General features: G+C 37.0%; 1 protein-coding gene across 1 annotated transcript; it reads left to right on the top strand.

Moving 5' to 3' along the window:
* The first annotated feature begins 38527 nt into the window (after window positions 1-38527).
* On the top strand, window positions 38528-38863 carry LOC122727667 (small integral membrane protein 29-like). Its single transcript, XM_043965345.1, has one exon. The coding sequence runs from the start codon at window positions 38555-38557 to the stop codon at window positions 38861-38863; it is 309 nt and encodes a 102-aa protein (XP_043821280.1). The 5' UTR covers window positions 38528-38554.
* The last annotated feature ends 33226 nt before the right edge of the window (window positions 38864-72089 follow it).

Below are 72089 nucleotides of genomic sequence, written 5' to 3'. Positions count from 1 at the left end.
CTTACCAATATACCATATATAGTTTCCAGTTTCTTTGTTTTTACTTTTACTTCACTGGAAAGGAATAAAATAGCAATAGAGCCGGAGTTCTTAACTTTTCTTGTGTCATGGATCCCTTTGGAAATTTGTTGAAGCTTATGGCTCTCTTCTCAGAATTATGTTTTTAAATGGATAAAATGAAATACATATGATTACAAAGGAAACCAATTGTGTTCAGTCATCATTTTTTAAGAACAAGTTTGTGAGTGGATAGAGCACTGGGCCTGGATTCAGGAGGACCTGAGTTCAAATTTGGCCTCAGACACTTGACACTTACTAGCTGTGTGACCCTGGGCAAGTCACTTAACCCAAATTGCCCCGCAAAAAAAAAAAAAAAAGAACAAGTTTGTGGATGCCAGCAATAAAGAAAAAGAAAAAGCTTTTGTAAGATATTATTTTAAAATATTTATAGCAGCTCTTTTTGTGGTGGCTAAGAATTGGAAATCAAAGGAATGCCCATCAGTTGGGGAATGGCTAAACAAGCTGTGGCGTATGAATGTAATGATTGTTCTATAAGAAATGACAAGCAGGATGATTTCATAAAGGCCTGAAAAGACTTATATGAACTGATATATAGTGAAGTGAGCAGAACCAGAAGAATGTCTTACACAGTAACAGCAATATTGTTCAATGAAGAATTGTAAATCAATTTGACTGTTGTCGGCAATGCAATGTTCCAAGACAATCCCAAAGGAACTAATAATAAAGCATACTATCTACCTCCAAAGAAAGAACTGATATTGATTGAACACAGACTGAAGCATGCTATTTTTTACTTTTTTTCTTTTATTTGAGTTTTCTTAGACAAAATTATTAATATGGTAATGTTTTACATAATTCCACATGTATAACCTATATCTGCTTACACCTCAGGAAAGGACAAAAGGAAACAAGAAAGGAGGGATAGAATTTGCAATTCAAAATTTTAAATAAATATGTTCATTATCAAAAATTTAAAAAGATGTTATTAATGTTATAACCAAAAAGCACAAAGCATTCATTTCATATTTTGAAGAAATTTCATTAATTTCACTATCACTCAATCAATATTTAAGAGCCAGCAAGATTTTGATGTTTTATCCTATTTTGATACCTGCTCTCATGTATTACTCTCAAAATGCTAGGAAATCTTTATATAAAAATACATAACCTAGAGAATACAAGAATTACAAGTAATGTTTTCCTTTCATTTATTAACTGCTCAAATAACCAAATGAAGTAACTAAACTAAGAGATTTCCTAATTATGCTGATAGATTATCTTAATTTATATCCATGACCAAACTCAAGATGTGTCACTATCTGTTTTTCTTACTATCGAGAACTGTGCTTCAGTCCTAGAAGCCAGGATAGCTCATCACATTAAGGCAATGCAAAGAATTAGGTTTGGAATGCATCAAACAGTGGGATATTCTTTTGTAAGTGAAAATGAGCAGTTCAGCACCATTCCCCCAGAAGATAAAGTTTTTATAGCAAGATACTGTGATGGAGGACAGCTGAACACAGAGGATTTTTTAAACTAAGAACTAGCATTGGATAGAAAAAAAATAATTGTGAGATGCAGTCAATATTTGAGGTACTCAGATATCCTCTTTCTACCTGTAATTTGTGATTTTGACCCTACCATGTGCTAGCTTCTGAAACAGAACCGTTTTTTCTATTCTTCCATACTCTGAACTACAATGTTTCTTATCTTTGGAACCTAATTACATTTTCCTGCCCCATTTTCCTTAAATCTTCTAGAATTTGCCAATTAACAAATCCAAATAGCTTCCAATTTTGGCATCACTTCTAGGTTACTGCCACCAATTTGCTGTGTATACTTTTTACTACATGCTGATGAACATGTTTCCAATTTCAACTTATCTAGCACACATATTAAGCCCCGAAATATATTGATAACAGGAAGATTACCCTTTTCTTCCTCTTCCTTTCCCCCCAAGTCTTTTAGACCTTTTGTAAACATGGATGATAGAGAAGTATGCAGAAGGCAGTCTGCGGCACATGTTTCTATGACAAATCAGGAATTTACATGGAAAATAACTTCCCCTAAAAGGTGTGTCCTTAATAAGAGCTAGGTCTTTAGAATATGAGCAAGAATTGCTCATTATTTGTGTCCCTTGGTAGATGACTTTCTTATACTTCAAAGCATGCCCTTGATGACCATAAATGCCTTCTTTTTTGGCTACTATACTATAGTCTCATTAATGCAAATGGGAGTTTCATGGCTCAAATCCTTTATACCCCATGCAGAAAATTTTCCCTATTCTTCAACTCCCTGGTTAGTAGTTAGACAATTCCCTTTTGGTGTTCTCTTCAGCCTTGGATGTGCACACTTAACTTCCATTAATGTTAATGAAAGTTGCAGATGTAAACCAAAAGCCAATCTACTCCCTTCCCCCACGAGTTGGCTTCTCAATATAGTATCTCCACATTAAATGGTTATTGGCTACTTGCCTATCACAGCCATTTTGTTTTCCAAGTTGCAAGAAATGTAACTCCTGATACCTGTAAGTCAAAGAAAGTGAGTGAAGAATCCTAACATAAAAGAGTTTTTTTTATTTAAGCAGCAATAACCACAAGACATGAAAGTGCTCAGAGTTTGTTCCTCGCTACTGTTTCTTGTCATGGTACAGACATGGTCATAAAAGAAGAGAATGAGCAATGCCTTCAGGATAATTGCTCAAGTTGTCACAGAAACACAGGAGATTTATACAGTGCTACTGTTTATAGGTGGATGGTTGTACTTTATTTTCTTTTAAAAACCAAAAACATGTTTCAGATCCTAAATTTTAGAGCAAAGAAGGACTTTAGAGACCATGTAGTCCAACTCCTTCATTGTACAGTTGATGAAACTGGTGGCTAGAAAAGTTAAATGACTTGTCCAACATCTCATAGTCAGAAGTTTAATGACTTGTCCAATATCACAACAGAACTTAGACTAGGATTTGATAACAGATTTCCTAACTTCCCATCTAACATGTTTCTAACAAGTCTACATTGTACAGCAAATCCTCGATTGTTCTTCCATCCTTCCAAGCTTATGTCTTTTTATTTCCATTTAATTCCTTTATGATCAAAAGAGTTACATTCATGTTTTGGTGGGTGGTTTTTTGTTGTTGTTGTTTGGGGTTGTTGGGGGTGTTTGGGGGGGTTGTTTATTTTTTGTTTTGTTTTATTTTTGGTGAGGCAATGAGGGTTAAGTAATTTGCCCAGGATCACACAGCTAGTAAAATGTCAAGTGTCTGAGGTTGGATTTGAAAACAGGTCCTCTTGAATCCAGTGCTGGTCCTTTATCCACTGAGCCACCTAGCTGCCTCCACATTTACGTTTTGTTGTTAGCATCGATGTTCTCTCCAAGACCCAAAACGAAAATTTAATATGTGTCTTGAAAATATTTGGATGACTCTATTAACTGTGTATACATATTCGAGGACACTCTCAATAGGCAAAGACACTCTCAAGGTCTCTCTGAAGAACTTTGGAATTGATTGTGAGACATGGGAGACCCTGGCACATGACTGCCCAGCATGGCATACCTACATCAAAGAAGGTGCTATGCTCTGTAAGCAAAGAATTGAAATAGCTCCAAAGAAATATGAGGTGCACAAGTTTAGAGACATCTCCACTCACTCCAAATGTTCACGTGGACTATTTGTGCTCGACCTGTGGTAGAGCCTTCTGAGCTCATTTTAGTCTGATCAGCCACACTTGAACACACTGTACTTTCACCCCAACACAGTGTTGTCATTTTGGTCCTCTTTGAGCACAAAGAACAACAACTAACAACATATGTTCAAATCTGATTTATATATATTGGGGTGGGGGAGTTGTACCACTCACATAATTTCACTGGTGTAAGGAATTCTCACAGTAGAAACTCCATGTACCAATAACAAATTAGCTTTTGTTGTTTAGTCATGTCCAACCCTTCATGACCAATTTGGGGTTTTTGGGCAAAGATATTGGAGTGGTTGCCATTTCCTTTGCCAGCTTATTTTTCATAAGGTAAATGAGGTAAACAAGGTTAGTTATTTGCTCAGGATCACATGGCTAGTAAGTGAAGCCAGATCTGAACTCAAGAAGATGAGTCTTCCTGATTCTCTGTCCAACACTAACCATTGTTCCACCTAGCTGCCAAACAGATGAGCTATTATTTTGAAACTTAAAATCCTGGGATACTGAAAGATAAAATACTCTGCCCAGGGTCACATAGATGGTGTTCCTATGTTTCCTCTATAAAAGTCAAATGTCGAAAGTATGAGCAATGTTTATCAACAAACTGTCTACCATTAACTCAAGACATGGACAAATGTTTGAACATTCCCCACTTATAGTGTTTTACCTGCCTCCACTACCCACTCTGCCTATAGCTGAAGCAGGGTATTGTATAGGTGGCTAGGCTGGGCTGAAAGAAATTCCATTAGAGTGGCTAAGACTATCAATTTATTGGGTTTTTTAAATTTTTGTTTATTTTTAAATATGTTTTTCTTAACTCTTTGTAGTCTGGATTTTGACCTCATCATTCAGTTGAAACTTCTCTCTCCAAAGTCACTAATGATTTCTTAATTTTCAAACCCAATGGCCTTTTTTCTTACCTATTTTGTCCTCTCTGTGGTCTCTGATGCTTCATTTACCTTCTTCATCTTGACATTCTCTTCTAAGTTTTCAGGGCATCACTCTCTTGCTTCTCCGAGTTATCTTCCCATTCCTTCTCTGCCTCCTTTAGTTGATGTCAATCCACATCAAGCCTGAAAATGGTATGGGTTCACTAAAGCTCTGTTCTGATATTATATATATATATTTATCTTGGTGATTTCATCAGCTCCTATGGTTTCAACTATGATCTTTATGCATATGGCTTTTCGATCTACTTGTCCATTTCCACATCTCAAACTGCCTTTCAGATATCTCAAACTGGATTACAATAGATATCTCAAATTAGATTTGTCCAAAACTGAGCTCATAATCTTTCCCCCAAAACCCTCTTCTCTTCCTAATTTCTCTATTACTGTTAAGTGTACCACCATCCTCCCAATCACTCAGACTTGTGACCTAGGTGTCATCCTTGACTCCTCACTCTCTCATTCCACAGATCTAATCACTAGCCAAAATCCTGTTGTTTCAACCTTCATAACAACTTTCAATATACTGCTTTCTCTCTTCTGACACTGGCACTACCCTGGTGTGGCCACTCATCACCTTAAACGTGTCCTATTGCAATAGCCTTTGGGTTGGTCTCCCTCCCTCATCTTTTTCCATTCCATTCAACTGTCAGATTAATCTTCCTAAAACCCAGACCATGCTATTACTCAATTCTATAAACTCTAATGGTTTCCCTCTAAGATCTAATACAAAATCTTGGGACTTGCAAAGGCCTTCATAACCTGGCCCATTCTTACCTTTCCAATATTGCTCCTCTCCATATATTCTCTAATCCAGTGATGCTGATTTCCCTGCTGTTCCTTACATAAAATACTCCATCTCCTGACAATGCATCTTTGCTAGTTATTCCCATATCCCTGAAATGTTCTCCCTCCTCATCTGCATTTTCTGGATTCCTTGGATTGCTTCAAACCTCAGCCAAAATTCCACCTTTTACAAGAAATCTTCATTAATTTACTGTATTCCCTCTGAGACTACCCCCAATTTTTCCTGTTTATATCTTTCTAATAGTTACTTGTATGCTCCCCCCCCATTACAGTTTTAACTCCTTGAAAACAAGGAGCTTTCTGTTGTTTTGTTTTGTCTTGTTTTATTGACTTTTTCTGTATTCCCAGCACTTAGCACAGTGGCTGGGAAGTACTTAATAAGTTCTAGTTGACTGACTGGAGTATGGACAAGATACAAGGTAGTCAGATTATAAGGCAGGCTGACACACTAACACCAAGATCAAAGGCTGAATAATTAGCAGAGGCCCTAAGCAATGGCCAGGAAATGGGACGGCCGAGAACAGAAGTTTTCAAAGCATTACACCTAAAGGTTCCTTGGGATGTGTTCAAGGGATCTATGAGGTTAAACCCATTTTTGCAATAATATTAAGATGTTTTAATTTCTAATACAAAAAGTATTGCTAGATATAACCCACATAAACAAAAACTTCTGGAGGGACTTCAATAATTTTAAAAACATAAAGGGGTCCTGAGGCCAAAATTTCAAAAACCAATAACTTAGTGAAAGGATAATAGGTATTGGAACAGGGACTACTGATCACAACTTTGTATCCCAGGTTAGAAATCTTCTGAGAAAGGGCAGCTAGGTGGCACAGTGGATAGAGCACCGGCCCTGGATTCAAGAGGACCTGAGTTCAAATCCAGCCTCAGACACTTAACACTAACTGTGTGACCCTGGGCAAGTCACTTAACCTCAATTGCCTCACCAAAAAAAAAAAAAGAAGTCTTCTGAGAATAAAATATCCTTGTATTATTATTCAAAGTTCTTTCCCTCTGGGAAAAGTCTAAGACTTTAATATCAATCATAAGCATACATATTCTGTTCTCATTAGACTTGTTTCATAGTATTCAATGACTCCTTGGGCTTTGATTATATTAGGCCTCTGTTTAGCTTCAGTTCTATTTCATATCATGGTTTTAGAATTTAAGATTTTGTATTTAACTTAACTTTTTCATTATATGTTATTATAGTCAACAGTGAAGAAAGACACTTTCCTATTCTTGATTCTGTTAACATGACCAACTCACAAATCAACCTTAAATTTTTCCATTTTATAATCATCATCATCATCTTTGTTGTGCTTTCCTATTATTTTCTAAATGTTATAATCAAAAGGCACTGAAGCCTGGCATATTTCATGTAATGACATCATTTGAGGGTCACTTTTAAGTGACTAAGATTATTTGCCTCTTGCATTAGAACTCTAAATAAGTCTCTCTAGATAAATGTAATATGGAAAGAGCCAGTTTGAATTCTATAAAACTGCAAAATGCTGTTTTAGAAGACAATACTCTGATATGGACTACAGCTTCCCCAACTTCAGTGTTAACTTTCCAGTGAGAGGATTTTAAACAATTCCCACAATTTTTTATTGAAATGGGAAATCAGCAAATTCTAGTGTACATATGTGGAAATGTCAACTGAAGAGTTATTTTACTTTTTATATGTAGGTCACAAATCAAGATATCATTTTAGACTAGAATGTTATATGTAGCCTCTATTGGGGAAGTGAGATATGATAGCCTGTTGCTATCCAGATAATGTAAAGACTCAGGGGAAACAAATAGGAAAACCTAAATTGTAAGAGCCATGAATATGGAATCATGAAATACTCTGACTTGAGAGCCTGGAGGGAGGAAATCATATGATCTTGAATTGGGCTAGGGCAACAGAGAACTGATGAAAGTAGGAAGATTAGTCAGGAAAGTGCTACCAAGTTTGAAAATATTGAACAGATTCCTAGTAGTTATAAGATCCCTCAATCCACCCCCACCCCCACTGTGTCCCATGAGTAAGTACCATCTTCAGTCATCCCTTGACAAAAAGTTTTAACAATCCATTGAAGAATTGCTTTTCTTGTTGTTGTTGTTTTAAGGTAGGAATACATTGTGGTTGCATAATGGAAGATAAAGAGAAGAGGATATTTTCCAAAAAACTTCATGTGTGAGTTTAAGTTTGTAGAATGCAACTGTTCTGTAAAGCTGATCCCTAACAGCACTTTGATAAGAACTATGAGTTGCCAGATGTGGCTCCTCCCATTACTAATATGCATGTCTTCTAGAGTTAGTGTAGTAGTGTGATAATGGTTAGATAATGGATGGGGTGCTATTTTTTTTAAGAAGACCTGATTTCACATCCTACTTTGACAATTCCTACCTATGTGACTGGGGGCTATTTGCTGTGGCACAGTGGATAGAGCACTGGCCCTGAAGTTGGGAGGACCTGAGTTCAAATCTGACCTCAGACACTTAGTAGCTGTGTGATCCTGGGCAATCACTGAACCCCAAGTGCCTTAAAAAGGAAAAATACCCAGGGCCATCTCCAATCATCCTGATATAGAGCTTGCCACTGGACTCAGCTCTAGAGGAGAGAGTGAGGCTGGTGACCTTGCATAGCCCTCCCTCACTTAAATCCAGTTCACTGCAAGTCATGGCATCACCTCAATGTCATGGTCCTCTTTGGGAATAAAGGACAAACATCAGCAACAACAGCTTCTCAAGGACTTGTTTCCCTCATCTGTAAAACCAGAATAACAGGCTTGTTGGGAGGCCCAAATTAGATAAAATTCATAAAGCATTTTGCAAATCTTAGAGTAATCATTTTTATCTTGTGAAATTCCTCACTGAAGGAGACTTTTCATGCTCTTAGTACTTTCTCTTACTATATTTCATCTTTGGTCCACAACATTTTATAATTTGTACAAGAGTAGGATAGCATTGCCATTTTTGTTTCCAATTGTCTTCTGGATTCAGCAAAGAAGGTATTTTCTATTTTTTTAGAAAATACTACTTATTATTCGTCTGAAGCACCAGTCCAGTTCAACAGAATTTAGCAGCAGCCAGCCTAACTTGGATGCAGATGGGATGGCTGTGTTCCAAGATCTCGATGATTCTGTCTCGGCATCTGATAACTCATATAGCATAAAGATGATGCCACTGTGACTTCTTGAGAAACAGAATATATGATCTGTGGTGGGACTAAATTTTATTGTCAAAAAAGCATTGTTGAACTTAACAAAACATTTCAAATTTTGAATCCTTCTGTAGTAGGATCATGTCTTATTTAGGAAGTCTTAGAACACAACTTGTGTTATCTTTTTTTTTTAAATAAAAGTCTTAATCTAGATGAAAATGTCCAAATAATAAATTTTCTATTAAAATATTTTTATCGTTCCATTTTCTCCTTTGTCCTATAACTACTAACTCTGTTCTTCATCCTTACTATGACCTCTACTCACTCCATCCTTCAATTCTTTCCAAGACCATCATCCTTATACTAGCTACCACTTCCTACTTTCTCCATCATGATTCCTTGGGGAACCAGAACAACTTGACACTATACTCTCAAGTCTCTCTCCCTCTTTTCCCATCACCAGTTATGCTCTTCTAAGCCCCAACCTTGGATTGCTCCTACCACCCAGCACCTTTGTTTCTATTCTCAGTCTTCTGAATAGAACTTGAGAAAATTATAAAACTGTGATAACTAAGTGTACTAAAAAGTCACAATACATAATTTTAACTGGGCATTCACCACAGAAAGGAAATCCATTTACGTGTCCCTAAACAACTAACTATCCAGCTTATTACAATGATTTTTTCAAAGCTTCCCATACCTCCTCAAGCCTCCCCCTTGACCTTTACTTTCTCAGCTGAAAACCTTGCCTCATATTTCACCGAGAAAAAAGTAATCCATTCACCAAGAGCTCCCTCTTTTCCCTCCTCCTTATATCATATAACTCAGATTCCTTTCACCATATTCTCCCCCTTCCTCTCTCTGCTATTTTGTTAATCTCTCCCTTCTCTTAACTCATCTCTACCACTCTTATTATCACGTAATCATACTTTCCCTTCTTCTGTTACTTACTGATTTCATATACATATTTCTTGTTTCAACTAAACTTTAGGCTTCTGGAAAATAAGAATTATGTCTGTCTTTTATTGTGTCTAGAGTGTCCACCATAGAATTATGAAGATAGGCTAGACTTAATAAAGAATTATTAAATAAATTCATTCCATCTTCATTCAAAAGCTAATAGTAGACCTGTTCCTATGTCCTTTTTATAACCACTCATGAAACCTATATGAAAATATACATAGATGTGCCACAATGTTATTTGCCATTGGGATTTAATACATCAACCACCACTTCTTGCTACTACCACACACACATAATTTTAGGGAATACAAGAGAGAATGAGAAAGGGAATAGACAAGCATCATTCTGAAAAGAGTTGCATAGACTTCACCAGAATATGGCAAGGGTCCTTTACAGATATAAAGAACCACTGATTTATAGGGTTTAGACAATAAAGTTGGTCTAAATGTTTCATCACTTAAAGGGTCTGAACCTAGATTTTGGCTATTTGGGATGCAGCTGCAGAATTCCTTCTCAAATTTTTGAGGCAATTGGCAAAAAACTAGAAAGGAAAATTTCATGTTCTAAAGAAAAACATAAAAACCCAGACCCTGAAATTGTTGCCCAGAATAGAGCTGATTATTTCAAAGGAAGCTGAGAACAAAATGTGAAACAATGGTTGTGTTTAACTTTGGGAGTTGGCTGCTATTCTACATTCATAATTGCTCTACGTAAGAACTTTCCTTGTATATCCTGTCTAAATACAGCATGCATTGGAGTGATCAACTACACCAGCTATGAATGAATACTTATGGTCCATCAGTTAAAGAATAAGCATTTCAAAATGTTTCTAAATACATAATTTTCTAGCTGGTAAATAATCCATGTTTTTGTATGTCCCTGAAATGATTTACATAATCCATATTTTTAAAATACTGTAAATATGCATTTACATGATAAACTGTGATTAGACTATAATGTCAACTCATACATTTCTGTGAAAGATGTTTTCTTCTATTCAAAAGAAAAGAACCAAACTTAAGAGAAACAAAGAAAATTTACATATTTTATTTCCTATTTATGCATTTTTAACTTAATCAACACATTTATTCTGAAATATAACTAGCTGATGACACCAGCAAGAGAGCAATCATTTTTATGAATCAAGAATATATTTCATTTCACTCTTCTGAGATCCTCAATTAGAAACCAGTTTAATAGCATTAAGCTTATTGCACAATCCCACAAGATCTAGAAGCTTTGGGGGGAAAAAATCATGACATTTATTTTCTGAATTAAAATAAATAAATGATCTCAAAAGTGTATGTCTAGAAAATGAACTGATTGTTTCCTTAAAATATTTGGTTTCTGAGGCAGCTAGGTGGCACAGTGGATAGAGCAATGGCCCTGGATTCAGGAAGACCTGAGTTCAAGTCTGGCCTCAGACACTTAACAGTTACTAGCTGTGTGACCCTGGACAAGTCACATAACCCCAATTGCCTCACACCAAAAAAAAAAAAAAATGGTTTCCCAAATGAATAAGTTGGATTTCATTCCAACCATTTCAAGCCAATGAACTTAATCCCCCATCATGTTTTCATATCTAATAAATGTGGGTGCTGTCAGGTAGAGAAATGAAAGGAAGATGTCGTGGAAAACTTTAAACGACAAATTGGAGATTTTAAATGACCGTTAGGGAACCCGTGCAATTTATTGAGCAGGAATAGGATAACATGGTCATAGTGGTGCTTTAGAAGCATCACTTTGGAGCCCATGTGGAAAACGGATTAAACATGGCAGCTATCTAGTCTTTCTATATTTCATCTATCATGTTCCTAACTGGTAGAATTTCCTGTCAAGGGCCATTGTGGAACGCATGGCTAGAATAGGGCCCAAGCAATAGAGCTAATTTTTCAAATGAAATGGGCAGTTTTTCTCTAATGTTATTCTATTTCTAAAGTTTTTAGGTACAGTTCCATGGTTCTTAGCCAGTACTCAATTATTTATCAGGATCCAGAACTTAACACCTTTGTTGTTGTTGTTGTTTTTAAAAAGGAAAGAAAAAAGGAAGGAAGGGAAGGAGGAAGCTAGCTTTCTGTAAGAAATCTAGCACAACATATGGTTTTTAATTGATGGCAAGAATAGGGCAGCTAGGTGGCACAGTGAATAGAGCACTGGGCCTGAAATCAGGAAGACTCACCTTCATGAATTCAAATCTGGCCTCAGATACTTCCTAGCGGTGTGACACTAACCAAGTCACTCTAACCCTGCTTGCCTCAGATTTCTTATCTGTAAAATGAGCTAGAGAAGGAAATGGCAAACCACGCCACTACCTTTGCCAAGAAAACCCCAAATAGGGTCAGGAAGAGTCAAGCAAGACTGAAAAATGACTGAACAACAAAGAATAGTGAGTTAAGCAGACCATAAGATGAGAGGTTTATAAATAAGCTACATTTTTCTGAGTACTAATCATTTTTCACTGGAATGAGTAGCTTTCAATAAGGTCATCTAAATTGATGGCACGCCTATATTGATTATGCAAATGAAAATATTTCAAGAAACAGAGACTTTTGGAAAAGAAATATAGTATTTATTTGCTGAATTTTTTAAAATTAAATGATCACAGAAGTTTATCTTTGGGTGAATAAATTGTTTCTTTAGAATATTCAGTCTCTCAAATGAGAAAATGTTAGATTCCACTCCAGCCATCTGGTTATTGAAGCCAATAAGCTGAATCTCTCATTTAGCCCTAATATTTAATAAACTTGGGTTTTATCAAATAAAAAAAGGAAAGGGTAATGTGATCTTTCCTTCTTTAATAGACTAGGCCTAAATAAGTTAGGCAATTAAGACATAGGAACACAAAAAGAATATTCCTGATTCCCAGGGGTTATCTTAATGGTATACCAAAAAGCCCTGGTATTTGTAGTTCTGTGTGATGGGCATGTTAGTACAGGAGAGCCCTGGCATACAAAAGAAACTGGCTGGTTCCCATTGTATAAACCAAGATCAAATTAACCAAAAGAGTTCAAATCTAAGGATTGTCAGCCAGGGCTTGAAGTGAAGTGGCAAAAATCATCATGTAAGCATTTTCAGATAATTCCAAACCATTCTGCTGTGTTTGGAGATAAACCATAACCACTTCCTTTCATTCTCTGATTTCAAGCACTGGCAATAAAGACAAGTGCTTCATGTCATCTTGGCTACCAAGAAAACAACTTTGAGAAATACTTCTGTAGCAACAGAGAGTTGCTGTTCTTACATTTTATTTGCTGTAGGGGACACATTTGTCTGGCAAACGCCCAATAAATTTAAGAGTGAGAGGAAAAAAATAGAAGGCAGTGTGAGAACCAGGGGCCCCACCCCCTGCCAAGAAAAATTTTGACCTTTCTAAGGTCATCCTAGCATCCTGGAAGTTCATGGACTTCCTTTAAGTCATGTCAAATCAATGGACTTCAATGCTACCAGCCAATTAGCTTGTAGCAGTGTTTGGGGACTGCCCCTCTTCCTGTTGGACAGGGGGCTTCCAGGGAACCTGACTAGGACTCTCACTTTTTGGGAAGCATGAGTGGCTAGGTAAAGATGCACACTCTCTCTCTCCTCTCTCTAGTGGTGATCTGAGCTAGGGTTTTTCCATTCTTTCAGAGACATGTGTGTGCTCTCTCCCCGCCCCTCCCTCCCTCCCTCCCTCCCTCTCTCTCTCTCTCTCTCTCTCTCTCTCTCTCTCTCTCTCTCTCTCTCTCTCTCTCAACTTCTAATATCCTTTAATAAATGCTTAAAAGCCTAAAGTGTTGCTGAATTTATAAGTAAATATTAGCTAGTTTCCCCATACACTGGGGCGGGGATGGGGGGGAGGCAGGTAAGGATACACATATTAGATTTTAAACATCACAATAGCTATGGAGAGCTCTCCAAGCTTTTATTTACTGACTTTTAGAACTTGAAGAGACTCCAGAGATAGTGTAATTATTATTATTGTTGTTGCATTTATATAGAACTATGCATATATTATCTCATTGGATCCTCAGCTCTTAAGAGGTAAGTGCTGATATTATCCTCATTTTACCATTGAAGAAACTGAGCTAGATTAAGTGACTTTTGCAGGGTCAACATCTGGTGTCTGAAACGAGATCATATGTCATAACTGATTCAGTGCTCTTTCCACTGTCCTTTGCCACCTCTCTCCCTAATTTGGTAAATAAAACTATGTTGATTCTATTCTATTCAGCATTTCCTCATTTATGAAGGAAGAGAAGATGTGCCACTCAAATTTGCACATGACATTGCAGGTCAAGATGGGTTAAGTGACTTGCCCAGGGTCACACAGCTAGTAAGTGTCAGGTGTCTGAGGCTGGATTTGAACTCTGGTACTCCTGAATCCAGGACCAGTGCTCTATCCACTGTGCCACCTAGCTGTCCCATGAAGCCTTTCTTAATCTTGTCCTTCCATCACTCTAATAATATTTTCCCTCCAAAAACTACCCTTCCTTTGTTTTGTATGCATTTTCCAAGGAAGCCTGATTGATCTTGATTTATGAATGTAAGATATTTTTTTACAAAAAAATCCTGTAAGGGAACATATGTTCTCTTAAATCAAATGATTTTTTATAATCCATAAACAATAAGGCAAATCAGATATTACATTTTCTAGATATTTCAGTGAATTGCAAAATGGTGAAAATGTGATCTTCTGTTGAAGATTGCTAATGAAAGCCTGCTGGTTCCCTACTAATATTCTCCATTAAGAATGTCTTCAGTTCATATGTAGATGTTTCTCAAAAAAGATTTTGCATAGATGAGAGACTAAGAAGATAGTTTGGAAGTTACTGATGTTAACTAGGTTACCTCTGTTGTTGTTATAATAAAATAGGAGATTTTTTAAAATATCTTCAGTATCTTGCCCTGCCTCTAATACTTTTTATGTCAGTTCTTCCATGCTCTCATAATCATAACTGTACCTCTTCCAACATGGATCTTCTTTGTCCTTCTCCCTTCCTCCTTCAACTCCCCTTTTCCTCCCTTTTTCTCTTCCTCTCTCCCCTTTTCCCTCTCTCCATCTATCTCCCTTTCCCTCTCTGTCTCTGTCCATATTTTAAAATATGTATGTATGTATATGTATATGTGTGTATATATGGCTAAATGCATTTAAGAGCTTTTAAAAATGTATCTGTGTATTGCATAAATATGCAAACATATACATATATGTGTATATGGCCAAATACATTTAAGAGCTTATAAAAATGTATCCGTGTATGTATATAAATATACAAACACACATGTATATACATAGGCATATGCATACAAACATACATATGTATGTGTGTACATATACATATATACATATGTATGTATACATCCCCAAAGTCTTAAGTCAGGGAATTTTTTTTTCAACAAACATTTAATTTTTTATTTTCCATTTACATATAAGGGTAGTTTTCAACATTCATTTTCATAAGATTTAGAGCTCTAAATTTTTCTCCCTCCCTTTCCTCCCCCCCCTCCACAAGATCACAATCAGGTTATGTATGTACAATCCACAAGTGTTCTTTTTAACAGTTCTTTCTATAGGGGTGCATAGTAAGTTTCCTCATTAGTTCCTTGGGATTGTCTTGGATCATTGCACTGCTGAGAGTAGTTAAGTCATTCACAATTACTCAGTGAACAATACTGCTGTCACTATGCACAATGTCCTCTCAGCTCTGCTCCCTTCACTATACATCAATGTTCATTAGTCTTTCAAGGTTTTTCGGGGATCATCCTGTTTGCCATTTCCTGTAGCACAAGTCCGTTCCACTACAATCATATAACACAGCTTTTTCCATCATTCCTCAATTAATGGACATTCCCTTGATTCTCAATTCTTAGCCTCCACCAAGAGTTGCTATAAATATTTTTTGTTCAATTTTTCCCCTTTTTTCCTTATCCATGATTACTATTGTTAACTGTTTCCCTTCTATCCTATTCCCTTCCCCATGATATTTATTCTATTATCCATCTTCTTTCATCCTATCACTCTTCAAAAGGGATTTGCTTCTGTTTGTCCCCTCCCCCACTCTGCCCTTCCTTCTTTTGCCCCTCTCTCTTTATCCCTTTCCCCTCCTATTTTCCTGCAGGGTTATAGAGATTACTCCACCCAATTGAGTGTGTACATTATTCCCTCCTTGAGCCAATTCTAATGAGATTGAGGTCTTTGAGCCAATTTTGATGAGTGTTAGGCTCATTTATTGCCCAGATTAAATAGATTACTCCACCCAGTTGGGTGTGTCTATTAGTCCCTTCCTGAGGCTGCTCTGATGAGTTTTGCTGAGTAGGTGATTCTTGGTTGTAATCCCATTTCCTTTGCCCTTTGGAATATCATATTCCATGCCCTCCAGGCCTTTAATGTAGAAGCTGCTAGATCTTGAGCTATCCTGACTGGGGCTCCACAGTACTTGAATTCTTTCTTTTTGGCAGCTTGCAATATTCTCTCCTTGACCTGAGAGCTCTGGAATTTGGCTAAAATATTCCTAGGAGTTTTCTTTTTGGGATCTCTTTCTGGAGGTGATCAGTGGATTCTTTCAATTTCTATTTTAGCTTCTTCTAGAATTTCAGGGGGTTTTCCCTGAGAATATCTTGGAAGATGGTGTCTAAGCTCTTTCCTTGATCATGCTTTTCAGGTAGACCAATAATTTTCAAATGATCTCTCCCGGACCTATTTTCCAGGTTGGCAGTTTTTCCCAGAAGATATTTCACATTGCCCTCTCTTTTTTTATTCATTTGGATTTGCTTTATTGTGTCTTGGTTTCTCATAAAGTCACTGGCTTCCATTTGTTCAATCCTAATTCTTAGGCAATTATTTTCATCAGAGAGCTTTTTTGTACCTCCTTTTCCATTTGACTTTTCAAGCTGATGACTTTTTTCTCATGTCTTTCCTGCATCACTCTCATTTCTCTTTCCATTTTTTCCTCTACCTCTCTAATTTTATCTTCAAAGTCCTTTTTGAGCACCTCTATGGCCTGAGACCAATTCGTATTTTTCTTGGAAGCTTTAGATATAGGGGCCCTGATGTTGACATCTTCCTCTGAGGGTGCCCCTTGGTCTTCCTTGTTACTGAAGAAACTTTCTATGGTCCTTACCTTTCTCTGTCTGCTCATCTTGCCTTTCTTTTACTAGACTTTTAGCTCCTTAAATTGGGGCACTGTTTCCAGGCTGCAGTATCCCGAAGTCCCAGGTGGTATGATTTAAGGAGAATCAGGTTCTTCCCTTGCCTGGCCTGTTTTCTGGTCCTAGATTACCCCAGACCAACTTGCTAATCAACCAGTTTTATGTGTTGTGGTTGTTAGCTCCAACGAGCCTGTGCCCCTCCCCCACCTGGGCCACTTCTACTCAAGCCTGCCACCTGGTTCTCAGTAGGCATGTAGAATCCAAGTTCTACCTTAGCACCAGCATAGACCCCTGTAGTCTCTCCCCTGCCCAGGGCTCAGCCCACTCACCAGACTGTGAGCTTAGTTCCAGATGACACTGTACTTTAGCTGATTCAGAGGCTCTGGGGGTCTCCTTCTCTGGTGAGGACTTCCTGAGACTGGATCTGTGTCAGGGTGACTGTGGGGTTGGGCCTGACTCCTGTCTCAGCACAGCAGCTCCCTCCTTCTGACCTTCAAAGCTGTTCTTGGTTAGAAGATGATTTCATCACAGTCTTCTGTGAGTTTTGCTGCTCCGGGCATTTTCCTATGACCTTATTTGGATGTTTTTTGGAGCAATTGTGTCATGAGTTCGGGAGCTCACTGCCTTTCCTCTGCCATCTTGGCTCTCCCCTGAATCCCCAAGTCAGGGCATTTTTAAGCTTTAAGCTTTATAATCTTAAAACTAAGACTTTGAAGGAGATATATAAACATATATTTTTGTGTGTGTACACACATACATATATATATAGTGTGTGTGTATATGCATACTGTGTATTTGTGTGTATATGCACTTCTATATGTATATATGCATATATGTATTGTATGTATGTGTGTGTATATGCATGTGATGTCTAAATTCCAGAATTTCAATCCTAAACAACACATTTTTCAAGCTCTAAGAGAAAGTTATAAGCAGTTCCTGGTCAGTATCATTAGATGTAGGAGCATCCTGAATTGGCTACAGTCAACCCTCAGTAAAGACATATTGCTTTTCACTGTCTCTTTGAAAAATGACTTCTTGAAATGTTTTAAAATACCTGAGATCTACCTGCTTGCAACACATTGTAGCACAGAAATAGAAATCCATTATCTCTCTGAAGCAAACAACTAGATCTCAGGTTTTATGTCTTTGAACCTCAATTTTCACATCTATAAAATGGGAATAATTGTTAAACTCTACTTCCCAAGGTTATTGTGACAATCCAATGAAATAATGCACCTTGAATATAGTAATTAATTTGCTAAATTAAATGTTAGGTATTTTATAAAAGAAAAATGCTTTACAAATATATTATTCTCCAAAAGTCAAATATTTTAGAATAATATTATTCTCAAATACAGTTATTGGGGTCAAAAGTCACCAGTCAAGCTCTATACTTAACCTCCAACAATGAATAAAAATCATTAATCTTATATGTAACTTTTTTTCAAACTATATGTCTGTATTCTTTCTAAAATTCTTTTGAAGGGGCACATGATTTGGCAACCTGAGTTGGGAAGATTGTACAGGGTAGGCCAGAATTCATGATGTTTTAATAACTTTGCAGAACTTATTTTTTGCCATTTTAAAGATTTTTCACACATAACGTAAATGGATTTCTCATATATACTGTATATGATGCTATAGTACTGTAAGTTAAAAATAAAAAATAAAGGAGTTATTAAATAATGAAACTTGCTTTATAACTTTTGGCCCACCTATATAACCCAGAGTTAGGCAGTACTGATAATTAAAAGAAGTAAAACTCAATTCACTGAAAAGTATGAAAATCACATTTTAAAACTTTTCATTTCTTTACATTCATTTTTTCCAGTTCTATATTCATGAGTGATATAATTTTTTTTTTTTGCAGGGCAATGGGGGTTAAGTAACTTGCCCACAGTCACACAGCTAGTAAGTGTCAAGTGTCTGAGGCTGGATTTGAACTCAGGTACTCCTGAATCCAGGGTCGGTGCTTTATCCACTGCGCCATCTAGCTGCCCCATAAATGATATAATTTTAAAAGATCTTAAGTCACAACCTACAATTCCTACTGCTGACACAATGAAAATAGTACTGTATTTCATTCAGCCTCAATTTGAATCATAGCTCTGCTATTTACTCCCTATGTGACTTGGGCACTTCTTAGTCCAGGATACTGGACTAAGTTATCTCTAAGTTCCATTCTACCTCTAAACATATTATCCTATGACTCTCTCTCTCTCTCTCTCTCTCTCTCTCTCTCTCTCTCTCTCTCTCTCTCTCTCTCCCTCCCTTCTTCCCTCCCTCCCTTCTCCTCTACTTTCTTCTCTTTCCCTTCCTTTTCCTCTTCCTCCTCCTCCTCTACCATCTTCTTTTCCTCTTGGGAGAAAGGGAGTTAATCTCCCCAATTAGCCATATTAAAGAAGAGAGTGGGCCAATATGTTATGATGCCACTAGAAAACAGCTGAAGAAAAATATGGACAAACACATAAGTAGATGGACACAAAAAGACAGCCACACCACCCAAAGAGGAAACAGCTTGAGAAAATGTGACCCCTTGAAACAGAAGAGGATTCTAGAAGGGACTTCCAGTAGCTACAATCTGTGAGTCTCCTGCTTTGCCACAAGTATTTCCTGTACAGTAGTGTCACTATCATTGTGGCCTAAATTTAAGCCCATTATTCCCCTAGAATTAGTGTATACATTGGGGAGAGCTGATGATAGTCCTTTGGGAAGATGTTTTGTACCATCTCTTCTTGCTATACTGTCTTCTTTTGTTTTTTGGTTTTTTGGGATTTTTTTAGTGAGGCAATTGGGGTTAAGTGACTTGCCCAGGGTCACACAGCTAGTAAGTGTTAAGTGTCTAAGGCCGGATTTGAACTCAGGTCCTCCTGACTCCAGGGCCAGTGCTCTATCGACTACGCCACCTAGCTGCCCCTATGCTGTCTTAATAAGTTATCGTTTCTAGAATATAAAGGAAGCCTGGCTGACTGAAGTTATTAGCAAACACAAGAATGGAGAATCCTGAAAAAACAATATTAAAAATCCCAGAACCTCATAGTGACCTCTAAAACTCTGAGACTCAAAATAGTCAACCACCCCTGGGGATCCAGTCTGCAGGTTGACCCTTGTCCCTCCTTCCTTATTTTTTTCCCTTTCTCCCTTTCCCTCTTCCCCTCTCTCTCCTCTCTCCCTTTCCCTCTTCCCCTCTTTCTCTCCTCTCTCCCTCCCACCTCCCCACAGTCAATAACCAATTGGCCGTGCTACTAGACACTAGAACAGAATCAGACAAATCTCTCAGAAGACATACTTTAAGACATAGAAAAACATGTACATGAATGGGTATAGAAAGATAACCATTTGAGAGAAGAAACAGATTTCAGGAGGGTGACCTTGAACCAGAAAAGAATGCCAGCTATGGACCCACAAAAAGACTTCTAGTAACCAAGGATTGTGAATTTACCTTTTGGTCATATTTGTGTGTGCTAGATGGATGGATGGATGGATGGATGGATGGATGGATGGATGGATGGATGGATGGATGGATGGATGGATGGATGGACAGAAAGAACAGATAGCTAGATACATACATACATAAGTAGACAAACATATGATGCAGGTGTGATATATGATATAGAAATATATAATATAGGTGTCTACAAGTATACATATATATGTACATACATATATGTGTATATAATTATCTCCCATGTACTTATATGGATTTGATGAACAGTGTGTCCTAGACTTTATGGGAAATGTTTTATACCAATTCTTCTTGCTATACTAGCTTTAGCTAATATCCTTTATATACATGTGACCAGAATTGAGAAATTTTAAGACTAGTTAGTAACCAACTAAAGCCTTCTCAGTGCCTTTAGAATGCTATTATTTCCCAGACAGTGTATGTATCCTCTTCTATTTTTCTTCTTTTCCTTTTGGCCAGACTTCAATCAATTAAAAACCTGATTCTCAACCAAATGAAAATTCTGAAAATTGAAAAATGCATGCTGATATGCCTAACTCTATAATATCAACCTTATCTTGATTTTAGGGGTTACATTTATTTACTTTTAAATATTCTACTCAGACTTTGCCAAAAGTCAGTCATAATGGAAGGAAGTTCCTCTAAGCTCAATACTACAGGAAAAAAAAGGAAAAAAAAAGCTGATAACTTCTCTGCAGGCTATTTTATAACTTCAGTGGAACCCTTTATCAGAAAAAACTCAATTGATATGTCTCACTATGTTAATACTTTTTCTACTGATACCTTTAAAAGGAAAGGATAACTATACTATTTTGTCTGAATAAAAAATACTAGGAAAAGATGAAATCTTTCAAATAATAGATTGTGGTCTCCGTAAACCTTTTCAACTCTTCTTAGTCAATATTAGTGATTGCTCTCTGTTCTATAGGTAAAGAACATTGCAATGAAGGTATTTTCAAGGCCATAGAATAATTTGTAAGTGTAAGGAATTTCATACTTAGCAACTTCTGAAAACTTCTGCAAAGAAAACCTTATAAATTTGAGAGCTCTCTTAATAATTTTTCTAGTCATAAATGCAAATAAAGTTAGGGTGTTCATGTGTAATCACTGCTACCACCTCCACTTGTGTCTAATTCCCATAACTCAACAGATTGGTCCACTAAGCAGGTTCTAACCAGCCAAACCACTTTTAATATGGGACCACTGAAAAACTGTGTGTCTCTTGTGCAAGTCTCAATCTATCAAAGTTCCAAGGCACTCATCACCATAACCAAATGGTGATATTTTTGTCAAAAAAACTCACAAAAACAGTCTACTAGGTATTGAATTGAATAATAGAGCATTTACACAGATCTTTCAAAGTTTCTACAAGCCCTTCTATATATTTCCAAATATTTCTCTAAAACATATCTCAGTGTGGCTGTGTATAGTTACATCTCAACAACTTTCTTTAAAAATTCACTTGTTTTAAAGTAGTAATAATTGATACAAATATAGATCTTTGCCACAAAGATTGTTTGCAAAACAATCCTATCCATTACCTCACAAGCTTAGAACTCTGTGACTTCCCTTTTGTCTCTAAATCTTATTATCTTTGGTCAAGTCTCATAGTACCTCTTTCCCTTAGTTGTTTTTTTAAAACAGAGCTCACATAAGCACTTTGCACTAATAGGGTAGTTTACATGGTGGAGGGAAATATCAGGTACAGGTAGTTTCTGTTGTCCCCAACTACCCCTTCCTAGCACAGATAACATGCAGTATGTATCTGATTCTGGAGTTAGAGGAAGGAAAACCAATAGTTTGGGTAGCTTTCTCACAGAAATAATTTTTACATTACACAGAATATGAAGATACCATAGAATACCATTTAGGAAGCTCTTTCCTCAGGATGTTTTGTATGTTAGCCTGCCTAATTGTTTTCCTTTGTCACATGAGAGAGTTTGATGTATGTTGGAAGAGTTGGGATGGGAGCAAGTAGTATACTGGCAAGTGACTTGTTTTCTAAAAGACATTAATTTTCTCAAAAGGGAAACTAAACTTCAATATGCCAATAAAGTTTACTTCAAATAAAAGTTCTAGACAAGTATGGTTAGGGTTAGCTAGGTGGTACAGTGGATAGAACACTGGACTTGGAATCACAAAGACTCATCATGAGTTCAACTCTCACCTCAGATGCTTTCTAGCTGTGTGAAACTAGGCAAGTCATTTAGCCCTGTTTGCCTCAGTTTTCTCATCTATAAAATGAGCTGGAAAAAGAAACAGCACAGCACTCCATTATCTTTGTCAGGAAAACCCTACGTGGGGTCATGAAAAGTCAGACATGACTGAAAAATGATTGAACTACAACAAAGAAAAGTACGGTTACTTTTGGGAAAGATCTGAATTAAAAGGGTGCTGAATGTCCTCCATTTCTCTGCCTCTATGCGAATGCTAAAACATTATGCTACATATAAGTGCAGCATCTATTTCTGGCAGAGAACATGCATTCATTCAATAATTATGCTACATATCTATTAAAAGCAAAACAGGGCTACATGATCAATCTTTGTATGAAAGAGTGATTATAAATCACTCCTTCTAATGATAGAGAAGTGAGGGACTCTGGTTTGGAACATCTTATGTACTTTGAGACTTGATTGCTGTTTTGGTATATTATGCATAACTTTTTCTTTACTATAAGGAAGATTCTAGATGGAATATATTAGGAAACATGTATGGTTTAAGCCATAAATAAATTTATATAAGTTGTGGGGCAGATACAGATATGCCAAACCTAATAGCATCAAACTGCTCACATTCTAATAAAAAGATAAGTACACAAAAGAACATGATTATTACCATAAAAGGTACAATGTAAAGCAAAGATCAAAAATCTAAATATTTAGTGAAGGGAAAACACATTCATATGAAGGAAGGCCTGGTGATGGACTTGGAATTTGAGCTGGACTGGGAAGATTTCTCAGTGGCAATCTGAGTGTGTATTTTATTCTAGAGGCAGTAGGGAATTACTGATTTTTTTTTTTGAGCAATGGACTATCATGATCAAATCTGTAGTTCAGAAAGATAATTTTGGCAAGAGAAAGGAGGATAAATAGAATAAAGGGGACAGTGGAAGCAGGGAGATAAATTAGGAAGTTACCATAGAAGTCCAAGTGAGAGATGAAAAGGGCATAAATAATGGTGGTAATCTTGAAACTACAAAGGAAAAAAGTAAAAGATGTTGGGTAGAGTAAATGACAAGACTTAGCAACTTATTAGATTGTTGGGTTAGAGTATGGGAAAGAGAAGATCCAAGGATGACTCCAAATTTTGAATCTTGGAGAGAAAAGTCCCATATTGAAAAATCAAGGACAGGCAGAGTCCATGGCATAGAAATAACAAGGCTGGTGAACAAAGGATAGCAATGGAAGATCAGTAGGAATGTTCTCAGAGCTCACACAAAAACTGTGACTACATATGTTTCTAAAAATCAGTGCTTCTCCAGGATTTTTTTTAACCAAGTTGACCCATGAAAGAGTGATAGCTTTATAGATGTAGAGCATTTGAAAGAATATCAGAGCCCAAAGACCTAGAGTGTAGCATCAATGTTCACTAGCAGTATATTCAAGTGATAGGTTATATCCAATCCATGTAGTCATAAAAATAAACACTTTTCCTTATTTTAAAATTTTTCCATTTGACCATTTTTGATCACAAGATTTATTTAGTTTTTGTAGGCAATTTTTAACATCAGGGTTTCTTTTTCTTTCTTTTTTTAATGTATTTTCTTGCAGAGCAAATAGGGAGGCTATCACAGGCCATTAAGCAAGCAGTTCAAGTTCAAGTCATAAAGTGAAGCATTTGAAGTACTCTCACTACAAAGTGGCAGTTGGTTTAATTTGCCTTTGATGTGCTTACACAACTGTGTGTTTGGCAAAGCTCTCACATTGAGCTCCTCGTGAAATTGCCAAAAATCAATTAGTAAAGAATTGAGAGTAACTCTAACCAGTGGGGTTTAAAGGGGAAGGAAAAAACCAACAAAAACAAAGCAATGGCACCCCACCACCCCATACAAAGTAGGAAAAATATAACTGACCAACACTGATGCACTGATCCCTTACCTCAAAAAAAAAATGGTGGCTAAAGAATACTAGCTGTCACTTACTTAAGGAAAGGAACTAATGCATGTAGTTTAAGACTATGTCTATATTGAAAGAGGTAATTTATAGACTACCAATTTCACCACTTACCTAATGCACCATCAGAGAAGACAAGTTCACTAGAACTGTTCAACCATTACATTAATAAGCAACGCTTGTCTAAAGGTTGTTATTAAAAGAAATCTCCAGCAGAGGGATAATTTGGTGATTTTATCCTGTGAAATCTCCTGGTTCTTTGTGAATGTTTGATAATTCACAAAAGAAATCTGCAAAGGGGAGGGGAATACTAACAAAAATATTTGGCCCATTTTGAATCACACTTAAATTTTTAAAATTATGTCATAAAAATAATTTATAATACTAATGTTAAATTATGTTAAGAATATGTCAAATGACTGAAAAACTGAAACCTCTCTACATATGTGATCTTTTTATTCTTCCCTCTTTGATGAATTCAAAGTCCACCAGAGGCCACAGTGGCAAGCCTTTTTTTTTTCTTTCTTTCTTTTTTTTTTTTTTTGGTGGAGAATGAGGGTTAAGTGACTTTCCTAGGTTCACACAGCTAGTAAGTATCAAATGTCTGAGGCTGGACTTGAACTCAGGTCCTCCTGAATCCGGGGCCAGCTCCCTATCCACTGCACCACCCAGCTGCCCCCAGCTTGTCTTCTTATGCAAAAATCTTTTAAAAAACTTTTCAACTTATGGATGAAATTCAACCAGTTAGTTCCATCCACTATGGGGTGATAGATATAGAACTAGAAGGAAACTTAGAGACTATATTGTACTACTGTCTCTATTTTACAGATGAGGAAAATGAGCCCTAGAAAAGTTAAGTGATCTCTCCAAGGTAACTCATGTAGTAAGTGACAGAGCTGAGATTTGAGCCCACATCAAGTGACACCAAATTAAGGATTCTTCCCACTGCACCGCATAGTCACACATATGTATGTAGACATGAAGGATGTCCTGGGCATATGATTTAGCCTATTTGAATGTAAAATACTAAACTTAATATGAGTCAATATAACAAAAATTATCGAAATTATATAGAATAAAATAAAATGAATCCATTCAATTATATTTTCAAGGAATATGTTGTATTTGTTTTGATTTTCTGTTTTCCCATTAAATACAGGTATTAGAGTATGTTTGGCCTATTCCAATTTTGTAAACCAGGGTTGAGCTTACCTAAAACACTATAGATAGTAGGTATTCAATAAAAAATTAATTAATTGATTTTTCATTCTCTAGCTGAACTGTATTTGGTACTTCCCTTTATATACCCATGAATACAAAGTTGCTTCTTGAATTGACAAACCCAGAGGGAATGGGGGGCTGCAGTTAGAATGAGGGTTGGATAATCATGCCTTTTAGCTCTCAACAGACAGATAGAGAACATTTTGGAAAATAATTTTAGATTGTTTCCAAGATCTCAAAGTGGAATGACAAAATTTATGAATGAGAACATTAGAATTCCTGAAGATATTTAATTCCTACTAGATCAAGAAAATATACAAACTGTTGCAATGTGAGCTATATTGCCTGTAATTTCAAGTTGGCCACATGACAACTTGGGTAGACAATATGCTCCTGCTTTGCACAAATGACTGTATTATGTCTCATTAAGGACTATAAATACCCATCAGTCTAATCACAAAAGTGCTGTTTCAGTGTTCATATGGCTATTTAATCTGGACTATGATGACAAAGATGAATAACTTTATTATGTTAACCGTTGCCTTCACTACACTGGAAAAGATAAATGGTCTGTAGTCTCCCTTCTGTTGCCTTAACTGAGGCATATCAGAGGCTTTCCTTATGTACTCTCTGAGATTTCCTAAGATAACTGATGCCAAACAATAACAGTTTTCATTTTCTCATGTGATCCCTGTCACTCATATCTAACATTCCAGGTTAAAAACCTCTCTATCCCACTGCCTTCTCCAATACATTTTAATCTAATTCAAGTTCACCTGTTTTGGGGGGTGGCAACTTAAAAATAACAAAATAAAAATTACTGTTTATAAGTCATCTATGAACAATATGACTCTTTATGACTTCTGCTTAATGTTCCCTCATTTGAGCACCCACATTGCAGAAGAAAGATGGGATTACAAAAAAACAAGAATATTTTGCTATTTTTCACTACTATAAATATATATGCCATGTAATTTTAACTTGACTTCATTATGATTTGTGTAGACATATATGAAGAGAGAGAAAAAGAAAGAGAGGCATAAACAGAAACACTATATCTAAGTTCCACTTGACAGTAAGATAACACATTTGGGCATTACCCTTAACACAGAAATAAAAGGCCTCACATACTTTGGTATTCTTGGTTCCACTTTTATTCAGTGATATAAGTGTACATATTCCAAAGATAGTTGATTCAAATATTGTAAAGGTGAAACATTGATTCCTTTGACTACCTAATGAATGCCAGAGGGCACATCAACAACACCATAGACACTGTAACTGTGTAGAGGGATACAAGTTTATTTTGTCTATTTCTGATCCTTTTGGCTTCCTTCTGTAAGTTCTATCTCTGTTCCCTTCTTTCTATCTCTTCTTTGGGTCTCCAAGCAATGTGACTGGTAAGAAAATAAGTCAATATCCTTTTCCTGGCTTTTGTCTCTTTGCTCTAGAATCTTTTGTTCTTTTAAATGGTGATGGAGTTGCTTATGAAATCATCTCTAGGCCAATAGGATTTTGACAAAACTTCTCTTTTATAGGATGGGATCCTTTCAGGAAATATGAAAAAATACCAAGCAGGCAAAAGTTTAATAGATTTTTTCACCTACATATGTCTTTTGCTTGAACTGGAGAATTCTCCTAAAAGATAATTTTTGCCCCTATATTCACATTAGACATAGCCAAGCTTTATTAACTTGCTGGGTAGAACAGGGTGTACAAGTAAATGCATTTATAAGATTTCTAGATGGGAGTCAGAGTTGGAAGTATTTTCTTCTCATGTAAAAATATAATATTCTTTTTCATTGAAGTAGCATTTTTCCCCTGAAAGGTTATACTCAGTTTTGCTGGGTAGGTGATTTTAATTTGTAATCCCAGTTCCTTTGCCCTCTGGAATTGTTTCAGTCACAGGAGATCAAGGGCCCTGAGGAGCAGTATCACTTGTGGTTGCACAGGAGGGCATGGAATATAATATGATAACAATTCCAGAGGGCAATGAAAAAGAAGGCTTTCGGGTATTTGTGATAAAAAGACCTGAACTGAATAGAAAATTTGACTTTCAAATACAAGACCCTAGAGAAGCATAAAAAGGTAAACAGGAAAAATAAATCACAAAGGACATTAAAACATGAGACTGTTTATATTTTTACATGAGAAGAAAATACTTCCAACTCTTAAGAACTTTCTCAGTATTAGAGAAACTGAAAGGAATATACTTAGACAGAGGACACAGGTCTGAACTGAATATGAAGGGATCATATCTGTAAAGCATTTATCTTTGTTTTTTTGTGGGGCAGGCACGGTGGGGTGGCTTATATCTGGGGCTGAATTTGGGCTCAGGGCTTCCTGGGTTCAGGGCCGGTACTTTGTCCACTGTGTCAACTAGCTGACCCATGATGACATCTTTGAAATAAAGTTAAAGGGTGAGGAAAGCACTGGAAGAAAGGGAAAGGGAGAGGTGGGAGGGTATAAAGTAGCTCCCATAAAAGAAAAGAAAAGAAAAAGCGTACTTGAAATGGAAAGACATAAACATAGCTGAAATGAGAGACTGGAGCAGAATCTATTATGCTTCAGCTAAAGTAGCCAGTCCACCAATTCATACTCTCTTGGTTTGTTAATAAATGCTTTTTTAACTTTTTCCTCAACTTTTGCTTCTTTAATCAGGGAGAAAGCCTGAACACAGAATTTTCCTTTTAACAATCAGTGAGCCAAGCCAAGAAACCTTTTTGAGGACCCTTAATCCTTGTCTATCACTGAGAGCAAACCTGTTCCACCCCCCAACCCTGGTCGGCACTCAGGCCTTTGCCTGGTAGCAAATAGGAGTGGCTTCCCCCAGAAGTTAGTCAGTAATGAAATGGTCAGAAAATTTAATTCCACAATATTGGGGAAGGATAAGGGAAAAAGGCCCCAAATGCAAACTGATTCTTTTTCATTTGTGCATGAAGAAAAGGAAGGGCACATGAAAAAAAGGGCAGTTGGTGAGTACAGATCATTTCCCAAAACTAGGTTTCCCAAAAACAGAAAGGATAAGGGGGTACCAGTATTAATATGGGATTGGCACAGAGTAAGCTGCCTACTGACTCCCCATTAGGTAAGCTCTTAAAAGCTTAGGATAGGGGAAAACTGCCAGGAAATATAAAAATAATAATTCCCCATATTAATAGCAGAAGAAATAGAAAAGTTTTTTTTTTAAACTATCTTAAAAATAAATTAGGGGCAGCTAGGTGACGAAGTGGATAAAGCATTGGCCCTGGATTCAGGAGGACCTGAGTTCAAATCTGGCCTCAGACACTTGACACTTACTAGCTGTGTGACCCTGGGCAAGTCACTTAACCCCAGTTGCCTCACCAAAAAAAAATTAAAATTAAAAAACAAATAAAAATTAAACGAGCCATCAATGAGCTACTTAAGAAAAAAGCCCAGGACCAGATGGATTTACAAGTGAATTATACCAAATATTTAAGTAAAAATTAACCTAAAACTATATACTAATTTGAAGGGGGGAAAAGGGTAATGAAAGAATCCTACCAAATTCTCTTTTTGAACTAAATATGGTTTTGATATCTAAACTAAGTAGAGAAAAAACAAAGAAAACTAAAGGCCAATTCCCCTAATAGATATTGAAGCAAAAGAAAGAAGAAAGGCGAAGAAAGGCAAGGCAAGGCAAGGCAAGGCAAGGCAAGGCAAGGCAAGGCAAGGCAAGGCAAGGCAAGGCAAGGCAAGGCAAGGCAAGGCAAGGCAAGGCAAGGCAAGGCAAGGCAAGGCAAGGCAAGGCAAGGCAAGGCAAGGCAAGGCAAGGCAAGGCAAGGCAAGGCAAGGCAAGGCAAGGCAAGGCAAGGCAAGGCAAGGCAAGGCAAGGCAAGGCAAGGCAAGGCGAAGGAAGGAAGGAAGGAAGGAAGGAAGGAAGGAAGGAAGGAAGGAAGGAAGGAAGGAAGGAAGGAAGGAAGGAAGGAAGGAAGGAAGGAAGGAAGGAAGGAAGGAAGGAAGGAAGGAAGGAAGGAAGGAAGGAAGAAAGAAAAAGAGACAGGCAGACTATCAAGGAGATTACATAAATATAGTACAAAGATCATACACTGTGACCAAATGGGATTTATACAGAAATGCAGGGCTACTTCAATATTAAGAAAACTATTGGGGGCAGCTAGGTGGCACAGAGGATAAAGCACTGACCCTTCATTCAGGAGGACCTGAGTTCAAATCCAGCCTCAGACACCTGACACTTACTAGCTGTGTGACCCTGGACAAGTCACTTAACCCTCATTGCCCCCCCAAAAGAAACCCAACTATCAGTATAGTTGACCATATCAATGGCAAAACCAACAGAAATAATTATCTCAATATATGATGGAAAAGGCTTTGACCAAATGCAATACACATTAAAGCATAAGAATAAAAAGTGCATTTCTTAAAATGATAAGTAGTAGTTATTTAAAACCAAAACCAAGTATTATCTGTATTGGAAATAAACTAGAAGCCTTCCCAATAAGATTAGTTATAAAGCAAGGATGTCAATTATAATGAATATTATTCAATATTGTGTTAGAAATACTATCTATAAGTGGATAAAGCACCAGCCCTGGATTAAGGAGGACCTAAGTTCAAATCCAGCCTCAGACACTTGACACTTACTAGATGTGAGACTCTGGGCATGTCATTTAACCCTCATTGCCCTGCAAAAAAAAAATGCTAGCTATAGCAATAAGACAAGAAAAAGAAATGAAGGAATTAAAATCATCATTCTTTGTATATGATATGATAGTATGTCTAGAAAACATCAGAGAATCAACTAAAACATTAGTTGAAATAATTAAGAACTTAATTAAAGTTGCAGGATAAAAAATAACCCCACATAAATCATTAATATTTCTATACATTTCCAACAAAGTCCAGCATGGAGACATAAAAAGAGAAATTCTATTTAAAATTATTGCACACAATATAAAATACTTGGGATTCTACCTGTTAAGACAAACCCAAGGACTATAAGAACACAATTACAAAACATTCTTCAAACAAAGAGAAATCTAATTGGAAAATATTAATTGACAATGCATAGGCTGAACCAGTATAATAAAAATGTCAATTCTACCTAAGTTGATTATTATTATTATTGTTATTATCATTATTATTATCCAATGTCATACCATTCAAACTACCAAAGATTTTTTTTAGAGAGCTAGAAAAAATAATAACAAAATTCATCTGGAAGAACAAAGAGTCAAGAATGTTGAGAGAATAAATGAAAGAAAAATGTAAGGAAGGCAACCTAGCTCTATCAGATTTCAGGCAATATTACAAAGTGGTAATCATGAAAATATCTGGTATTTCTTAAGAAATAGAGGAAAAGATCAGTGGAATAAATTAGGTACACATATACAGTAATAAGTAGTAAGCATATCTGTGTAGCTAAGTCATGAAGTGGAAAGAGTGCCAGGCGTAGAGTAAAGAAGATCTTCCTGAATTCAAATATAGCATTAAACACTTAGCAGCTTTGTGACCCTGGGCAAGTCACTTAAACCTGTTTGCCTCAATTTCCTCCTCTATAAAATAGACTTGGAAAAGAAATGGTCAACCACTCCAGTATCTTTGCTCCCCTCCCCCCAAGAAAAAAGGATCCATATGTGGTCATGAAGTGTCAGACATGACTGAACAAAATCAATAACATTTTAGTGTTTGATAAACCCAAAGATCCAGACTTTTGCTGCAAGAACTCTTCATTTGACAAAAATTCCTGAGAAAATTGGGAAGCAGTTTGGCAAAAAACTAAGCACAGACCAACATCTCACATACCATATATCAAGATAAGGTTAAAATGGATATACGATTTAGACAAAGTGTTATATCATAAGTAAATGAAGGGAACATGGGAAAATGTGCCTGTCATATCTATGGATGAAGGAAGAGTTTAAAACCAAACAAGAGACAGTGATGATTACAGTAAGTAAATGGATAAATTTGATTACCTGAAATTTAAAGCAAAACCAATGCAGCCAATATTAGAAGCAAAGCAAGGAACTGGCAAGAGGAAAGCATCTACAGCAAATTTATCAGATAGAGGATTTATTTCTTAAACATATAGTAAATTGTGCTGAGTATATAAAAATAAAAACCATTCTCCAATTGATACATGATTCAAGGATATGAAAAGCCAGTTTTGAGAAGAAATCAAAACTATCAATAGTCACATAAAAAATTATCTAAACTACTATTGATTAGAGAAATACAAGTTGAAACAACTCTGAGGTTTCATCTTACACCTGTCAAATGGTTACATAACAAACAAGAAAAATTATAAATGATGTTTGAAGGCAGTGTGGAAAAATAAGAACACTAATGCACCATTGGTGATGTTGTAAATTGATCCAACCATTCTGGAAAACAATTAGGAATTATGATGACAGGGCTACAAAATTGTTCATATCCTTTCATCCTGCAATACCACTACTAGGAATATACCCAAAAGAGATCAATGAAAAGATAAAAGGAAATATAAATACAAATATTTGTAGCAACTCTTTTTGTTTTGTCAAAGAATTAAGTATTGATGGGATACCCATCAACTGAGAATGGCTGTTGTGATGGAATAACATTTAACTATGAGAAATGAGGAACAGGTGGGTTTTAGAAAAGCCAGATTATTATTTGCAAAGTTTTTTTTTAATTATCTTCACAGTCACAAAATTTTAAAGGAATATAGAGAACATAAGATATATCTGTACCCATTCTTGCTAGTTATAATAAAGCATTTGATTCAATAAATAAAATACAATTTCATATAATAATAGTACAGGATTTGATGGTATGCATATAGGGGTAGCAATTCAACTCTTCATATAATGCTTGGAACATAATAAGCTTTTAATAGATATTTCATAGATTTGTTTATTTTTACCTTTGGAAACAGCCACTTACCTTTACAATTGGAGAAGAATACTACCTGACAGAGTTGATGGACTAATATATAGAATGTGTTTGAATATGATCAATATGTTTTACTTGACTTTACTCATTTGTTACAAATGTTTCCCCCATCAAAGGGGAAATCAGAGAGAGATAACAAATATAGGAAAATAAAAGTTTGACAATTGAAAGAATAAAAGTTAATTTTTAAAATGCAACTGTTAATTATTCTGATTGCACACATGTTCCTCTGTTGAAATTGCCTCTATGAAAATGTCTTATGAGAATGAGTGAGTTTCCACATCTATTAACTGTTTCTTCAGATGTGTCTGTATTTTCCCAGAGAAATGGCTTTTTGGTATCTTGTTGACACTTCTTATCTCAACTGAAAAGTTTGTTTATTTAAATAATAGCTTCTATATTCATTACGTACACTTAGCACATTTTAAGTGTGTTTATAGAACCTGGCAAAGTGATAAACTGAGCCTATGTTTGCTGTTTTGTCTCTGAGGCAAATTGGTGGATTTTACTAAATAACCTTTTAAAAATTATCAGATCTCTTAATAAGGATAATTAAATAACTTAATTACTGGTACAGTCAAAGCAATGGCCAGTTCTGAACAGGTGAATATTCTGGATATCTGTGAATTTAGCACTTTTAAGCCCAAGAGTTTATTTTTTATAAGTCATGAATTTAACATGTTTTGGCACTGAAATACTTTAAAAATATTTTACCACTCTTTGAACAGTTTAATTGATGCAAATATGGAACCTCTGATTTCTTAGATGTAGGAACTTTTTCCACTCAACAAAGACAGAAACCTTGCTATGATATGTAATTTTAGATAGTTTTTAAAGCTCAGAGAGCTGTACACTGTTACACTGACTCTCAACACAGCTGATTCTTTTCTTAACGACACAGAGTTGTCCTGATGGGATTACTATTATGCAAGTAAAGCTACATGAACAGTGTAGGATACAGATGTAGCTTTATTATAGGTGATATGGCCCACAATGATGAACACAACACCAAGCTTCAACATACTTCATTTCTTCCATATACTCAACTTTTCTTTCAACAACTCAATCACAATACTCAGAGTTAGCTTCAAATAAAAAAAATTAAACATAAAAAAGAATAAATTAAAGACCCCCAATTAAATACCAAATTAGAAATCCTGAAAATTAGGGGTGAGGTTAATAGAATTGAATGTAAGAAAAGCATTGAATTAATAAATAAAACTAGTATTTGGGTTTATGAAAAAATAATGTATATAAATAATTTGTTTAAATTATTTTTTAAAAGAGAGAAGAAAATTAAATCACTAGCATCAAAACTGGAAAGGCATGAATATACAACTAATGAAGATGAAATTAAAGCAATTATTAGGACTTATTTTGCCCAATTATATTCTAATTTAATTAACAATTAATAATTTTAGCAAAGTAGCAGGATATAAATTAAATCCATATAAATCATCAACATTTTTATTTAACGAAAAAAGAATCCTGAAAGAAGAGATAGTAAAAGATATCCCATTTAAAATAACTACAGAGAGTATAAAATACCAGGGAGTATACATGCCATACCAAGGAACTATATAAACAAAGGTTATATTTTTAAAACTTTTTACATGAATAAGTCATATTTAAATAATTAGATAAATGTGTTTGTCCATGGGTAAGCAGGACCTATATAATAAAAATCACAATTTTACCTAAATTAATTATAATTTATATAATTATATAATTATTAATTTATATATTCAATACCATCCCAATTAAATTACCAAAAACAAATTGAGCTAGAAAAAAATAACAAAATTAATGTGGAAGAATAAATGGTCAAGAATATCAAAGGAACTAATTTTTAAAATGTAAAGGAAGGAGGTTTAGCATTACGAGATCTAAAACTATAAGATAAGGCAATAATTATCAAAATTATCTGGTACTGGGGGAGAAATAGAAAGGCAAATCAGTGGAACAGAGTAGACATAGAATTCGAAATAGAAAAATCATAACTGTAACCTTCTGTTTGATAAATGTAAAGATTTGAGTTTGGGGGATAAGAATTAATTATTTACTAAAAATTGTTAGGGAAGATGAAAAACAGTCTGTCAGAAATAGTACATATGCCAATATCTTATACAATTTACCAAAATAAGATCAAAATGGATACATAACTTAGACATAAAGAGAAATGTTATAGGAAAATTTGAATATGGAACACATTACCTATCAGACTTGTGAATACGTGAGTAATTTATGAATAAACAAGAGATGTAAAATGGATCATTTTTAAGTACATTAAATTTAAAAGGATTTTCACAAATAAAACCAATGCAGTGAAAATCAGAAGGAATGCAGAAAATTGGGGGGAAATTTACAGACATTTTCTTGGATAAATTCTGCATATGTCAAATATATAGAGAACTTTGTAAAACCTGTAAGAATATAAGTCATTCCCCAATTGGTAAATGGTCAAAAGATATGGACAGAAAAATTTTGGAGGAAGAAATCAAATTTATACATTATTGATTAGATAAATGAAAATCCAAACAATGCTGAGGTACCAGGTCACACTTATCAGATTAGCTAAAATGATAGAAGGAGAAATGACAGACATTTGAGGGGACATAGAAAAAGTGGGATACTAATATACTGTTGATAAAACTGTGAACTGATCCAACGATTCTGTAGAGTACTGTGGAATTATGCCTAAAGAGTTACAGAACTACATATACCCTTTGATCCAGCAAAACCACTATTAGGTCTGTTTCCTAAGGGGATCAGGGGAAAAGGAAAAGAATATTTATAGCTGCTCTCTTTGTGATAGCTAAAAACTGGAAACTGAGAAGCTACCCTTTAATTAGGGAATTGTTGAATAAATTGTGATATGATTGGGATGGAATACTACTGTTCTGTAAAAAAAAAAATAAGCTGGTTGATTTTAGAAAACATGGAAAGACTTGCATGAAACAATGAAGAGTGAAATGAGCAGAACCAAGAGAACATTGTATATAATAACAGCAATACTGTTTGAAGAGTAAATATGAAGTACTATGCTATTCTGAGTTAGATGACTAAATCAACTACAAAGGACCTAAGAAGGAAGATGCTATCCACCTCCAGAGAAAGAACTGATATATGGAAATATGTATTGTATACTTTCCTCCGTGCTGGTGTGTGTTTGTGTGTGTAAAATGTTGACCTTCTCTAATGCAGTGTTTGGGAGGAAGTGAGGGAGAGAGGGAAGGAAACAGCTCAAATGTAACAAAAAATATATTTTTTTAAAAGACAAATTAATTATTCTTTTCATGTATTCTATATTCCAGTGAAATTGGTCTACCTAATGTTTTTCATATTCAACATGCCATCTCCCATCTATCTCCATGACTTTTTATGTACTTTTTTTTTTGTGGGGCAATGGGGGTTAAGTGACTTGCCCAGGCTCACACAGCTATTAAGTGTCAAGTGTCTGAGAATGGATTTGAGCTCATGTACTCCTGAATCCTGGGCCAGTGCTTTATTCACTGTGCCACCTAGCTGCCCCCTCCATGACTTTTTATAGTCTGTACTTAATGCCTGAAATGCATTCTCTCTTCATCTACACCCCTAAGAATTTCAAACTTCCTTCAAAAACCAACTCACTTACCACCTTCTTCATTATGACTTTACTAATCCCCAATTTTCCACTCTGAAATTACTCCATAATGTCTTTGTGAATATTTTCTATTTACTTGCATGAGTCCATTCTATTTTCTAGATAGAATGTAGGTTCTTTGAGATTGGGAATTTTTCCATGTTGTTTTTTTTTTTCCTGTAGTTAATAAAGGAGCAACTCAGCGACATAGTAAGAACTTAATAAATGCTTAGTGACTGATTTAATTGATTGATAGCCAATGTAGTCCAGAATTCAGAAATGAAAAAAAGAAAACAAAAGACTTCCAACTACACCTATAATCATTTCATCTTTTGTTATATTCTCTCTGAAAATTCTTTCATGACCCAGTAGAAAGGTAGGTGACAAAAAAATTTTCACCTCCAGGTTATTATGACTATAGTAACTTTAACACAAAGACCTTAATTTTTCCTTTTCTGCTCATTTGTAATTTCATTTCTAGCTTATGGAAACTGTATCATTTACCTTTCATCTTCCATGATCAGACTTGAAATATTGATAAATAATTGTTTTTTCTCCATCCCCCAAACTATCATACTCAGCTAGCTCCATCAGTGTTGTAATATACACTCACATTCACAATAGATTTTAGCTTGTCTCCTTCACTAGCTCCAACTTCATGTCCATCATATCCCGTCCCACATAACCATTTAACATGCCAGAAGCAATATCAGATCATGTCTAGGATTGCAGCAGTTTTCACATATCACTGTCAAAGCATTACCTACAATAACATATTTCTCTTATCCTCTGGCAGGAGCAGGAAGAAAACTCTATCACTTGATACTTCATGACAGTGTCTACCATCATCACAAATAATCTACAATACCTGCTACTAAATCCCTCACCAAAATCCTACCCCTGTGCCCAGATGGTCTCATTACTTAAACTTGATCTATTTCCAAATCATTATTCCTTCTTCCTCTCCCAACTTCAAATTACATCTTTCTAGTGAATCAAAATATTGAAAATGTATTACACACTTTCCATGTGCTATGTTCCTTTCTCAGACTTTGTTCATCTATTTTTCCCATTGTTTGCTAAAGTAAACTCTTTTATATCTGTTTTGCTTTCCTACCTCCTATACTGAATTTCCAACTGAATCAAGGGACTTGGGTTCTAATGTTAGTGCTGCCATGAATTAGTTACATGATGTGTGACAATAGGATGCTTACTAACCTCCCTGGATCTGGGCTTCCTATAAAATGAGAGGCCATAGACTAGATGACCTTTAAGGTTATCCATTTCTAAGATCAGAAGCAGAATGAGTGTTTTATATAATAAATCAGAAGATTGCACACATACACACAAACCTATATGTGTAAATAAGTATCCATGTATTTACATATAATAAGAAAATTACTTAAAATGTCTCTACTGTCACTTATTTTCTGTGTAACCATGGGCAATATATATAACTTGCCAGAGCCTCACTTTTCTTACCTGGGAAAAATAAAACAAACATCACGGCAAAGTAAATCACCATTGCAAAGCACAATATACATGTAGCTTGCTTTTTAAATAAGCTATACTTATAACTTTAAAAAAAAAGTCACAGTTATTTGTAGAAATAGCACCCCCTCCCCACTCAAGATTGAATCATTCTGGAGGCAGTTAGGTGGCACAGTGCATAAAGCACTGGCCCTGTATTCAGGAGGACCCGAGTTCAAATCCAGCCTCCGACACTTGACACTTACTGGCTAGCTGTGTGACCCTAGGCAAGTCACTTAACCCTCATTGCCCCGCCCCCCCCAAAAAAAGATTGAATCATCCCTTGAAACAAGGAAAATCTATTGAACAAGAACACCTAACACAGTGAGCAATCTAACAATGTGCACAGGATTCTACCCTAGTATACTCCTGCTTATTTACTATGAAGATAGAAATGTTTGTCTATTTTGGAGGACCATTTTTGGACTGTTATTTGTTTAGCATTTGGTTTGTTTTTAAAGAGATTTTTATTTACATTATTATGGTCATTGTCATAGGCATGCAAAGGCCATATACCAGGTGCAACAGCAAGCCCAGTCCATGATCTATGCAGACCTATGGTTAATATATGTGTGTTTATGTATATATAGTTTGTTTGTTTGTTTATATTTCTACATAGTTCTTTTTTTCCCATATTGCACTCTGCATTAGTTCATATAAATCTCCCTATGTTTCTCCAAATTATAGTCTTCATTTCTTTTGAACAATAATCACTCCATTATATTCATATTTTCCATCCATTTCTCAATTGATGGACACCCACTATTTTTCCAGTTTTTGCTACTCTAAAGAAGGGTTCTAAGGATATTTTGATATGTTTAAAACCTTTGTTTGGCTTGCAGCCTTGCGGAGGCCGTGTAAGCTGGGGCCGCAGCCACAGGAGGGACCCAAGTGGAGGTGTTCCTCCCGAAGTGCCCCATGCTGACGGCTCCTCTTTGCTGTTCCTGCCCCTGCCCTGGCTGCTGATGTGATGAGTAACATGACAGCACCCAGTACCCCAAGGGCTGCCAGTGACTCCCTGGTGGGCTACGTGCTTGGCCCCTTCTTCCTCATCACCCTAGTAGGGGTTGTGGTGGCTGTGATGATGCACATCCAGAAGAAGAAATGGGTGGACAGTCTCCGGCACCATCTGCTGCCCATGTACAGTTATGACCCAGCTGAAGAACTGCATGAAGCTGAGCAGGAGTTGCTATGTGAGGTGGGGGATCCCAAAGTGGTCCATGGTTGGCACAGTAGCTACCAACATAAACGGATGCCCCTGCTAGATGTGAAGACATAAACGAAGGAAGCAGAATCCCCCCCATCCAAGGGGAGACCTTCTCACCTGTTACAAGAGTCCAGAACTGATCATTTCTGCTATCTCCCACCGGAGAGCCTCCCTCCTCAGCCTTGCCCAGTAATAGGACACACAATAGTCCCTTCCTTACTTGACCTGCTGGCTAGGACAGCCGTCCTTTGACAAGAATCCTCATCTCTGCCTTGCTTTTCCTTCCACCATGCAGACTTGCCTGAAGCATTTTAGCAAACCCTAAAACTGGAGGGGAGGGGTAGGAATCACCTGGCCCTGTTGGACTCCTCCCTTCCCCAGAGATGTCCCAGTATGCTCAACCTTGCCCTTGCTGCTGTCAGGTGCTGGGTCATGGCTTCCTATGGAGGGATTCATAGTGGAATCCTGTCTCTAGGGATGGCTTTGTTTATATTACACAGTATCTATTTTGTAAATAAAATGTTTTGTGGGGAAAAAAAAAAACTTTGTTTCTGGTTTTGGTGTTTTTTAAAACCTCTTTGTGTCATATTGCCTCCACAGGGATTAGGATTCATTCATGAGATCACTTGGATAATATAAACCAAAATATGGGGGGGAGGGGGAGAATTACTTTTACCAAAACTGAGAGGTTCACATTTCCAGCAACAGGAGGAAGAAGCCCCTGAAAAAAAATCTACAAAATAGTTTAAGGAATCTTCTTGCATCCCTAGCTCAATCTAGTTGAAGTATTCAATGAGGCAATTAGGACAATTTCTTTTATTCACAGATCCCAGATCCCAGATAGGTATGCGACCCAGAGAGTCTCTATGTAGTTCTGTTGACCAAGATTAAACAGCAGTTACTCCTGGATGACCAAATATTGTTTATAAAAACCTCTGCAGGCCAGGTTCAGAAAGAATCATTAATTTAGCTGAAAGCTAGTTCATCCTTGTCTTTCCATTTACCTTCTGAAAATTCCCTCTCTCCTACAAAATACATGTCCAGTTGTAGGATTATTTTTGTCCCAAAGGATGAATAAATTCCTTTTCTTCTATAATTCCAACCAATATCAAAAATGAATAGACCTAACAAAAGTTGAGAACTATCTTTACATGTAATGGAAAAAAATAAATAATTTTTTTTTTTTAATGAATAGACCAATTCAGAAACAAACCAATGGGATATACAGACTCCCCTGGCCTCCTCAACATTGACTATTCCCATTTTTTCTGTTGTTACTAATTTCCAGGTGTGAGGATAGTGTTTTAATTTGCATTTCTTTTCTTATTGGTGATTTGAAATGTGTTTTTAAAGGTCAAATTTAGTTTAAAATTTTTGCGATGAAAATTCATCTTATTCTTTAATCATTTAGCTATTATAAAATGGTCGTAAATTTGTGTTATATATCTAGGATATCAGATTACTATTTTTTATGTTTGATTCAGATATTTTCCCTACCAAAGAGTCATTCTTATTTTATGTATATTAATTTTATTTATATAAAAGATTTTTAAAACTTAAGTAAAAAATTGTCTATTTTATCTGTCTATGATTACCTCTATACATTGTTTAGTTAAGAATTCTCCTTCTAGCCACAATTGTAAAAGGCACCACTTCCTTTTTTTCCTTTAATTGTTTTATGATGTGACTTTTATAAGCTATTATTATTAATAAGATTCTGTAATTGTTTCTTTCTAAGATCAGGTAGGAGGATGGACTATGGATATGAGGAATGTAACCTTGACTAAATCACTTAATTTAGCTGAACTTCAATTTCCTCATTCCTGAAGTGGAGACAGTAATACCTGTATTATCTACATTATAGGTTGTTATGAGGATCAAATGAAATAATGTATGTAGGGCACTTTGTAACCTTAAAATGCTAAATAAATATAAAGCTTTAGTTATTATTATATTCATTATGATGATGAGTATAATTATTATAATAATCAGCTGCCATCGCTGTTCCTACCTATCATGACAAGGTCAAGAAGTAGGCCAAAGCATAAAAATCTCCATTTGCTTATTAGTGAGGTCAGCCGTACACACTGCCTCTGTCACTGCTATTGAAAAGTAGTTCTAAGACCATGCTTTGGAAATTATGAAGCACCATATAAATGCCTGTAGTTCCAGATTGAGAACATCCTACTAGGAAGAAAGTATAGCAAATAGTGAAGCCAACTCAAAGGAATGGTGCTTCCCTTGTAACTATCATAGGAGCCCAGAATATCATACTTGAAAGGATCCTTGAGGATGCTTTGGACATCTAGTCCAACCAAGACTAGAATCCCCCTCATCATCAACCCTGAGAAGTCATAAGCAAATTTCAGGATCTGTAAAGGAAGGCCCACTATCTCCCAAAATAGTATAATTCCATTTTAGAATAGCTCTATTTGGGAGAAAGATTTTCCTTCTACTAAGAGCAAATCTTCTACGCTGCAACTAACTCCTACCCTCCATTTTAAGTTCAGCTCACTATGGTCAAAGCAGAACAAGTTCAATCTTTTCCCCATGATAAACCTTCAAATAGAGACTGCTGTCATTTCTCACTTGAATCTTTTCTTTTCCCAACTAAGCATTTAAAGTTCTTTTTTGTAAGCATGAAGCTTAATTAACTCAATCAAAGGCCCCTCCCCTTACACATCAACTAATCCTTGTACGGCAGGGTCTCCAGTTCTTTCATCATCTTAGTGATACTTTTTTGGACACACTCCAGCTGCCACAAAATGTCACCCAAAATAGTGTATAACTTCAGATGGGATCTGAGAGTAGAATTAGACCAATTCTTGAATGCAATTGAACTATTACCTCCCTTATCCTTGACACTATGCCACTGAACAGCCTATAGTTGAATTAGGGTGGTTGTTATTTTGTTTTGTTTTTGGATGGGGAGAGTTGGATAATTCAACTGTTGATCCATACTGAGTTTGAAATTCATTAAAATACCAAGGTTGTCTTCACATGAGCCATTTCCTATTTCTCTACATCCTATACTTTTATGTTTGATTTCTCTTTAAGTTAAATTATATACTTATATTTATCCCCATTAAATGCCACTCATCAAAATAGATTTACCTCATTAATTTAGCCTGTCAAGATCTTTTCTGATTCTTCATTCTTCTGTCTAGTGTGTTTGTGTCACCTATAAGCCTGATAAGCAGGACATACAGGCTTCTATCCAAGTCATTTATAAAAGTTTTGAGGAGAACAAAGTCAAATAGAGCTTCCTTAGGAATGCTACTAGAGACCTTCCCCTATGTTAATTCCCAACCTGTTCATCACAATTTGCATCCTAGCCTTCAAAAAGGTTCAGGTTCACATAATATTCATGTAGCCTGCATCTTGTCCAAAGGAGAGCATCTAGAATGGTGAATGTTATTTAGTCAGAGACATTCAAGGATAAGTTGAAAGAATTGGGCATTTTAACCTGGAGGAAAGTAGATTCATGAGGAATTTTATAGTTGTCTTCAATCATATGTATTGTCATATAAAAGGAAAGATTTGACTTGTTTGACTACACAGGCCCAAACTAGAAGGAAGTAATGAGTACAATTTGCAAAGAGAGCAATTTAAGCATTGATGTCAGGAAAAACTTCCTGATCACTTGTTGGCTATGCTATGATGGGGATGTCTTAAGTGTAAACATTGAGACCAGGTGGCTATTAAGTACCCTTCCAACTCTCAAATTGTGTGATTCACTGAGGAGCTACTTTTGTCAATGTTTCTTTCACAATTGTCCTTGTTTCTGTTCTCCTTCCATGGGCCATGTCTGAAAGGGGTACCCTCTTACAAGGAGGAGAAATGTGTCATAGTAGATTGGAAGTTCTGAACCTGGGTTCACATCATCTTTCTGTGACCACCAGCAAGTCACAAACAAGAGTTTAGGCATCTCTCTAACACTACAATGTATATGTCAGTCATAATCTTTAGCTGTTCCAGTAATGAATTGCCAAAGCTGTTGAGATTAGTAGTAAAAGACTACAAATTGTGATCTGTGCTGACAGAGGTATGTGATATGATTCATAAAAGTTTTTAGACCCATCCTTTCAGAAGTGTGTCTCTTTGGTAGACCATATCATATGGCTGATACCACCATAAATAAAATTCTTCCCAGACTCCCTTGTGTGATATTCCACTTTCTGGAATGACTTCTCTATCTCTTGCTGTTCACTCTTTGGGAATGATTCATCCCCTATTTTGGTTCATCATGCAGAGGGATATCATCATTTTCTAGTTCAATCTCAGAAGAATGTTCTCCATCTTGTGAACTTACACTAACTAGGAACCTCATATCTAATGGCATTAAATTTAGTTTCAAAAAACCAGTTTCCCTTTCAGCTTCCAATATGAGAATCTGATTAATTTAACATGATCAGTGGTGTTATAAAATGCCAAGAAGTGAATACCTAAAGGTTCTGTGATTTTGGAGTACCCTGATGATCTGCAAACTCCCAATGTAGGAACTCCCTCCATCAGCACAGATCACAATTTGCCCACAGATCAGTAGAGCAGAGAATCATAAATTTAGGGTTGGACAGTAAGTACCTCAGATATCAGTTAGTTCAACCTCCTTACTTTCCAGATTAGAAAACTGAGGTCCAGTGAAGTTAAAAGGAAGAACTGGGTTTAAACTGAAGTCATTTAACTCCAAAGTCAATGTCCTTTCCACCACATCACATTTTCTTTAAGTAAATCTGGGGAAGCGGCATAATGAATATAGAGATTAAGTGGCTTGCTCAGGGTAGCACTGTAAGTAATCGTCAAGTGAGATTTGACTTGAAGTCTCCATTAATTCAAGGTTTAAATCTTGCAAAGCCCTTTACAAACACTGTCTCATTTAATTCTCATGATAACCCTGTGAAGTAAGTGCTACAGTTGTTATTATTCCTTTTTACAGCTGAAGGAACTCAAGCTCTGAGAGGTTGAATGATTCGCAAAGCTTAGGACAGTGCCTGGAACATAGTAGGTAGTTAATAAATGTTTGATGACTGACTAAAGATCAGATAACTAATAAGGGCCCAAATTTGAACTTAAGTCCTTGTTGAATGAACCATGGACTCTTTACATCATCCCACACTGGTTATACTCAATAGGCTATGTTTTTAACTTGTATTTAAAGCAATGACTTTGACTTTTTCTTACTTCATAGAATACCACATACAGTATTGATATAAAAGAATACCTTCTTAGAGAATATTCAGAACTATGTCATTCTAAATGTAGCCAAAAAGCTTGAAGACATTAAAATAGATGTGGATGCCAAGAACTTTCCAAACTTAATGCCAATTCCAGTAACACTGTCTCAGGGGGCAGCTAGGTAGCACAGTGGATAGAGCACCAGCCCTGGAGTCAGGAGTACCTGAGTTCAAATCCAGCCTCAGACACTTAACACTTACTAGCTGTGTGACCCTGGGCAAGTCACCTAACCCCAATTGCCTCACTAAAAAAAAAACACAAAAACTACTGTCTCAATGCCTTGATCAAAACCTTGAGAAAACAATAATTCCCGTTTGAACAAAAACATCCTATCTTAATCTCCAGGACTGGATAATTTTCCTCACCCTGAGAATCACTGGGCTGCCTTTGAAATAAATACAGTTGTAATATCCAAACTATATTTTTTTCACTAACTTTTCTCCTCCCCCTAGACTCAAGTGACCTCTGTACCTGTTTGGGAAATTCTGAGGCACGAATAATGGCACTTGATTAGGAAGTGCTAGTTTTGATTAGTGATCTCATTATGGACTCCTGGTAATCCACAAAAGAAAAGAAAGACAATGAGGATTCAGTTTTAAAGAAATCAAAAAAAGGATCCATTAAATTAAATGGGTTAGCAACCTTACAGGATACCATAGTTTGGGCTACTTCTTTCCTTTAGTTGCCTTTTTTTCTTGTTATGTATTCTTCTGGTAATAAATAAGAGACCTAACCAATGCAAGGACTAGAACTTTTTGGTGGCTCTGTTTGCAACTATGGTAAATGAAGCAATATTATTCAAAGAATAAAACTGACCAGGGAGACCTATGATAAAGAAAGTATTCAATTTGTTATTTGTTTTCTCTCTACTCCACACGGAGATCAGTTTAATCTATTTACTATGCTTTGCTGTTTCTATAATCTATTCATCTAGTGCCTACATTAGACAATGACAGATGACATCAGTTATTGATCTAGAAACAAATGCTTGTTTGTAGCTGTCTGTTTGAATGGCACGGGGCACTGGACAATGAAGGATGAAACAAAGTAGAAGACCAGTCCCAAAGGACCTCAAGCAGCTTACAATCTAGTTGGGGCAACAAGATAAAACAAATGGAAAGTTAAAAACAATCGAAGAGATAAAAAGCAGTTCAATACAAAAGATATCACAAGTCAGTACATGATTAATTGTCAAATAACTGATAGAGACAATAAGTGCTACAGGACTTCAGAAAGGGGATTACGATGTTTGAGTCGTCCATAGTAACATTTGCTAAATATCACAATCAATCATCCAGATGTCCACGTGCCAAGATGAGTTGTGTTTTACTCAGAAACACACTGCCATATAATGTGACATTGTTTTAGCCAAGGATTTTCACCTTGAATTAAGTGCCTCAAATCCATTGTTGTGGGTTTTCTAGTCCTAATAATTTATTCTTCAAAGAAAAGAAACTTTTGTTTTTACCAGTTTTGCTGTGAGTTTTGATATGCATAGATAAAGAGTTTGGGGGCAGCTAGGTGGTGCAGTGGATAGAGCACTGACCCTGGAGTCAGGAGTACATGAGTTCAAATCTGGCCTCAGACACTTAACACTTACTAGCTGTGTGACCCTGGGCAAGTCACTTAACCCCAATTGCCTCACTAAAAAAAAACAAAAACAAAAACAAAAACAGGAGTTTGGGATTTATCCTAGTAATTAGTATAGTAATTAAGATGGAGGACAAGTATACTATTTTTAAATTTTTAATCAAAATTTTACCTGAAAATTTTGTTTCAGTTATTTCTTTAAACACTTTTAGGTGAAACTATAGGAGTAAGTATCACAGTAGAGAATTTTTTAAAACTTAGCTTGTTCAAGCTATCCCTTCATTATAGGCTCTTTAGCTGCTGCTTTGTACAATTTTAAATGTGTATTTACTTCTATTAACATTTCAGAAAGGCCTCTTAGCTGGTGGGGGTGGGGTTCCACTCACTTGTCACAGGACTAATTCACAATTAATAGTAAGGTTGTGACAAATCAGAGCTAGAACTTTTGTTTGCAAATGGACAAGAGATGATGGCAGGATTCATTTGAAGTATGCCTTCAGGAGAATATGTCCAACCCCCAAGACACCAAAGAGATTCTATACTGCCACACATGATAGGGAAAGGTGGACAGGGAACAAGACTATGGAAAAAGCAAGTGAATCCAGAAGGTTCTGTGGTCCTGAATGAAAAGGAAGAATGCCCCAAGACAAGTCTGCCACTGTGAGTAGGACTAAGCCTGGAAGGAAACCTATACAAGAAGGAGTCAAAGCTGCCAATTCCACTACCAGGGATGGAACCAGCCAAGAGAAAACATCTCTTCTTGGACTATATCAATTTCTCATCTTGGGGCAAAGCCAGTGTTGTCATCCTCTGGTTCTGGTTTCATAATGAATTTTAGCCCAGTTATGCTTTTAAAATCATACCCCAATGCTATAAAGCAAGGTTAATCCAACATTAACTTTCATTTTTCCTTGGTATCTGTATTTTTTTTCAATTTTCATTATTATCAGCAGTAAGCAACAAATATTATGAACAAGGTACTGTGTTGGGTATCAGGGATACACAGGGATATAAGATATGGGAGTCACTGACCCCCTGATAAATATAATGTAAGGGGATAGGGAAAAGGAAGAAGCATTAATTAAATTAAATTGAATTAAATTAAACTGTGTCAGCCACTATGCTAAGCACCTTGCAAATATCATCTTTGTTGTTCCCTACAGAGTAGCTGGTATTATGATTCCCCCATTTTACAGTTGAGGAAACTGAGATGAGCCAAGGTTAACTTACTCACCCAGGGTCACACAGCTAGTAATTGTCAAAGACTCAGATCTTCTAGACTTAAAGCTTAGTGCTCTTTTCACTGAGTCAACTACCTGTATAATATAGTGAGAAAAACAGAAGAGAAACACAAGAAAATAAATAATAAGCAAGGCAATACATACTTATTAATCAATTAATCAACAAGTATTTAATCACTTCTACTATTTACCAGAGGCAACTGGTGGTACAGAGGATAGGGTTTAGGAGGACCTGAGTTCAAATTCACCCTCAGACATTTACTAGCTGTATGACCTTGGGCAAATCACTTTCCCTTTGTTTGCCTCAGTTTCCTCACCTGTAAGGGGGGGGTAATAACAGCACCTACCTCCCAGTGTTGTTGTGAGTATCAAATGAGATAATAGTTTTTAAAGCACTGGGCACAGTGTCTGGTACATAGTAGGTGCTATAGAAATGCTTACTCTGGAAGGCCGCTAGGTGGCGCAGTGGATAAAGCACTGGCCCTGGATTCAGGAGGACCTGAGTTCAAATCCAACCTCAGGCACTTGACACTTACTAGCTGTGTGACCCTGGGCAAGTCACTTAAGCCTCATTGCTCCACGAAAAAAAAGAAAGAAAGAAAGAAGAAATGCTTATTCCTTTCCCCCTTTGAGGCATTATGCTAGATGGTGGGGAAAAAATTCCTTCTCCCAATTAGTTGACATTCTAGCAGGGGAGACAATAGGCATATATAAACTAAATACAAGGTTTGGGGTGTTTTTGGTGGGGGGGTGAGGGTTGGAGGGATTCCGTGGTAAAGACCAGCTCAATGGGCAGTCAGAAGAGTGAAAGGTCATCTTGACTGGGTGATCTGAAAAAGATTTCATAGAGAAGGGTGGGGTTTGAGCTGCACTCTGAAGGAAGCAGGCCTTAGATAATGGGAGAGAAGGAAAGAAGGCATTCAAAGTAAGGAGGATTTTATAGCACTTACCAATTGCTATTGATCTTATCAAACAGGATTTCATACTTTTTTTAAAAACATTTCTTTTTAGTCTTAATCAGCCATGAGTCAACATGTTAGACTATCCATCAATGGAAGAGACATCCAAGCATTTGGGTGTGTGTTGGGTTTTTTTACCCAGTTTTTTAAAGCATGCTTTTGTTTTGGTCTTTTATTTTCTCAGCAAGACCCCCTATTGGGAAGGATATCTAATGTCAATCTTTTCACTCTGGTAGTGGTTTCATTTTCATTGGGATGCTAGACTAGTCCAATTCCAATATATAGTAGGTTTTCTATATAATAAACACCCGGCAGGAGAACTCAAAGAAAATCAATGAGGGACTTACAGTTCTTTCTACAGTGAGTAAAAATCCTCTGGCTAATAGCCATAATCATAGATTGTATAATCTGCTACTTTTTAAAGTTTGTGATACCAAGGGGAAAGGACATCCCTACTCTTTTCCCTTCTCCTGGTGGGTCACAGCTCTATTTTTTTTTTCTACTGCAAAGTCTCAGGATTTGACTCCATAGTGTTCTCCATTTAGGATCTACCCCAGTAGGCTTACTAAGCTTAGGATATAGAAAAGGATACAGATTTTTTTTTCTCTTCTCCAAATATCTGAAAATCCAGAAAGGAGAAATATACCCATTCCTGCCTCCTTCTCACTACCATTTTCATACCACCCCATTGCCATCACCATTTGGCAATCTTTCATCCTTTGAGGTTCACTACATTTAAGTCCAAATCCTTCTCACAGGTCATCAGCTTTCAGATCTTTCTCACTCTCTTCTCAAGAAGTTTGGTACTTAGCTTGCAGCTTTCCTATCCATCCCCAACACTGGTCTCCTTTGCTAGTTGATGTAGACTCTAACATGTTGGCCTCCCAGTTCATACCCAACTCCCATGCCCTACCATGCATTTTCCCTTCCCTGTCACCTCAACTTCCTTAATATATTTAGGCCAGTTCAGCCATGAGCAGGGATTCTTGTACACTCTAGGTCTCCCTATGACTCCTAACCTGGTTACAGCTTCATGATAAATTTCTTCTCATCAGAATATTCCATCTTTCCATCTCTTCCCACCTGCCTGACTTCATAAGTCTATTCCTCATCCTCATCACAGCTTTCTGTCCATCTACCCTGATTCTTTCCCTAGTGTGTCACCTCTTCTTTGACCTCACATTCTTCCCTCAATCTTCATCCTACAGGTTGACCAATTCAGCTATGCACTATCCTCTAGCCTGCCTGTCTGTCCTTACCCTAAATTACCATCACTATCTGCCTTCTCTGCCTCTGCTTACATATCGTGAGACACTGCTAGAGAAAGTCACAAAATACTGTCAAGTCAAATAAAAATGTATGCTATTTAATCTTAGTTGGGTCCTCATTGCTAAAAAATAAAATATAATAAAATAAAAACACAAACATAAAATCCTTTCATTCTTTCCCAGACTGACTCTCTGTCATACTCCTTTAGGAACGTTTTTCAATTCTTCTATTTCTTCATCCAGCTCCCTATACCACCACATCTTCTTCCTCCTTATCAGCAGATAACATTGCCCCCTACTTCACTTAAAAATAGAGGCTACCTGGGGCAGCTAGATGGTGCAGTGGATAAAGCACTGGCCCTGGATAAAGCACTGGCCCTGGATTCAGGAGGACCTGAGTTCAAATCCAGCCTCAGACACTTAACACTTACTAGCTGTGTGACCCTGGGCAAGTCACTTAACCCCAATTGTCTCACCAAAAATAAATAAATAAATAGAGGCTACCCACCCAAAGGATTTTTCTCTTGTTCCCTATTCCATGCATCAAAACCCTTCCACATAATTATAAATTCTCTCCTCTTTTTCCAGTCTTGACAAAGTGCTCCTTCTCAGCACTGGAAGCAAACCTTCCCCTTGTGCCCTATATACCCCATCACTTCTCTCCTCTTTCAGCAATTTGCTCCTTCAATCATCCCTTCTCACTTGATAATCTTCAATTTCTCCTTATCTAATCCATTGCCTACAAACATTCCTAAATTTTTCCCACCTTGAAAACTGTTGACCCTCCCACAACTTTCCAAGCTATCACCTTATTTCTCATCCTTTTCACAACCAAACCCCTAAAAATAATCTATATACTTTGTCACTTTCCACTCATTTCTCAACTCTTTGTCATTTACTACTTTCCTCAAGATTACAAATAATTTCATAACAGCGAAATCATATGGTCTCTTGTCAAACCTATTACAACCTCACCTCTCTTTAGCTTCTGATGCTGTTGTCGATTGCCTCTCCCAGGATACTCCCCCATCTCTTGGCTTCCATAAGATAAGTTCTCTCCCATTTTTCCTCATACATGCCTGTTCCTTCTCTCCTTCCCTTTGCTCATTAATTATCCATCTCCTTCCCAATCAGCATTGGTGTACCACAAGGCTCTGCCCTGGGTCTTATTTTCTTCTCTCTATATACTGTCTCCCTTAGTTTTCTTAGCAGATGCCCTGGATTAAATTATCATCTGTATGTATATAATTACAAAATCAATATGTCTAAGCCTAATCTCTTTCAACTCTACTTTCATATCAGCAGCAGCAGCCTGCTGAACACCTTCACCTAAATGTTCTTTGGCATCTCAAGCTCAAGATGTCCAAAATTAAAATCATTATCTTCTCTCATTTAAACTCCTCCTAATTTCCTTATTTCTGTCAAGGGTATGACCATCCTTCCTATCAACCAAGTTCTTAAGTTTGGAATTACTCTTAAATCTTCACTTTTCTTAAAACCCTCCGAGGGGGCAGCTAGGTGGCACAGTGGATAGAGCACCTGCCCTGAATTCAGGAGGACCCGAGTTCAAATCCAGCCTCAGACACTTAACACTTACTAGCTGTGTGACCCTGGGCAAGTAACTTAAACCCAATTGCCTCACCAAAAAAAAAAAAAAAAAACCCTCCCCCATAGCTGATCACTTGACAAGTCTAGTTGATTGTACTTCAACATTATCTCCAACATTCATCCTCTTTTTCCCCCTATGACATGCCTTCATCACCTCTCACTTTTCTAACTGGTTCCACTGCTACAACTCTCTCTCCTTTTGAATGCATCCTCCACAAAGATGTCAAATCAATACTCCAAATACAAATCTGATCCTGTCCCCTCCCCTCAATAACTTTTAGGGACTACTTTTTGCAGTTAAGAAAAGATAGAAACTCCTTGGCCTGCCTGATATGTAGTCCTGAAATCCTCCTTCTATCTGCCTCCCCAGACATTTCCCATTTCCCCTATTTGTACAATCTGAGTTTAAGCCAAACTCAACTATGAGTTTGACCCTGAACTTAGCATTGTGTATCCTGCTTCTGTGACTTTGCATGGACTGTGCTCCAGGACTACAATGTAATCCTCCCTCACCTTCTCTCCTTAAAACCCCCAACTTCCTTCAAGGATCAACCCAGGTGCTACTTTGAAAAATAAGCCTTGGGGGCAGCTAGGTGATGCAGTGGATAAAGCACCCACCCTAAATTCAGGAGGATATGAGTTCAAATGCGGCCTCACACACTTGACACTTGCTAGCTATATGACCCTGGATAAGTCATTTAACCCCTCATTGCTCCACAAAAGAAAGAGAAGAGAAGAGAAGAGAAGAGAAGAGAAGAGAAGAGAAGAGAAGAGAAGAGAAGAGAAGAGAAGAGAAGAGAAGAGAAGAGAAGAGAAGAGAAAAGAGAAGAGAAGAAGAAAAGAGAAGAAAAGAGAAGAGAAGAAAAGAAGAAAAGAAAAGAAAATAAACCTTTCCCTATCCCTCCTATTTGGTAGTATTCTGACCCCTCATTAAATTACTTTATATTTACTAGACTGAGATAACATTTACAAATCTCTTTGTGAACCTTAAATGCTTATTATTATCATCATCATTTTCATATTATTATCTCCCCTTTAGAATGTAACCTGCATTAAAGGAGTACTTATGTCCTTTTGTCTTCATACCTTTAGCACCTGGAATAGTATCTTACATATAAGAAGCATTTAACAAATGCTTGTTGAGTTGAATTTAGAACAGTCTCCACTCATTTCCAGTGGGGCTTAAAATCTGCTGGGGCAGATAGGTGGCACAGTGGATAGGGTTTGAACCCTGAAGTTAGGAGGACTTGAGTTCAAAATTCACCTCAGACACTTACTAGCTGTGTGACCCTGTGCAAGTTACTTAACCCCAATTGTCTTAAACATCCAGGGCCACCTACAATTGTCCTGGTGTCATATCTTCCCACTGGACCCAGATGGCTTTGGAGGAAAGAATGAGGTTGCTGACCTTGTATAGCTCTCCCAAACTTATATCCAATTCAGTGCAAGTGGTGACCATCCCAATATCATGGTCCTCTTCAAAACAAAGGACAAACAACCACAAGCCTCTGCCTTGGTTTGTATTTTCTTCTCTGTATTTACTGTCTCCCTTCATTTTCTTAGCAGCTGCCCAACAACAACATCAGTTACAGCCTAACAAGCTGGGAAACCATCAGGCATGGGTCACGTGACATATTGCATACTTATTGTCTGAGGAATTCTCTACCTAAGTTCAAAGGATACATCACCTGGTCATTCACAGGAAGATGATTTTTTTTGACTCATCACCTCTGGAGCACTGTCTTTTAAGTCATGTGATCCAAGACTGAGATTTAGAGATGGAAGGAATTGAAGAGGCCAATTAGTCAAACTCAATCATTTTCAGCTGAGAACATTAAATCTCACAAAGGTGAAGGTCATAGCGGTATTAAATAGCAGTGCTGGGATTCAACCCTGGGTCATCTGATTCCATGTCCATTGCCTCTCAACTTTTAGAAGAATATCCATACCAACAAAAACATGACTCTTTAAGGCAGTAAAAGTAAGTACTTTAAAACAAAACAACTAAGTTATTAAAAACAAAGGAATGCATTTCATCATAAACATCCAGGTGTATGGGACAGGGGTTTACACAAAATTTCTCTCTGCTGAATGTTGAGTATTCTAAGGGAAATATATACTATGCATGCTATGGTCCATGGGATCAAAAAGAGTTGGACATGACTGAAAACAACTAAACAAGAAGGAAATTTAACAGTCTCCTTCTGAGCTTCCTTCAGCCATTCTCAATCGATAGGGTGGTCATGTCAGAATTCTCACAGTGTTGCTGTACCTAAGCATAGAACTCTAGGATGCTAAGCTCCAATTTGAAAATATTTCCTCATTTGAGCCAATAAATGACAACCCCTTCACTTTCATTTATAAGATCTTCTTTGTTGTTGTTGTTCAGTCATTTTCTCAGTCGTGTCTGACTCTTCATGACCCCATTTGGCGTTTTCTTGGCAAAGTACTGGAATAATGGTTTGCCATTTCCTTCTCCAGCTCATTTTACAAATGAGGAAACTGAGGCAAAAAGGGTTAAGTGGCTTGCCCTGGTCACATAGCTCATAAGTATCTGAGGCCAGTTTTGAATTCAGATCTTTGCTACTCCAGGCCCAGTGCTCTATCCACTGTGACACCAAGCTGTCCCCCAAGATCTTCTAACAGGTCACAAAATTGGTTGAGTTTTGTGTTCTCTCTCTTCGATGACTGCCCTCTTGAAATACAGAAATAGCCAGAAGTTAAAAGTTTGGATACTCTTCCCAGGGGATCATTAAGAGGTAAAAATCTCATGAGATATCACATATACTTTGAGAAAATTATTTTGTCACCTTTTCAAACAGTAGACTGCATTCCCTAAACACTAATCTATATCCTCATACTTGGCGAAAAGACAGCAATGCATGTGTTTGATGACTAATCTTTTATGTCCTATTAAATTCACGTTTGCATTTTTAGCAATTCCTCTTTGTAATTCAATGTATTGATCAAAAAGTGGTTTCTGTCTGTTGAGGAGAAATGGAACTACAAGTCTGGCTTGTATTTGTTTCTGTTTCTTAATGCTTTGTACTTTTACATTATTCATGCACCTAGAGGCTCTGTGTGATGGCCACATTTTTATAAATCCCCCAAATAAATAAGTAATAGTCTGCTCAGAAAAGCTACTCTGGTTTACCCAAGAATTTGGCTGCTGGTGTCTGATAAGTCCCATTCAGCTGTGCAAGCTAAAAGACATGCAATTTCAATGTCACTGACTATGCTGTAAATCATAAAAACAAAAATAAGAGCTCCAATAGTCATGAAATCTTAGAATTGCTGTTAGAAGAGCCCTCAGAAGAGGCAGCTAGGTGGTGCAGGGGATAGAGTACTGGCCCTGGAGTCAGGAGTACCTGAGTTCAAATCGGGCCTCAGACACTTACTAGCTGTGTGACCCTGGGCAAGTCACTTAACCCCAATTGCCTCACTAAAAAAAAAAAAAAAGAAGAAGAAGAAGAGCCCTCAGAGGTCATCTGGCCCAAACCTACAAAGAGCATAAATTATATCTATAACATCCCTGACATGTGTTTATCCAACCACCACTTGAAGATGTCCAATGACGAGAACCTTGGAACTCCCAGAGGCAACCTATGTCATTTAGGGACAGCTCCAATTATTTGGAAATTTTTCCTTTCTAAAGAGTCAAAATATTATACCCTGCAATGTTCATTCATTGACCCTGCTGTTTCTCTCAGGACAAAACTCATTTAATCCCTCATGTAGAATATTTGAAAATGGTAATAACACCTTCTATGAGCTAAATATTACCAATACCTACCGACTGTCCTCACAAGACAACCACAGCATTTTATCAATGTACCTTTTAAAATGTGTCACTAAAAAAATAAAAAAATTAAAAAAAAAAAGGGGCAGCTAGGTGGCGCAGTGGATAGAACTCTGCCCCTGGAGTCAGGAGTACCTGAGTTCAAATCCGGCCTCAGACACTTGACACTTACTAGCTGTGTGACCCTGGGCAAGTCACTTAACCCCAATTGCCTCACTTAAAAAAAAAAATTAAAGAAAATAAAAAAAAAAATGTGTCACTAAGAAGTACGCAGTACCAAAGTAGAATATCATAAGTCTATCACCTCCCTCTGTACAAAATATTACTAGCTTGCTGAGTTCCATACTACCAGATGTATACTAGGAAATGTTTAACAACCAGCACTGGGAAGTGGATCTCTGCACGTCCTTTTTTACAAGCAGTTTGTCCTTTTCTTAAAACTATATAATAGGGGGCAGCTAGGTGGTGCAGTGCATGAAGCACCAGCCCTAGATTCAGGAGGACCTGAGTTCAAATCCAGCCTCAGACACTCGACACTTACGAGCTGTGTGACCCTGGTCAAGTCATTTAACCCTCACCAAAAAACAATAAAACAAAAAAAAACCCTACATAATAAATTCACCATGTTTCAAAACCATCTTGCTTGTTTGTGATTTCTTCTTAACTGTCTTTTGCTTTCTTTTGTGTACTTTTCTTTCCTTTGGCAACATTAATGCTTCTCCCTAACTAAGTCCCCAGCTTAAAAAACAAAGAGAAACATAACTCTTATGACAAATACATACATGCATGGAAAAGCAATACATATATTAACCACATTTGAAAACATCTGTTGTGCATTTGAGTCTATCAACTCATTTTTAGGATGTAGGTACTTGTTTCATCATAAGTATCATTGAGATGTGGTTGTTCATTGCATTGAGCAGAGTGAATGCCCCAGAGTTCTAGTATTGAAAGAAAAAAGACTTTCTCTTAAGTTATTCATGGAGGTTTAAAATATATCAGACGATCCTATTATATTATTAGATTAACTTCTCATTTCACTTTGTGTAGATATGTTCTAAGAATGTCCTTCAACAGTCCCACAAAAGTGTTTCATCAGGGCAGCAATATCTGTCAACTGACAGTGACTGGAGTTCCAATTCTACTGAATTGTTGCACTAACAATGTAATGAATTTCTCATTTACAATGATTCACATAGCATTAAGAGATGTCTCTCGGGGGCGGCTAGGTGGCGCAGTGGATAAAGCACCGGCCCTGGATTCAGGAGTACCTGAGTTCAAATCCGGCCTCAGACTCTTGACCCTGGGCAAGTCACTTAACCCCCATTGCCCTGCAAAAAAAAAAAAAAAAAAAGAGATGTCTCTCCTTCACACTTGACTTTGTGTCCTTTAATAACAAGGACACATCTTCATGACAGCTAGGGAGCTTCATGAAGGTCTCAACTTGGCTCTATTGTTCTCTCTTAGTCCCAATACATCAAGGAGAAGACTTTAGGGTTCTGGATTTCATTGTTCCTTCCCACCCAGTTTTCTTCAATTCACACTGCACATTCATTTTATGTGTACTTCCCCTCCTTTATCATGGAATGTATTCAACTTTCCTTTAGTTTCACTTTGGCTCAAGATCAATATTTCGACTAAATTCATATCTTTGATATATAGCATTTCACTGGCAGAGAGTATAAGAAGCTATATATTATTTTGCTCTTAAGAAAAATGGGAATCTGATCTGGAGATTACCCGCTAAGCGGTTGTGAGGATTTATTTGAATTCCCCTAAGAACCTGTTAGTGTATAATTTGTTGCATAGGATTTATGACCCTCCCAAGAGATTTCATTCACTGCATAGGAACATTTACCTGACATGTCAAAGATGTGCTACTGTGCCTGGTATTGCTATCTATTCACTGAGGAGTTGCCTTGGCCTTCCAATGGAGACTTGAGATCTTTGAATTTACCTATCCCAGGTAGATCTTTCCAAGATCAATATATCACATTCCCTGATGTTGATTGTGCCTTCATATAACAATGTATCTTTATTAAACGTATAGTCTAAGTCATGCCTAATATCACAAATCTCAGAATAGGGTGCTCGTTGGAGAATATCATTCACTCTAAGCCCACCTCATTTTTATAAACCATCTTTTAGATTTTCATACAGATAACTTAACACAACCGAAAATACAATGCTCAAATATACAATTTTTAGCAAAGCCAATACTTCTTATAAATTTATGTTTCCAAATAAAAGAAAATTTTTGGAGCTCTGAGTTTTTCTCAATTAAAAAAAAAAGATAGTATACATATACTTAAGTGGGCTAAAGTATGATAAAACCTCATTAATCCAGACTCCAGTAATCTAGAAATAATAAACATTATGACAACAAAAGCATTGAAGTTGACCTTTAAGAAAATTTTGAAGAGCCTTGTTAAATCAATCCAAAACAAATAATGTCTGAGAGAAAAAAAAAAAACTTTAAATACTTGAGATAGAGCTTTCAAGGCAATTTAGAAGCATCTAGGTAAAAAGCTCCACTCCAATAACAAATGATTCTTTTCTATTCATAGAAACATAAAATCGATTTGCTGGAAGGGACCTGAAAGACCACCTTGTCCAGCACTGTTTTCTTTTCTTTCTTTCTTTCTTTCTTTCTTTCTTTCTTTCTTTCTTTCTTTCTTTCTTTCTTTCTTTCTTTCTCTTTCTTTCTTTCTTTCTTTCTTTCTTTCTTTCTTTCTTTCTTTCTTTCTTTCTTTCTTTTTTGATAATAGGAATTTTTATTTAAAGTTTTGAGTTCCAAATTCTCTCTCTCCTTCCCTCCCCCTTCCCCATTCCCTAAGGCAATAAACAATCTGATACAGGTTATACATGTGCAATTATGTAAAACATTACCATATTAGTCATTTTGTACAAGAAAACTTGAATAAAAGAAAAAGATGAAAGAAATAAGGTAAAAACCACATGCTTTAGTCTGTGTTCAATCAATATCAGTTCTTTCTTTGGAGGTGGATGGTATGCTTCATCGTTAGTCCTTGAGAATTGTCTCAGATCATTGTATTACTGAGAAGAGTTAAGTCATTCACAGTTCATCAAACAATATTCCTATCACTGTGTACCATGTTCTCCTGTTCTCACTTCACTATACATCAGTTCATATAAGTCTTTCCAGGCCTTTCTGAAATTATTCTGCTTTTTCTTCCTTATAGCACAATAATATTGCATTACAATTGTATGACACAGCTTATTCAGCCATTCCCCAATTGATGGGCATTCCTTTGATTTCTAATTCTTAGCCACCATAAAAAGAGTTGCTATAAGTGTTTGGTTGTTTTTTTTACAAATAGTTCTTTTTCTCTTTTGGGGGATGTCTTTAGGATATAAATTGAACAGTGGTATTGCTGGATCAAAGGGTATGCACAGTTTCATGGCCCTTTGGACATAGTTTCAAATCCACCACTGTTTTGTTAAACCACATGTTCACATGCTCATGGGTTGGCTATTTTTTTCTCCCTGATAGGCTGGCTAATTTCCACTCTGTTATTTGGTTCATTCATGAGTGCCCTATATTTTTCCTTTTGAATTTTTTCCCAATTCAATTGTTAGGTACTTTCAATGTGCAAGACAACTTGTTGACTATACACATAAAAATTGAAAACACTCAATCCTGGACTTCAAAAAGTTTATAATCTACTACGGGCAATACATCGTGTATGCAAATCAATATTATACAAGGCAGGGTATGGTAAGACCACAGGCAAGGTCCAGACAAAGTATGATTTTGACAATAATTTAAAGAGGAAAAAATCAATTTCAATTAGCACCTTACTACTAAAATCTACATAAAATATATGCCACAATGAATACATATTTTAAGTTAATTAAAACTAAAATAAGAGAGCAAGTTTTAGAGTGAAGAAGACTTGGATTTGAGTCTTTCCTCTGACACATACATACTAGCTGTGTGATTTTGGTTAAGTCACTTAACCTCAATGCTTCAAGAAACTCTCTAAGACTAAATTACAGAAGAATTGCCACTCCCTGATGGTGGATGATGGGGCTTCCAGTATGAAACAGGGCTAGAAATTTAGATAGGGCTAAGAAAATTATATTTTTGTATGGAGAAATTTTTTTTTTTTTTTGCGGGGCAATGGGGGTTAAGTGACTTGCCCAGGGTCACACAGCTAGTAAGTGTCAAGTGTCTGAGACTGGATTTGAACTCAGGTACTCCTGAATCCAGGGTCGGTGCTTTATCCACTGTGCTATCTAGCCGCCCCTGTATGGAGAAATTTTTAAATGTTATAACATCCATTTGAGTATTATGATACTTTCTCCTCCCAGTCTTCTCCTTAACTTTCTGGACTTCAGAACTCTAGACAAGGCTGCCTTCCTTCTCTCCCTGGAAAGTTCTTTCTGTAACCTCCATTTTGATGAAAATCCCAGGACAGCCCACCTTCACTGACATAAAGTAAACTCCTTGAGGGCAGTCACTGTAATTTTTTTTTGCTTATATTTGTATCCTTATTACATAGTATATGCCCAACACATAGTAAGTACTTAATAAATGCTGGTTTCCTTCCCTCCTCTTCCACCCACTGTCATTATTGCAGATATCTTGGGGTACTGCAAAGTCAGGACTGAGAATCAGTAGCCCCCAAATTTTGGATGTTCTCAAAAACAAATTGTCAGTTTATTTTTTTAACAAATACAATTGAAAGTTTTCCACTTATTCTGATTGAACTAACCTTTCACAAAAACCATTCAAATTAAGAAAGTTTTGAAGTAGCTACCTCCCTGTCCCCCCACTGCCTTTTTTTTTTTTGAAACTGTGGCTTCAAAAGGTGAATACCATGTTGTTGTTTCAGTTCAAACCTGACCAATAGCCAACCAGGAAGAAAAACATAAACAAAGTAAGAATCTTGAAGTAAGGGATGACTAAGAAGGGAAAAATGAGATACTGACTAAATGCCAATCCTCACATCCTCTCTCATTGCCTAAACGTTCCTGAGAAATGTCTTAAAGAAGTCACTAAAAAGTATTTAGCTATAACCACTATTACTGTAGTAACTGATTCACTTCTAAAAAATCCTGTTCTGTCCAGCTGAGAGGAAATCCTCTACTAGTGTATTATATGAGAAATCAAACATTTCATTTCAAAAGCAGTCCAATCTCTAGGAATGACTTTTATTTCCATTGATGTGGTAGCCCTCACAGTAGCTCTGTGAGCTTTGCATGGACAAAATCAGTAGATAAACATCCTTGATTTATACAAAAGTTAAATTAAGTAGTGATTCTTCCTACTACAAATAGATTCCCAACAGAATGTCTTCATAAAAGACGTTTCTTCTTCTTTTTTGATTCTTACTGAATTTACAGCCATTTGATGACAGAATTACTTTTCAGGAACACCTACATTCTGTAATATCCACCTGAAAGGAAGCTCTTGAAGAACCACATCTCAGAAAATTTATGACTTTGAGGACACATATCAAAAAAAATAAAATAAAAACTTCCCCAGAATTCCTACCTTCTTGTCCATGGCCTTTCTATACATTGGAGCCCCAGGATTGCTTATTTTTATTTATTTCTGCTTCTGGCAACAGTTTCCCCACATTGAGCTTTATGTTAAAAAACAAAAACGAAAAACCTTGCTTCGAATTAAGCCACAACCCCATCTTTTTCATCTGCCTATTAATGAATATTACCTGATTAAAATAAGATAACAGGTTTGAAAAAGCATTTATTTCTCTTTGTTCTAAACCAACTTGTCAATTATCTGATGTGACCCTTGCCCTCTCTCACTTCCATGCATTTGTGCATGGATGCCCAAACTCCCTTTTCCAACATGCTCTTTCCATGCTCCCTCCCAGGTGAAATTCTTCCTTTAAGGACCAATTCAGGAATCACTTTTGCTAAGAATCACTTTCTTCCCTTCATCCACTTCAGTTGAAAGTGTTAAAGAGGATGATCAGGGGAGTTACTGATGAATTTGTGGAGTTCCCAAATCTGAGGAAATTACAGAACAGGGGCCAACTTTCAGAGGCAACTGAGGGACAGACACTGCATTTATCTTCTAATGGATGACTCTCAGAGAAATAGCCAGTGAGCCAGTTGACTTCTTTGCCTTCTCTTCCAGAGTACAGTGAGTTGGGAGTGGGTAAGGAAGGAGCATTTGGTTATGATTTAAGGAAGAAGAACATGACAGTAGGAGACAGGTCTTTATGTAGCCTCAGGGAAGAAACCTAAATAGCAGCTCTCCCATGTTAGATGGTAAGTACTGGGGCAACTAGGTGGTACAGTGGATAAAGCACCAGCCCTGAATTCAGGAGGACCTGAGTTCAAATCTGGCCTCAGACACCTGACACTTACTAGCTGTGTGACCCTGGGCAAGTCACTTAACCCTCATTGCCCCTCCAAAAAAAAAAGATGGTAACACCTTTGGTCCTGAGAGCTTTCCAGCAGAAGCAGGGGTGTGTGTGTGTGTGTGTGTGTGGTATGCATGTACCTAGCCTAAGCTAAGAGTCCTAGCTGTGGTGGGTCTGAGAGTTCCTGAGTTCCGAGGGTTTAGGAACTAGATCTTCTAGAGAGAGATAAAAATTCCCTGAGGCATCATTGCTCCTTGGAGAAAGCGAGAGAACAAGAATTTATTAAGGACCTATGACATGTCAGGCATTAGGCTAAGTGATTTACATTTGATCTTCATAATGACCCTAAGATAATGTTATTATCTTCATTTTATAGCTGAAAAAACTGAGGCAGACAGAGGTTTTCAGACTTGCCTAAGGTAACCCAGATGGCTCCAGAGGAGAAAGTGAAGCTGGTGACTTTGCAGCCCTGCCTTACTTAAATACAATTTATTGCAAGTCAAGACATCCCCTCTCTGATGTCATGGTCCTCTTTGAGAACAAAGGACAAACTAAAAGGTCACTAGACAACTAGGAAGTATCTGAGGCCAGATTTGAACTCCTGACTTGAGGAACAGGACTATTCATTGTGTCAGTTAACTGACTCTTAGCTACCATTTATAAAGTGCTTTAAGGTTTGCAAAGCGCTTTACAAATATTATCTCATTTGATCCTTACAATAACCCTAGGAAGTAGGTGCTATTATTAACCCTATTTTGCAAATGAGGAAACTGAGGCAAATAGAGATTAAGTAACTTGCCCACAGTCATACTGTTAGTAAGTGTCTGAGGCTGGATTTGAACTCAGGTCTTCCTGACTAAAGTCCAGCACTCTAAAGTATAAGGAAAAAGACAATCTACATTGTCCTCATCCTACTTGAAGAATCAAGCATCAATGAGTTAGCAGGTCTGACAGAGGAAAGAATAGCCAACAAGTATATTTATTTTCTGAGGAGAATGTCACTGGAAGTCAAAAGTGGACAGTGTAAGACCTTTGTGGGAGAAGGATTTCAGCAGAATGTAACTACATCAAATTATAATTTTGATATATAAATTATATCAAACCCACATTTGGCTCCTTTTGAGGAGATAGTCAATGGGCCATGAGTGCTCTACATTTTTTCCACATTTATTCACAGGTTTCTCCAAGACTTGGTGTTTTATCAATTTTCTATGGGGTGAAACAAAGGCTGTTCCATACCCAATATGATTTAATACCTTAAACGCCTATCCTGGAGTTAGGAATTCTTTGACCCCAGATGCAGAAACAGATATAATGAGTCTGGAGTGGTCCAGATGAGGGCAACAAGCCAATGAGGATAACTGTCCACCTTGTATTAAAGTCTCCAAGATTAAGCTGAATCTTATGGGAGAAGAAGGTAATAGTGCATCAGTTACAAAGTATTCTTTTCCTCCCTAAATTTTTTCCAAGACACTGTCTAAAGAGCAGAGTTTAAGAATATGTTTTGAAGAGGACAAAATAGGACTTGACTTCAGCAACTTACCTCATTTCAGAATAAAGAGAGAATTTATATGTGTATGGAGGTTGGAAGGAGATTCTACGATTATGAGATTTTAAAAAAAAGAATGAGAACATAAATCTAATTTCATGTTGAAATGCTGATGCTGACATTGTATTTTCTAAAAAGGCTTTGAGACAATTTCTGTTTCATTGGGAGGCTTTAGCAAAGATAAAATAGCATTTTTAGCTAACCATAAACATTCACTTTTTTTTACCAGTTAACTTCAAAAAACATTTACTGAGCGCAGTACATGGCACTGTTCTAGATTCTGGGTATTTAAAGTAAAAAAAAAATTAAAACAATTTCCTCTCTTCAAAAGTTTATAATATATAGGGGCAAGAGGAGAAGGGAGGGCAATAGGTCATATTTTAAAATTACAAAACAAATTAGAAATAACAAAGCATATAGGAAGTCACCAGAGTGGCATAAAGAATTAGGAGAGAGAAGGGTGTTTATGTTCTAGTGGTGTAGGGATGAGATGCACACGAGGTTAGGTGTCATGGAGGTTACATACCTGAGGGGACCTTTGAGTAAATGAAGGATGTAAGTAGATAGACTTAATGTTGTATACCAAACCCTAGAGGCAGGTAAAGGGGGAACATGATTAAAGAATAGTTCGTTTAGCAGACAAAATATGGGAAGGGAGAAGATTTTTTTAAAATCTTGGTATTTTATTGTTTTAAAGCTCACTTCTGATGTTTTTTTTCCCTCCAGTTGGCATTTATGTCTCTCTACCCTTTATTCCTTGCATGCAAAAGTCTCACAAATTTCTAATCCTTATAATTTAAAGCACTCCTTGTTTCAAAGAGAGATCGCGAGATGGAAAATATATGAGTTAGCCCAGAGGTGACTAACTCTGAATTCTTTCAGCTCAGTCCTTGTGCTAATGTAAATGGTGTGAGCTGAGTCATTTTAAATATTCTTTCCCCAGATGCTTCCCTGTTACCCTAATGCTGGCAAGTAACGTTTCACAAGACAGAGTCTGTTGTAAGATTTCTGCTTCCCTGTGTCTCGGGAGTGAAAGACTACAAATTATATTTTGTCATGGAATTTAGTACTATGGCCAGTGAGGAGGAAGGAGAGTAGGAACTGGAAAGCAGATCCCAGATCTACAATTCTCATTATGCATATGCTTATACTCAGGGATATTTATTCAGAAAAACTTATTTTCCCATGGTGATTTTATAAAGAAGTCAGTTGCAATCCAAAGAGCTTTGAAGTAGAAATACAAAACTATTATGAGCAGGCTTTGATGGGAGAAAAACATGGTGTGGTATATGGAAGCCCATTCCCTGTTGGAGCACTGAAGAAATGAGATGCTACTTTGGGTGTTGAGGCTAGGGGCTTCAGGAGAGAGAAATCAGAATGTGAATTGTGCCAGTTGACATGATGCCAAAACTCAATAGGATGCTGAATGTAGCGATGTAATTGCTACCCAAGGCTTCTAGATGCAGATTTTTCCTGACATGGATCAAATTATTAGTTAAAACCGAAATGAGGTTATGTAAGTCACAATTTCTGTGACTTGTAAGAAAAGAGTAATATGGGTTATTTAGCTTTACACATATCCCTGCCAAACATTTCTCAGAGAGCAGACACTCATTCAGTCAGTCATTCAATACATTCAACAAACATTTATAATGCAAAGTAGCATGCTAGCTTCGGAGAATACAAAAATTAAGGAAATGACACAGTCCCTGCACTCAAAGACTTTATTCTATTTGAGGCCAAGCATGAGCAGTGACACAGCACATAAAAAGCTAAAAATATGAGGTAGGTTGTGATGAGTATAAAATGGGATTTATGTAAAGTATTTGAGAAATATTTAAGGGAAAGAACAAGTCTAGCTGAAAGGGCTGAGATGCTAAACTATGAAACAATAGGATTCTGAAAGGCTGAGATGAGAATCTCAACAATCAATGTTTGTTGAATGATCCTTTGTTTCAACTGTACCTGAGTGTGTAATAATTTTCCATTTACTCATCTATTTATATTTCAGGGGTCAGTGGCGGGGCGACAGCTGGGTGGCACAGTAGATAAAGCACTGACCCTGGATTCAGGAGGACCCGAGTTCAAATCCTACCTCAGACACTTGTTATATACTAGCTGTGTGACCCTAGGCAAGTCACTTAACCCACAATACCCTGCAAAAAAAAAAGAAAAGAAAAAAGAAAATCCAGTCTTTGTCTGAAGGCTTCCAATGGAGGGGGGCATTACTTCTTAAGGTAGCCCATTCTACTTTTACATAACCAAACCACACCAAGTCAAGCACTTCTATGGTCACCTGGGAAGAAGGGAGAAAAGACATGGGTAACAAATGAATCTGCTTTGTCAATCCATTAAAAGTCTATGACTTTTTAATCCAAGGAGAACCAAGTGGTAAGGTCATAATGATTTTCTAGTTGAATGTCTACAACCTACAATGTAGAAGCCACATAATATAGTGTAAAGAGTATTGGATTTGCAATCAAGGACCTAGGCTTCAAGGGAAATTGGAATTCTAGGAGATAAAATTGGAATGGAGACTCGGAAAGAGATAGGAAGGATTCTATGAAACACTTAAAAATTTTACCAAGATACCAGTCAACCCTGCCTGATTTGGTTTAGAAAAACCCTTTAAAGAGTATTTTCCTATGAATAGGTGCTGTCCTGTTCTAAATAGGTTTGTTATTCCCTACCTTCATGCAGAGGCCGGGGACAATATCTCTCTCAACTTCCCTTCTAGCTCTGCTACAAAAGGACAGGAAGGATTAGCAGTACATATTTTCTTTTTTCTACAGAGACCCTTTGAGAGAAAGAAATCAGAGATATCATTCTTTGGTTGAGTTATCCTGATACCGGAAGAAAAATAAATCCAAGTCATGGCACTCTTTACAGACAATCTTAGATCAAAGGTCATTACACACTAGGCATTTTTAACTTGAAAGGAAAGGGTTTTCCTCCAGACAAAGAATAAAATGTCTATTCTGTTTACCAGTGCTCACTACCTCTACTGAAATCTTATTTCAATGACTCCTCAGAGTGTGAAGATGAGTCTGAGTTCTTGAAGGCTCTAGCAACTCAGTATAATATCTGGCTGGCTCTTCCATTGTGGTAAGACTTTGAAAGACTTTGAAAATGGGCTGGCACTTCCTGAATAACCTAAATTTGGAGAAATTCTTCATATGAACCTTGATCACCAAGAGATGACTTTATTTTTGACCATAGTAACTTGTGATACTATCATGAGACCACTAAGTAAAACTAGCATTACATAGTCATAGCCCATGATTCAAATCTCAGAATTTCCCAAGCAGTTAGAGGAGTTTTGGGGGTTGTCAAGATAATGGAATGTGATAGATGAGATTTGGCAGATACTCAGGAGCCCACCTGAGTGGATTACTGGCTGATTTGACTGGATTAGTAGTTGACTAGATTCTAAGCACATCTGGCTGGTACTTGAGAGAGCATGGTTCTCAGAATCTAAAAAAACTTTGAACTTCCAGCCCAGTCAACCAACCAGCTTGAAGAACCTCCCATTTCTGGGAGGGGACTGGAAAGAGGTAGGAGAGCCTGAGCAGAGAGTGCTGTTGCTTTTTGGTTCCTGACGTCGTCGTCGTCGTCGTCGTCGTCGTCGTCGTCGTCGTCGTGGTGGTGGTGGTGGTGGTGGTGGTGGTGGTGGTGGTGGTGGTGGTGGTGGTGGTGGTGGTGGTGGTGGTGGTGGTGGTGGTGGTGGTGGTGGTGGTGGTGGTGGTGGTGGTGGTGGTGGTGGTGGTGGTGGTGGTGGTGGTGTGGTGGTACAGAGACTCCTGAGGACTTGAGGAAAGCTAGGATCACCAGGCTGTAGGAATTCTGTTCTCAATCTTTCTCTTTCTATCTTTCAACAAACCCTTAAAAACCTAAACTCATTTTATCAGTGATTTTAGTCAGTTTCCTCCAAAACTGGGGGAACAGATTAGAACCCACATTTAGAATTTTAAATTACACAGGGTACAATGGGAGTAAAGGGTGATTTAGATGTTATGGGTATATATTAGCTCAAAAGCATCTCAGTGTATTTCAAGAGAAAGAATATAATCTAAAACATGGAAAGCTTGGGACTTCTATAGGGTGAAAGAAGAAGGGAATAAGCGTTCATTAAGTTTCTAATATCAGATAGAGCTCCAGCTCTGGAGTCAGGAGTACCTGAGTTCAAATCCAGCCTCAAACACTTAACACTTACTAGCTGTGTGACCTTGGGCAAGTCACTGAACCCCAATTGCCTCACTAAAAAAAAAAGTGTCAAATATCTGTCAGTCCCTCATTTGATCCTCACAACTCTTCAAGATATATGCTATTATTATTATTCCCATTTTACAGTTGAAAAAACTGAGGCAGAAAGAGACAAACCAAGTGCCTTGTCCAGTGTCACACAGGTCAAGTCTTCCTGACTCCACACCCAGGGCTCCATCCTCTGTGCCACCTAATTGCCTCTAGGGGGAAGAATTGTCTATACAGATGAATTCAGAGATCTTCTGAAGTTCTGGAAGTAAGAACAAATCAGCAACTTTGAAGCACTAAGTTGTTCAGAAGACACCATACTGCTTGGAATATTGAAAAGTAAATTCTGACTGTTAACCTGAAAATTAATTTAACAATCATTACAATAAAATTAAGGTCTTAACTCAGGGAAGAGGGAGTATTATAATTCATGATACCACCATAGTAAGTGCTACAAGTACCCAAAGATGGAAGCTGGGTACAGGGTTTATATGAGGTAACAGAACAGACAAAGGGAAGAGATTGCCTCTGAGTTAATTTACCTCACAGTTTCACCAGTTAAATCCATTTACATAAATTGAGAGTGAGGAGATTACCTTTCTGAGGATTAAATATCACATAAACTCTTAAGGTAAATTATTTTACATTACATGCAAAAAGTACTCAGATCAGCAAGTAGATCAGGAACCACAAAAACAAGAAACTTATTTGGATAAAGTACCAGGCCAGGAGTCAGAAGATGTGATTTCAAGTGCTAGATGGAGCAGTGGAGAGCACTGGGCTGGAGTCAGGAAGACGAGTTCACATTCAGCCTCAGACATTTACTAGCTGGGTGACCCTGAGTAAGTCATTGAACCCCATTTGCCTTAGTTTCTTCATCTGTTAAATGAGCTTCCGAAGGACATGGCAAATCATTCTAGTATCTTTGCCGAAAAAATCCCAATAGGGGTCATAAAGAATTGGACATGACTGAATGAGGAGGACCTCCTACCTACTCTTCTGGTAAGGTCTCTATGTCTGCTTCTTCATTTGAAAGATAAAGTTAACAATGCATGCAGAGGATTGTTATAGAAGCAAATGAAAGCCCTTTGTAAAAAAAAAAAATAGCAAAGCCCTACAGTGTTAGGTTTGGCTTGATCAATAGTATCTCTTTGAGAATTAGAACTAACCCCCTCATTCAGAGTTCTAAGTTATATCCACTGGAAATATACGAATTATTTTTAATCTTCATTCTTTCCTAAATCTATGTAAAGCTATAAAATGGAATTACCAAAGAGGCTTGTACTTTTCTAGATACTGTTGGTAAAAAAGACAAGTCAGCCACTAATTCCCTTTAGAGAACTAGAAGGCACAGTGACCAGCTGCTGTTAAGAATATCTGAGTTCAAATCCAGCCTCACACAATTAGTAGCTAAGTGACCCTGGAGCAAGTCACTTAATGGCTGCCTTAATGGCTCAGTTTCCTCAACTGCAAAAAGGGGATAATAATAATAATAACATCTACCTCCCAGGGTTATTGTGAGAATTAAATGAGATTATTTTTAAGTTATCTAGCATATGTGGTTGTTGTTTCATCATTTCAGTCATGTCTGACTCTTTGTGACCCCATTTGGGGTTTTCTTGGCAAAGATAGTGAAGTGGTTTGCCATTTCCTTCTCTAGCTCATTTTACAGAGGAAAAAACTGAGGCAAAGAGGATTAAGTGATTTGTCCAGGGTCACACAGCTAGTAAGTATCTGAGGCCATATTTGAATTAAGGTCTTCCTGATTCCAGGTCCAGCATTCTATCCACTGTGCCACCTAGCTGCCCATAGTGCCTAGCTGTCACATAGGTACTTAATGCTTGTTTCCTTCCTTTAGGAAAGACTTGAGTTCAAACATCACCTTTGATTCTGACTAGTTTTGTAACCTAGGTAAATCTTAATCCCTCTGAGCTTCAGTTTTCTTATCCATAAAATTGGAATAATAGACATAGACACACAGTACTTTTCTTAAAGGGTTGTTATGAGGATCAAATAAGAAAATGTATGTAAAGCATGCTCCATCATTTAAAGTGTATGTAAATTTCAATTATTATTATTATATTATTAATTTCTCAAAAAGACCTCAAATTGCACCTATTCCAATGCATACCTGCACAAGAATCCCACCCACATCACACTCAACAAGTGGTCAACCAGACTATCTAAAGATCCCCAATGTAGGAGAATCCACTACCTACTGAGGCAGCTGATCCCACTTCTGGATGACTCCAGTCATTAGATTTCTCCTTAATGATCTGAAACCTGCCTCTCTACAATCCTCACCTCTTGCTTATTTTCTTGCCCTCTAGGGCCAAGCAGAACTTACCTTAGTCCACTTTCAAGTGACAGCTCTTCAAAGATAACTAAAATGTCTACCATAAGCCTCCTCTGCTCTAAGGCAATCATGCCAAGGTCCCTCAACCAGTCATCATATGGCTTGATCATAGGCCCCTTAACCATCCTAGTTGCCTTCCTCTGGGAATTCTTCAGAATACTCCAGATGTGGTCTGTCCAGGTGAGAGAACAAAAAGACTACCATATTGCTAGTCCTGAAACTCTCTCTCTTTCTGAATGAAGCCTACCATTGCATTACCTAGCTCATCTGACTATCATTAGTAACAAGTAGAATAATCACAATTTTTAAAAATGACAACATCCTTTCATTTATATAATCACCTATATTATTTCTGGGGGGGGTTCTATTTTGCATTATTGGTAATACTAAGAGTACTGGATTCAAATTATGGGGGAGTTATACTAGCACCAGTTCATTTGATACCATGCAATTTCTTCTGTGCACAATAAGAAAATTACTGTTAAACAAAAAGCATTCCAGCCCTGGAATGTGATGTTTGCTCAAGTAGCTGGGCTAAACAATTTAAAGTGTTGACTAGCATAGATTGCCCTTAAGAAATAAGGCAAACAATCAAAATAACCCCCCAAAAATATGATGATTAAGATGAGTATCTGTGTATGAAAAAAGGGAAAACAGAATTACTTAAAAAAACAATATATTTATATTAATGAGAAGTAACCCCTCTTAATGGATAAAGTCATTGCCTCAGATTTCAAGCCCTGGTTTGAAGTCCTCTCTCTCTGAAATACTGGGTGGATGATCCCAGGCAAAAACATGTAAGGTCTTAAGGTTCCATACTGCCTTTAAAAGGGGGAAGTTTGGAGGAAACCATCTGTTGGGAGGAAGATCAATCTAGTTTTGGATGTGTTGAACTTAAGGGTTATCAAGACAAGGAGATAGAGGAGTGGTTAGGAAATTCCCCAACTTTGCAGATGGATGCAAGAAACTTTCCTCCTTCCAAGAAAGGGAAAAAGTTTCAAGCAGAAGATTGTGCTAAATGCTATATAGAAGTCACAGAAAAGGACTAAAACTTTAAACTATCTTGGTAGTACAGTTTCCCCACAGAGTTCCCTACATTAATGATCTCACAGACCTAGTTTTTTTTTTAAATGATAACCTCAATGTATTTGATTTTCAATAATATTATACATGACTAAAGGACCTTATTTAAAGGCAGTATATTTATATTGACATAGTCACTTAGGCTCATCATTTTGTATTCATCTTTGAGTTATTCCTTTATTTATACTTTCAAATAATTGTCTTCCTTTGAAAAATGTACTAAAAAAATCAATGACATTTGAAAGCAAGAACCAGCTATTTAAATGTAGAAGATGAGGATATGACTCAAAGATGAATTCAAGATGATGAGCCTAAGTGGTGGGTTAAAAGGAATGCCACTAGCTCCCATTTCTATAGCACTTTCAGACTAATAAAGTTCTTTTCCTCATGACACCCCTGTAGGTAGGAATTGTGAGTATCCCCATTTTATGTATGAGGAAAATGAGGTTCAGAACACAAAGTAGCTTGTCCAAGATCACACAACTACTGTAAATCAGAGCCAGTACTAGAATCTAAGCATTCTAATTCCCATGCTCTTTCCGGTTTACCATGCTGCCCTTAAAAAGGGGAAATTCAGAGCAGAAGGCCATCTCATCTGCTTCAGGGAAGATAAATCCAATTTGGGATGTGTTGAACTTTAGGAATAGCAAGACTATTCCTAAACTAGGAATGCTCAATAAATCATCAAAAACATAGAATAAGACTAGCACTGAGAAGTCTGAGGTGGAAATAGAAATTTAGAAACCATCCACATAGATGAGATAGATAGATAAAGCCTCCATCAGATTTCTAAGGCAGAGGATACAAAGGAAGAACAAGAATCGAAGTTTGGAGCATGTCCACATGTTGCAGGTAGAAAGAAAAACAGAGACAAGGAGGGAGCTGTTAGGGAATCCCTCAAGATTTTAGATAGTTGAAAGAAACTTTCCTTTCTCCAAGAAAAGGAGTTTCAATCATTAGATTGTATCAAATGCTATGCTGAAGTCACAGAAAATGAGGACTGAAAAAAAGCCATTAGACAGGTAAGATGGTTATAATGGCAAACTCTCTCTCTACTTCCAGTCTCTTTTTTCACCTACTCATAAGTTAAGAATTAATCTTAAAATTCTCACCGTCATTCTCCTACACCCTCTCACTCTTTTCTTTCTCTTCCTTCCCACCCCACACATATATACATATATCTCTTTCCTCCCAGATTATCTTTCATTTATGCTATATATAACTTGTATGTACAATTATTTGTAGGTTTCCCCATTTTTCAAATGTGAGCTTCTTGAAGCCATATATACATATTTTTGCTTTTGTATTCCCAGCACTTTGCACAGTACCTAGAATATATTGTATAATGTAGATGTTTAATAAGTGTTTATTGGATTGTCTTCAATATCCTGACCAAGCCAGTCAAATGCTTGCTGATAAAGTCACCTTTCATGTAAGATTGTGAGAACTTCTCATTCTGATAGTCAAAGTCCTCCCTAACATAGCCTTTCTTTTCCTGATTCATTTTTTATCATATTACTCTTGTGATGATTAAAACTAAACGTGTGGTCACCTTATTCTTGTCCCAAGTGAAGGGAAAACTAGCTAGGGTTTACTTATAAATTAGAAGCACCAAGTTTGGCATTTAGCATTTATTAGTGAAAAAAGAGAACATCTGAGTCAGAGGGCCAGGAAAAGACCTATCTAATTTAGTGTCCTCAGCTTCGCCCACCAACAACCTGACCTGGTTCTTCTCTCTAATCTCCTGCCACCAAACTTGTTGGAGAGACCTGAACTGAGAGAGGCAACAGCCCTTCCTGCCCCACCCCCTCCCCAAGAGGCCATCCTTACACACTGCTTCGGGCTGATTGATTCACTGGACATTAGGGTGGTCTCATTGTTGAGCTCAAAGTCCTCATCTTCTGAGAACAATACCCTCCTGAGGGCTGGCCAGGTGTGGTTTAAGTTTAATCAACTTTAAGTGGGTTAATCAGCAAAGTCAATCACTCTCAGTCAGTCTC

The sequence above is a fragment of the Dromiciops gliroides genome, chromosome 5 (genome assembly GCF_019393635.1).
Source record: "Dromiciops gliroides isolate mDroGli1 chromosome 5, mDroGli1.pri, whole genome shotgun sequence".
NCBI classification, from domain to species: Eukaryota; Metazoa; Chordata; class Mammalia; order Microbiotheria; family Microbiotheriidae; genus Dromiciops; species Dromiciops gliroides.
The sequence above is the reverse complement of the archived record's forward strand: the minus strand, read 5'-3'. Positions and strand labels throughout refer to the sequence as shown.

Excerpts from the sequence above, each read along its gene's own strand:
- LOC122727667 (XM_043965345.1), top strand. The coding sequence starts at position 38,555 with ATGAGTAACATGACAGCACCCAGTACCCCAAGGGCTGCCAGTGACTCC.